Source organism: Littorina saxatilis, linkage group LG13 (genome assembly GCF_037325665.1).
Source record: "Littorina saxatilis isolate snail1 linkage group LG13, US_GU_Lsax_2.0, whole genome shotgun sequence".
Lineage (NCBI taxonomy): Eukaryota > Metazoa > Mollusca > Gastropoda > Littorinimorpha > Littorinidae > Littorina > Littorina saxatilis.
This window is the reverse complement of record NC_090257.1, coordinates 39,395,518-39,464,653: the sequence shown is the minus strand read 5'-3', so window position 1 is coordinate 39,464,653 and position 69,136 is coordinate 39,395,518. Positions and strand designations below refer to the sequence as shown.

The 69,136-nt window shown below is 42.3% G+C and overlaps 3 protein-coding genes across 6 annotated transcripts in view; 2 read left to right on the top strand and 1 right to left on the bottom strand.

The window, feature by feature from the left end:
* Positions 1 to 8,575: 8,575 nt before the first annotated feature.
* LOC138945716 (basic immunoglobulin-like variable motif-containing protein) lies at positions 8,576 to 28,537 on the top strand. 3 transcript variants are annotated; one of them, XM_070317201.1, is made up of 11 exons: positions 8,576 to 8,782; positions 11,059 to 11,305; positions 14,510 to 15,118; positions 15,640 to 15,799; positions 17,493 to 17,537; positions 22,852 to 22,947; positions 24,087 to 24,191; positions 24,935 to 25,162; positions 25,558 to 25,641; positions 26,422 to 26,765; positions 27,428 to 28,537. In XM_070317201.1, the coding sequence occupies exons 2-11, from the start codon at positions 11,077 to 11,079 to the stop codon at positions 27,520 to 27,522; spliced, it is 1,995 nt and encodes a 664-aa protein (XP_070173302.1). In that variant the 5' UTR covers positions 8,576 to 8,782; positions 11,059 to 11,076; the 3' UTR covers positions 27,523 to 28,537. The 3 variants fall into 3 exon arrangements, with proteins under 3 accessions (XP_070173302.1, XP_070173303.1, XP_070173304.1); XM_070317202.1 differs by lacking the exon at positions 17,493 to 17,537; XM_070317203.1 differs by lacking the exons at positions 8,576 to 8,782; positions 11,059 to 11,305 and adding an exon at positions 11,314 to 11,464.
* Positions 28,538 to 47,983: 19,446 nt separating this feature from the next.
* LOC138945702 (leucine-rich repeat transmembrane protein FLRT1-like) lies at positions 47,984 to 56,441 on the bottom strand. Its single transcript, XM_070317192.1, has 2 exons — positions 55,258 to 56,441; positions 47,984 to 52,842 (listed from the first exon to the last, which is right to left on the bottom strand). Exons 1-2 carry the CDS (start codon positions 56,176 to 56,178, stop codon positions 52,129 to 52,131), a joined length of 1,635 nt encoding a protein of 544 aa, XP_070173293.1. The 5' UTR covers positions 56,179 to 56,441; the 3' UTR covers positions 47,984 to 52,128.
* A 9,075-nt stretch (positions 56,442 to 65,516) lies between these two features.
* Positions 65,517 to 69,136, top strand: part of LOC138945701 (integrator complex subunit 6-like) — a 38,590-nt gene continuing 34,970 nt past the window's right edge. The window contains exons 1-2 of one of the 2 annotated variants that reach the window (XM_070317191.1): positions 65,517 to 65,818; positions 65,939 to 66,016. In XM_070317191.1, coding sequence (XP_070173292.1) covers positions 65,708 to 65,818; positions 65,939 to 66,016 — 189 coding nt within the window. In that variant the 5' untranslated portion in view covers positions 65,517 to 65,707. The remainder of the gene's footprint in view (positions 65,819 to 65,938; positions 66,017 to 69,136) is intronic. The other variant, XM_070317190.1, reaches the window with a different exon arrangement.

The window sequence follows — 69,136 nt, the reverse complement described above, 5'->3', positions numbered from 1 at the left end:
TGTGTGTGTGTGTGTAAGCGTGCGCGCGAGCGTTGTGCGCACGTGTTCGTTTGTGTTAGCTTATGTGTGTGTGTGTGTGTGTGTGTGTGTGTGTGTGTGTGTGTAAGTGTTGATGCGTGAGTGTTGATGCGTGCGTACTTGCATGTGTGCGTGCGAGAGGGGTTACCGTTAGGTTTTCTTAAGTGTGCAGAGTAGTTGTTGTAGAAAATGCAAGACATTAAGGTTCAGTCTGTAGTGGATATACTGGGACAGCGTCCATGTACTATGCCACAGTTCAGTCTGTAGTGGATATACTGGGACTGCGTCCAGGTAATATGCCACAGTTCAGTCAGTAGTGGATATACTAGGACTGCGTTAAGGTACTCTGCCACAGTCTTTGATGACGTCATTTCCGTTTTTGTGATAGTTGAGGCGGACCTGTTAAGTAATCTTTGATTAAGTCGGGACTTTGATATTGCATTTGAGCCAGGTAGCTTGAAAATAAGTGAATTAGTTCGCTCATTAAAATTGTCATCAAAAACGAATATTTCATTACAGATTCAAACACTACTGCATTGTACTTCTTATCTTCTCCTGATTTAAAAAATATATATACATATGTTATGTTTACTTTAAAAACGCGTTCAGAATTAAAGAAAACAGGTTGAGTATGCTTCGCGGAGATGAGTGTGATCCGTGACGGTTTTCGGGTATGGTTAGCCGAGACTATCTGAATTTAGTCTCGCCGATCGGACTGGTTTTTTTTTTTTTTAGTTTATCCTTCAATTTGATGCCTATAGATTGACTACATGTTTTTATATCGCTTTACGCGACTTGTTTTACATTTCGTCAAGTTATGAAATGTATTATAAAATTTGGTACATAACATTCTAAAAATTGCAAATAACAATAACACTTTTGATTACAGATTCAAAAGTTATTGCATTGTATCCTTTGGATTTCCTGGATCCCAATGTATAAACAGATATGTCATGCTTAGTGTGAAAATCTGCTCAAATGAGAAAAATCGCCCGTTTTGTTCATATGCTTCGCGGAGGCAACCCGTCTCGGTCTTCTGGTTTCGGCTAGCCAAATCTCACTAGCATTGTTAATGACTCGTCCCTGATTCCAATGTTGATCTTTTAGTTTCAAACCAACTTAATGTTTTATTATCGCTTCACATGACTTGTTCTGTATATTTTTTTCGCTGTCATGATGTCACCATTTAGAGGGTAGGGTTACATTTTCAGGTATTTATTCCCCAAGAATATGCAAAAAAAATTCCAAACTCGTTTTTTTCTATTGGTCAATGATTCTACTTTTTTTTTAAAGTGAGAAATGGAGTGCAATTAACATTGTTACTTTTGAAGGTATGCTCATGACGTGCATCACAGCGAAATAGCAGTTCAGAAGAACGGAATTCCCATAATTAGTCCTTATTTGCTGCTTTTTTCACTGAGCTCGGAAATGATATTTTGCTTGCATTGTTATTGCTTAATTTATTAAAGCCTCTGGACAATATTCTTTGAATAAATCGTTACCCAATTCTGTTTACGTCTATCCCTTTGTTTGATAGAGTACTGTAACAAGCTATCACATTATGTCGACAAGAATGCGTCTCCATACAAGTTTTTGTCTTGATTCCATCCAGGAGGATGTAAGGCTTTAATAAAAACACTATTTCAAAGATCTCTGTCAAGATTGATTTTGTTGAAAAAAAAGGAAGTCTGTGATTGAAGATTGTGAAACCTGCCTGCAGAGAGAGGTGGCGGGCGAGTATGTGTGCTTGCAGAATTTGTGTCTGTTTATAAGATGTGGTTTATGAAACTAACGTAAGATTGAGATTGATACACTTTTGTCTTTGTGCAATATGATACATGTTTAGCATTTGATAAGCAGCAGTTAAGCACATGGTTAACTTCTGTGTGTGAACTTAATTAGTACATGTTTATTTGGAAAGAAAAAACTTAAATATATAGCTATTCTGATGAACACGTGGGGGAATTCGGGGGCTGTGATTGGATGGTCTCTTCCGATCATCAAAGCATAATGCTACGGAAGTCGGCCATTTTTCTCAATATCCAAAAGCATATTGTCAATAACAAAGACGCATGGTTCCGGTTTACCCACCTGTACCACACGATGTTTCACTGATCATCGACAACAGCATACACTGACAACTTGAAATTCTTCTCGGGAATGTTTTTTCAGCTTTACAAATGTCGATAGCATACCCTTTTCTGCTAACTTCCCGATGAAACAGGACTAAACCTATTATTTTCTGTCCCTAAACACCACAAAATGCCCAAAGTCGAAAGATGTAGTTCACAGTTGCCGACTGACACAAATTTTCGCATTCGGCTTTTCTTATCTCGTAACTCCACACTAAATACTCCACTTCCCCTCTGAAGTATTGATGTACAACCCATGGCACTAACATTCATGTAGTCGTTTATAACTGAGGTTGAAAAATTCGCTTCATGACGAGACAAGTATAAATGCCATTCATCCAATTTGGAAACGTCGCTGCCTTCTGCTCGCTTTGTACGGATTAGCTGTTCTCTTTTCCTCCCCTTGTTGCATCCTAGTTCTTCAGTTGTTTCTAGTTTTCCGTTGATGTTGTGTTTTGGTCTTCTTCATAAGTAGTCTTGTTCAAAATTAAAAAAACTCAAACTACTTTTTGTTGTATACGAATGAACTAATAAACAACAGTAACAGCTGTGTTGTCAAAGCGAGTTTTTTTCCAAAGCCTGCGCAAAACTAATGCGCATAAGAAACGGCGTCTGCTATCAAAACCTGAGATCAACGCATCGACGCAAAAACTGTCATTTTGTAAGTTTGTAACAACAAGTAAAGGTCAGAACAGCTATATAATCGCTCTTGTATTTTCAGCGTAGCAATAGGGTCCGATATTTAGACTCGAACAAGTATAATGCGACTCGTCTTCGACTCGTCGGCATTATACTTGTCTCGTCTAAATATCTGACCCTATTGCTACGCTGAAAACACAATAGCTGTTAATTATCTTAAGACTTCCATAGCAGGCTCTGCCTCAACAGCTTCTATCTCTATATATATATATATATATATATATATATATACGACTTGTGTCTGTCTGTGTGTGTGTGTGTGTGTGTGTGTGTCCGCGATGCACGGCCAAAGTTCTCGGTGGATCTTTTTCAAATTTGGAGACCGTATTCAGCTACACCCCGGACACAACCTCATCGATGAGATATTTCAATACGTGCTCTCAGCGCGCAGCGCTGAACCGATTTTGGTTTCTCTCTGGATCCATTCCCAGTAACTCTTCCTTATCTTCTCCGGTGTTTTCAGCCGCGTTTATCTCCCTTCCTCCGTGCGGTGCGCCGGCAAAGCCGGCGTACACCCGGCATAGCCGGGTCCCTGGCGCAGCCGGGTATTTGGCTCGACTTCTTCCCGGCGCAGCCGTACCCGGCGAAGCGGGTATTCATCTAGTCATCTATATATATACGACTTGTGTCTGTGTGTGTGTGTGTGTGTGTCCGCGATGCACGCCCAAGGTTCTCGATGGATCTGTTTCAAATTTGGTGCCCATATTCAGGTCCACCCCGGACACAACCTGCTCGATGAGATATTTCAACACGTGCTCTCAGCGCACAGTGCTGAACCGATTTGGTTTTTCTCTGGATCCATTCCCAGTAACTCTTCCTTATCTTCTCCAGTGTTTTCAGCGTTTATCTCCCTTCCTTCGTGTGGCGTCAATCCATTTTCCCGTTTCTATTTTTAGAAGGTCACTGTCCACAACGCTCAATCCATATTCCCGTTATACTATTTTTACTCTTCTCCAGTGTTTTGCGCGTTTATCTCCCTTCCTTCGTGCGGTGCGCCGGCTTACACCCGGCAAAGCCGGGTCCCCGGGCGCAGCCGGGTATTGCGCCGGGTATTCGGCTTGACTTCTTCCCGGCGAAGCCGTACCCGGCGAAGCGGGTATTCATCTAGTATATCTATATATATATACGACTTGTGTCTGTCTGTCTTTCTGTCTGTTCGCTATGCACGGCCAAAGTTCTCGATGGATCTGCTTTAAATTTGGTGGGCATATTCAGGTAGACCCCGGACACAACCTGGTCGATGAGAATTTTCAACACGTGATCTCAGCGCGCAGCGCTGAACCGATTTTGGTTTTTCTGTTCATCTTCCTAGATCCATTCCCAGTAACTCTTCCTTATCTTCTCCAGTGTTTTGCGTTTATCTCCCTTCCTTCGTGTGGCGTCAATCCATATTCCTGTTACTATTTTTAGAAGGTCACTGTCCACAACGCTCAATCCATATTCCCGTTACTATTTTTAGAAGTTTTCAATCGCGTACGGTGTCAATCGCGTACGGTGAGCCACTCACCCGGCTTTGCCGGGTATTCGGCTCTACTTCTTCCCGGCAAAGCCGGCTACCTGGCGAAGCGGGTATTCATCTAGTCATATATATATGTGAAAAGCCTGTGTGCATTTATTCTTATGTTCGCACACATTCCACTGAAATTGAAGTGTTCCATTTCTGGACACACTTTTTGTAACCAGTTGTAAAGTAAAGACTGTGTGAGATGCAATATACATGTACTATTAACTTTACATGTACTTGCAAAAGTAGCACACATGGTAAACACTAAATAGTGTTTACAATGTAGTGTTTACCATGTGTGCTACCTTTGCTAGTAGAATGAGATAACTCACACAGTGTTCACCATGCACTGCTTACAAAAAAGTGTGTTCAACAGTGGAACACTTGACTTTAGAGTGTACACAAGATGCAGTACGTAACACGTATGAATATGATGCGTGTACTTGCATATATATTGTCTGCATGTGTTATAAAAAGTCAGTACTGTATGATTTTCAAAGATTGTCACATTAAATCAAACTTTACCAGCACAAAATGATGACTGGTGGCCAGAGAAGGCGAGTTTTACAATCCCCAGCTGTGCCACAGTAGCAGCAGCTTGGAATGTGATTTTTTTGCCTTCCCCCTTTTTCAGAATGTGACTGATTTTCTCATTTTCTCTGGCTTTCATATTTCTCTTGCAAGCTTTTGCCTAATCAATATAGGCTCTACAGTTGATGGATAGCCAACCGGTAGATTATCATCTGAATCTGTATTTTTTCATATGTGTGATATGACTAGGAGGAAAAAAGGCATTGTAGGTGAATGTATAAGCAACGTGATTTGGAATTGGAAGTTTGTCCCCGAAATTGGAGTGTGGCTGCCTGCATGGCAGGAGAAAAACGGTTACACATGTGAAAACCCAATTGTGCAAAAAACATGATTGCATGTTGGAATTTCAGCCCAATAACGCAGTAGAAGAAGAATTTGGAATTGAAGTTTGTTTGTAGACATGTAATGTAATATAGTACCAATGAGTGTGATTTGATTTGTTGTGCGTGCACAAGGAGGGGAGGGAGGGAGAGAGATAGAGAAGGGGTGGGAGTGGGGGGTAAAGGAGCAATGTACTTACATAATTTAATGTTTATTCCTGACCCAAGTCAATGGCTTAATTTATATTGAAGAGTTCTCTAAATACCTCATCTTATCAGAGTTTGGTGGGGGATAGAAAATGGCAGGGGGAACTTCCACATACACAAATGTACATGGGATTTGCAGCTCATGAACGCAGAAGAATGCTGTGAGGAGACAAGGGGTATGGGTCAATAGGGTAATAACAGAAGAATGCTGTGAGGAGACAAGGGGTATGGGTCAATAGGGTAATAACAGAAGAATGCTGTGAGGAGACAAGGGGTATGGGTCAATAGGGTAATAACAGAAGAATGGTGTGAGGAGACAAGGGGTATGGGTCAATAGGGTAATAACAGAAGAATGCTGTGAGGAGACAAGGGGTATGGGTCAATAGGGTAATAACAGAAGAATGCTGTGAGGAGACAAGGGGTATGGGTCAATAGGGTAATAACAGGAGAATGCTGTAAGGAGACAATGGGTATGGGTCAATAGGGTAATAACAGAAGAATGCTGTGAGGAGACAAGGAGTATGGGTCAATAGGGTAATAACAGAAGAATGCTGTGAGGAGACAAGGGGTATGGGTCAATAGGGTAATAAGGAGACAAGGGGTATGGGTCAATAGGGTAATAACAGAAGAATGGTGTGAGGAGACAAGGGGTATGGGTCAATAGGGTAATAACAGAAGAATGGTGTGAGGAGACAAGGGGTATGGGTCAATAGGGTAATAACAGAAAAATGGTGTGAGGAGACAAGGGGTATGGGTCAATACGGTAATAAGGAGACAAGGGGTATGGGTCAATAGGGTAATAACAGAAGAATGGTGTGAGGAGACAAGGGGTATGGGTCAATAGGGTAATAACAGAAGAATGGTGTGAGGAGACAAGGGGTATGGGTCAATAGGGTAATAACAGAAGAATGCTGTGAGGAGACAAGGGGTATGGGTCAATAGGGTAATAAGAAGACAAGGGTATGGGTCAATAGGGTAATAACAGAAGAATGGTGTGAGGAGACAAGGGGTATGGGTCAATAGGGTAATAACAGAAGAATGCTGTGAGGAGACAAGGGGTATGGGTCAATAGGGTAATAAGGAGACAAGGGGTATGGGTCAATAGGGTAATAATAGACGAATTCCGAAAATAACTCAGTTTTGTATGGGTTGTAAAAGAGTTAATACCCTTGCTTTTAGTAGGACAAGCATTAGCAGGGCCAGTCACTAGCGAGGGGTGTGTCTAAAACACGTGGACAGGAGCATATGTGTTGATTTATTTGTCTGAGAAAAAGCAAGGGTTTTCACTCTTTGACAAGCAAGGGAAACAAACCCATCTGAGACAGTTATCAAACATCATCTGGCTATTAAGAGGTGTTACCGAATTCCAAGCTGTATCTTCCTCTTCTTCTTTCTTCATGGGCTGAAACTCCCACGTTCACTCATGTTTTTGCACGAGTGGGTGTTTACATACAGACCGTTTTCACCCCGCCATTCAGTTAGCCATATATGCCATTTTCGGGGGCAGCATGCTGAGTATTTTCGTGTTTCTATAACCCACCGAACTTGGTCTTGTGCTTGCGTGTACACACAAAGGGGGATAAAATAAAGGCATAAGCAGGTCTGCACATAAGTTGACCTGGAAGATCGGAAAAATCTCAAGCCTTAACCCACCAGGCGGCCGTGGCCGGGATTTGAACTCACGTCGACCTTCCGATTAGGAGACTGATGTCTTATCCTCTGGGCCACTGCGCCCGTCCCAAGCTGTAGAATATCAGGCATTCTATATGTCAATCTCTCAACAACAACAAACAACTGCCTCACAGTTGCTCTATCGCACCTCTGTAATGCAAAACAGGAGACCATGATGGTTTTAGCATCTAGTTCAAGGTGCACTTTATGACAGGTATAACAGTGCTCTGGCTTCACAAAAAGACAGGTGTTGTGTCACCCGAAGCGCACTGGTGGCAGGTATTATATTGCTTCTCAACTGCAACATATTGACAGCAAGCCTGTCTGTAAAGAGTCTGACCTGCACATGCATGGCTGCAGATTAGGACTGTATAAAAAAAAACGGGCTGGCTGAATCTTGGTCTGTTTGTTGAATAGGGTCATGTTTGTAAACCCACACCCAGACGCACGCATGCACACACATGCACGCATGCACGCACGCACACACACATACACACACACACACACACACGCCAGACACAGACACTCACAGACACACACGCGCAGACACACACACACACACATACACACACACACACACACACGCCAGACACAGACACTCACAGACACACACGCACAGACACACACGCACACACACACACACACACACACACACACACACGCACACACATGAAAAAAGACTGCAAATTACGCAGTTTGGGCCTTTCAGCAATGCAAATATTGAGGATTAGGGGAAGTATAGCCCATGAAACAAAGTGCATGTTGCTCCAGGGCATTTTTGTCTGCTTAGACTCCCAAATTTCTATCTCTATCAGAGTTTTGTGTACTACTTTTGATTTGTTTTGCGGAATAAGTTGTGTTGACATTTGTTCAGTGATAGTACGGTATGGAGTTTTGCTTATCAGTCCTTTAAAAAAAAAAAAATGTAATTGTTATTTTAAGAGAAGGTGTTGCAGCCCAGTGACTCTTTCATGGCTCGTGTTTTTGTTTGTTATCAATATACAGCAGTTTCCTGAACCAAACAAATATCAAAAATCAAATTATATGCAGGGTTTTTCGCTCATTGTGAAATGTTACATAAATACAGCATTTTTTAGGTGCCATACTCATTTTACCAATATTTGCTGCGAAAGTGAGGTCTTGTTTTGTGCCAGCCCATACAGATCACTGAAAACCTTAAGCACATCCCTGTATAATGTAGTTTCTTCTTCTTCTGCGGTCGTGGGCTGATCAAAATACCATGTTTTTACGTTAACAAATATATCATATATCATATGCATATATTATATAACCGTTTCTACCCCGTCATTTAGGCAGCCATACGCAGCTTTTCGGAGGAGTGTACAAAAATTATAGTGATCTTTGCGACAGGCTCCCCAGTGTGTTGACACAAGGCTTTCTAACCAGCGGTCCCCTTGTGTTTGTGGGCAGGTATTGATCAGGTGGGAGGATGCTGATCGGGCCCCTGCGAGAGAGACGATGCAGCGATGAGTAAGATGACTTCATCTTTTTGCCCCGGGCCACAGAAAGATTGGGACTCGACAGCCGAATCAGCTGCTACAGGGCTGCACGTAGTCGGCTGAGGCCTGTTTTTTTCGAGGATTTTTTCGGCATTTGTCTCGAGTGAGCTGTTTTGAAAGGTGAGTAATTTACTTGCAGCCGCTTTTCTTACCTGTTGTGTGATGTTGCATGGTTGATTCATGCAGTCTCAGTATTTCGTTTTATTCTTTTCTTTTGATAATCAATTGAAGAAGCTTTAGGTGCTCTTCCACGTCTTTTTCTCCACTCTTTCAATGGGAAAATTTGGACGTTCTGCTGCACTTTAATTGTCTTGGTCTTGAAATATTGCAGATAATTCAGTCAATCAATTTAAGTCTTTCTTGTCGCAGGTTAGTGCAAACGCAAGCAATCTTATACAGCAGAAGAATAGTCTAAAAAAATAAATAACAAAGAACCAAAGGGTGAATGTTGTGTTATAAAGAATGTGTCACTGTGCACCACAGCAAAAAAGACAGGTTGCAGTAATTGTGAGCAGCTGTATCAGCTAAGACCCAACAATAAATATATCCCTGAAAGTTTAGCTTAAGATTGTACACAATATGGTGTAGACTGTACAATATGGTGTATCAATTCTTTTCTCAAGATGTGCACACTCCCATCGGCTAGGCCCCTGAAAGCAATTAAGTGCACATGTGTTATCCGGCCCTTAAGGCGTGTTGCACTGACTTAGCATTCGCTGTCAGACCAGCACGATTTCATCAATAAGATTAACTCACATTTTATGGCGGCCAGCAGTTTTTACCGCAATGGTATACGTATCATTACGATGCGAATTGATGGTTATGTTAGCTTGAGTGTGCTGTGACTGATTTATAGTTTTCCTGAATTAGTGGCTCTGATTAATGAATGATTGAATTGATGAATGCATGTCTGATTGAAGTGTTCAATGCAGTGATCATTGAAGAAATAGATTAATGAATGATTTTACAGGGGAATGGATCTAATTGCTCAAGGCATAGATGACGTCGACAGAATGAAGGGATGGATGTAACTAATGGTTGAAGGGATGGATGCATTGGTGATTGAAGGAATGGATGCATGAGTGGACGGCTGGATGGGTGGATACATTTATCATTGAAGTGATTGAAGCAGGTGTGAATGGTTGCAGGTTAGATGGATGCATTGATGATTGAAATAATGGATGCAGAAGTGAATGGTTGCATTGATAATGGAAGTTAGAAGAAATGGGTGCATGCGTGATTGAATTGGTAGATGTATGGATTGATGATCGAAGGGATGGAGACGTCACTAGATAGATTGATGCTTTGAGGATTGAAATATGAATGCATGCACGAGTTGATTGTTGGATAGATTGAAAGTATGGATGCCAGGTGAATGGTTGGTTACATTGATGATTGAAGGAATTAGTATTGGTGCGTGAGTGAGTGACTGGGTAGATGAATGGATTGATGGTAGAAGGGATGGATGCATAACTCAGTGTCTGTATAGATGGATGCATTTGAGGATTAAATGATGGATAGATGGATTTATATTGACAATTGAAGGAATGGATGGGTGCATTGACGGTATGAAAGCAATGATGTATGTGTGAATGGATAGATGGATGCATTGATGATTGAAGGGATTGGTACAGGAGGAAATTATTGGATTGTTGAATGCAATGACGATAGAAGATTGAAGAAATGTGTGCATAAGTGAACCACTGAATGCAGACCTGTGCACGTCTACAGTTTCTCCGTAATTTCTCCGATTTTCATATGCAGAATACGGTGCTACAGATTTTTAATTAAATTCCGATGTTTTACTCCAAAAAAAAATTTGTACTTTTTTCTGTTTTAAGATGCTTTGACCAATTAGTTGGCCGTTGCGCTGAAAAGACGTTTTCCGATTTACCGGAAGCGCGCGTGTTCTCAGCATTGAGTCTTTGTTCTTTAAGACTTAGTTCGTCCAGCGTCTGCGTGGCAACTTGTGATTGAAGTGAAACATGGAAAAGAAAAAAAGAGTGCAAGATTCAGATAGTGTAGAGGGGACACCAGCTCTGTCACCAAAGAAGAAGAAAACGGCACAACAGTGCTGGAAGTCCAGTTATTCTCCAGTTATGCTTTGTGAGCAGAATTATGTCTTGAACTGTCGTCACAGCTTACTACTGAAACATTTTAAAAACTATTGAAATTTGGTTTGTTTACTACTGATGAGCGTTTTGAGTGCATGTGCACAGGTCTGTGAATGGTTGGATAGGTGAGCGTTTTGACGATAGAAGTGACAGTTTCTAGTCAAGGTTTTCCTGACTCATGAAATATCTTTCGACTTTGTCCTACTTCAAAATCTGTGTGCTTTTAAAGGTCTATGCAATGAACAGTAATTAATACAGTAAATATTGTACTGTCCATTCCAGAGAGTAAAGTACACAGTCATGGGTAACCTGAACATCAAACCATACATCATTGACGAGGTCGACTCGGATAATGAATTCAACTACGACACTGCCCCAGAGAATGACCCTCAGCAGCAGAACAACTCTGATTATGACAACCACCTTGACGATGACCTTGACCGCCCACCCGATGACGACGACGGGGGCGACTCCTCTTTTGTCAGAGGAGACAGCTCCCGCATCAGGGGGAATAACTCCCCCAGCACGGGTGAGCAGGAAGGCGGGAAACAGATGTCGGTAGATATCAGGGTGGTCAGCAGTCTGGTTTCCAACGTGGAGGAGTTGTTAGGTCACCTCAGTAACCACGACTACCAGGCGGCCCACTCTGCCGCCATGCTGCTTAAATCTTGCGGAATTGGGAACGGTGGTAATTCATAGTCAGCTTTTTTTCTGTTGTGTCGTGGGGTTTGTTTTTGTTGCGTAGTTGTTTCTCTCCATGTTTTGCCTGCTGCATTATTATTTGTCAATGTATGCATGTAAGGCCTAAAAAAAAAATAGGTGTGGTTACGGTAACCCGACCTACCCTATTTTTAGGGGCCGACCCTATAACTTTTTATTACATTTGTCAAAAAAACACACAAAAAACAAGAAAACGAGTGCAGAAAACGCAATGAAAGCGAAAGCGCTCGAGTCGCACACTTATTTCCCTGTCAAGTAGGTTTAATTTGTACACATTAGAAAAAAAAGTTTAAAAAAAAAAAGTGATTGCCTACCTTCCTACCCTATTTTTTTTGGCTATGTTACCGTAACCACACCTATTATTTTTTTTTGCCTAATGACCAGGCAGGCACGGTGTCAATTGTTATCGGCAGTCTGTGAAATGTAAATTTTATTTCATATAGCTAAAAGCTTTGCCCTCTTTTCAGCAGAATTGCAGAACTTTTCACGGGTGGGGAAAGGTGATGCCAACCGCTGCCTGAAACTTATGACAGTTGCTGAAGCTTTCATGGCCATTTTTGCAAATTAGCTTAAGAAAATAAATTGTAGCAACATCCCTGTCAGGTAGTGCATGCGAAGTGATGATTTGGAAGTATCTTTTTTGCGGATTTTGTTTTAATGGTTTTGGCTTATCCATTGGTCTGAAGGTTTGCTTTTTAATTGCGTTCTGCATGTTTCTACTTGTACGTCCAAATTTGGTGAAAGAGTGCACAAAAAATGACTTACAGTAACATTAAGAATGTGGAAAGGAGCACAAATAGGTGTACACTTGCCAACACATGCATGTGTAGTGCAAGCACATGAACAAACAGACATACATACATGCACATACACACACACACACACAGGTATCACACACACACACACACACACACACGCGCACACACACACACACACACACACACACACACACACACACACACACACACACACACGCACACACACACACACACACACACACACACACACACACACACACACACAGAGAGAATATATCCTTATGCAGTTCCTACCACCTTTACCAGCAGAACTAGAAATACTAGGATACAATCAAACATGGACACAAGAGGTTATTTTAGTAAACTGCAGTAATAAGTCCACAGCAGTGTGTCAATTTATTGAACTTGATACCGTCAGTGATTATAACATAGCTCTAAGTCAGGAATTAGTCTTGAAAGCAAACACATGTCTATGATAAAGCTGCCTTGTTCACAGTGTAAAAAAAAAAAAGCATTGATTTGGAACGGTAGTTTTCATGTGTGCATGTTTCCAGTTTGTATATTCACTGTATCCAAGTGTAAAAAAACAACAACATTCATTTGGAAAGGTAGTGTTCATGATATGTGTGCATGGTTCCAGTTTGTATGTTTATATTCAGTACATATCCAGGACTGGTTAGTCGGAGCTAGTCATTGTACACACTGATTTATAATTTGTTCAGACAGTGTTTTTAGATGAATGTTTAAATATTTTAGTCATATTTTTACTTTTTCTTGTGCGGCACAGCCTAGCCACTGGTAATGCACATAGTTAAAAATTGTTCTTGGCTAAGTACGTATTCTGTTCAGCAGAAAGTACTGATTTATATTTGAGAAGTTTATTTGGATGCTTTAAACAAATTTATCTGAACGAAAAGTTAATGATGCCCACACGATAAAAGGATGTTCAAATAAACACGTTTTATCTTTATAAATTGAAATTGGAACAAGGGACTGCAGGTGAGAGTAAATAGAACAAATATCTTGTTTTATAAATTGAATTTTTTACATTTATTTTAATAGTTTTTCTGTGAGACCATGCAATATTTAATGCATGCCCGGAATGCTTTTTCTGGTGTGTTTTTACACCCCCGGTATTGGGGTGTGTATAGGATTTGGTCGATGTGTTTGTTTGTTTGTTTGTGTGTTTGTGTTCGCATATAGATCTCAAGAATGAACGGACCGATCGTCACAAAACTTGGTGAACAGGTTCTATACATTCCTGAGACGGTCCTTACAAAAATTGGGACCAGTCAAACACACGGTTAGGGAGTTATTGCTGGATTAAGATTCTACAAGGACTTATAGAGGGACATATTAATGGTCAAAGGGAAATAACCTTCTCAGTTGGTGGCAGTGAGAATGGTTATTTCCCTTTGACCAACGGGGGTGTTTTTCCTACCTCGGAGGAATTTCTTGTTTGGTGATGGTTCTTTGGTTTGTTTTTTCATTTTGCTTTTCACGGAATGCTTTCCCGACTTTATGTCACAAGTGTGCCAAGACAGAAGATGCACAACATTACATGCCTCAGTTTTGGTCATGTGTGCTTGGTTGTTATCCGGTTTTGTTTGTTTGTTTGTTTGTCCGTTTTAAATGTGAAAGTAAAAGAGTTTGCACAGTGGATCCCCCATTTTCAGACCCCAGTTTAAGACCCAGTTGAAGACCCTAGTTTAAGACCCTAGTTTAAGACCCCAGTTTAAGACTTCCTCCCTTTTATAACCTCTGTAAATTAACCCCCATAATTGAAGTCTCCCTACTTTTTGAGACCTGATTCTGTCTGATTTTGGGAGGTCTTTTGTTTGTTCGTTCATGGGCTGAAACTCCCACGGCTTTTACATGTATGACCGTTTTTACCCCGCCATTTAGGCAGCCATACGCCGCTTTCGGAGGAAGCATGCTGGGTATTTTCGTGTTTCTATAACCCACCAAACTCTGACATGGATTACAGGATCTTTTTCGTGCGCACTTGGTCTTGTGCTTGCGTGTACACACGGGGGTGTTCGGACACCGAGGAGAGTCTGCACACAAAGTTGACTCTGAGAAATAAATCTCTCGCTGAACGTGGGGACGAACTCACGCTGACAGCGGCCAACTGGATACAAATCCAGCGCGCAACCGACTGAGCTACATCCCCATTCTGGGAGGTCTTAAAAGGGGGGGTTTGACTGTATTGGTGCTGGCCGGGATGATGACTGGTTTTAACTTTCACCTTTTAGATGCTCCAGCTCACCAGGGCAGGCAGGACGGCACTGACTCTCCGGTGAGAGTCTCGGTCATCGACACAAACTGCGTTGAAACGACCCTCGTCACCACCTGCAACTCATCCCCTCCGTCCCAAGGTCAAGGTCTCAGCGAGGAAGAGCAGCGAACCCTGGCAATGCTGGAGCGTGAGATTCTTGATCTGAACGAAGGAGATGAGAACTTGGACCAGGAAAGATACACCGCCCAGATGGCCGCACAGCTTCAGGGTGAGACTTTCGCCAACGAAGCGTGGTCGGAGCGACAGAGCAGCGACAGACAGAGGGGGGCTTTGAATGGTGACGGCCCAGAACAGCCAATCAGAGCAGAAAGAGGAATCAGCCTGTCAAGCGAAGGCTCTGAAGGTACCAGTCGACAGACTTCAAGGTCACCAACAAGGTCAGGAATACCCACGTACCTGCGCAGTTCCTCGGGAAGTGGACGAGCGGTGTCTCCCGGGAGATCCAAGTTGCCTGTGGCATCTTCTGGGATGAACGGAGTGAAGGGAGTGGATGAGAATGACCTTTCCTGGGACGTGAACATTTCGGACATGACTGGCCGTGTCAAGAAGACCAAAAAGCGAACTGGTGATTGAGCTACTTTTTTGTTGTTAAATGATTGAAATTCTTACTTTTTTCAAAGTGTTTAGCTACTTTCTCTTTTCAAAAACATACTTGCTTCTTTTAAAGAGAGGTGGTGTAGTAATAGTACGTGTTTTGGCAAGTCTAGCATATTTCTTTGCCTGCATTGGTTTGTTTACATTAGGTCAAAAAGGTATACATTTTCTGTCCACAGCATTGCATTTCAATAGGAAAAATGTTGTAGGCGCAGGCCTTAAGCGACAGTAAGTTTTATAGTAAATGTGTATCAGCTTTACTTTCGTTCAGTGCAAATCTGTCTGAGAATTCTTGTAATAGGCTGAGCTGAAGATGATATGTTTACAATCTTGGCAGAGACCATTAAAAAACCAAGAGTGAAACCAAGTTATCAAGAATTGACGAGAAAATGGCTAGCCATTTTTAGTGATCCTCAAGAAATAATGGAAACTTTTTAGTTTTTAATTCTATTTTAACCGAAAATTTTGTAAAGCGCTTTTTTTTCTATGAAGGTATTCCCACTAGCTGGGGAGAGCCTGGATCGATCCCGTCTTCCACATCTTGCAACGCAGACACCACTGACGACACCTTATCATCACCAACATCATCAGCGACATCCGTCGTCACTGTGGAGTCTCTTCGGCAGCGCAAAGTCCTCGACTTGAGACGATGGTAACAGCGCGTTTCTTTTTCTTTTTCGTGTGTTTTTCCTGTGTAAGGAATGTGAGAAGATGGTAACAGCGCTTTTCTTTTCTTTCTTTTATTTCCTGTGTGAGGAGTGAGAAGTGAGAACATTTTGAAGGGGAATTGAGATGAGGAGGAGGGGGGTGGGGGGAATCAAGTAGGTGGATAATGCTACCGTGGTACAGCTCAACCCCCCTTTTTATACCTCCAAAAATCTGAAAAAATCAGGTCTTAAAAAGAAGGGGCCCCCCGCGGGTTAGGGAGAAGAATTTACCCGATACGCGATGCTCCCCAGCATGTCGTAAGAGGCGACTAACGGATTCTGTTTCTCTTTTTACCCTTGTTTAGTGTTTCTTGTATAGAATATAGTCAATTTTTGTAAAGATTTTAGTCAAGCAGTATGTAAGAAATGTTAAGTCCTTTGTACTGGAAACTTGCATTCTCCCAGTAATTAGGTAATACATTGTACTACGTTGCAAGCCCCAGGAGAAAATTTTTGATTAGTGCTTTTGTGAACAAGAAACAATTGACAAGTGGCTCTATCCCATCTCCCCCCTTTCCCCGTCACGATATAACCTTCGTGGTTGAAAACGAAGTTAAACACCAAATTGAAATAAAGAAAGAAAAAAGAAGGGAGTCTTAAAATGGGGGTAAATTTACAGAGGCTAAGAACAGAAGATCTGAAAAATCAAGGTCTTTACCAGGGGGAAGTCTTAAATTGGGGGGGAGGGGGGGGGGTCTTAAATGGGGGTTCCTCTGTACCAGAGATGTGAGACCCCTCCAGTAAGAAGACACCTGCCAATAAAACCTGGTCCAAACTGTGTTCTTCCTTCACAGGCACCGTTGTAGTAGCTAAGTACTTTCCGCTGTCATTATAGTGTCATATTAATCCATATGTAACATGTGCTATGCCATTGTTAAAAGAATCAAGTCTGTTCTCTTTATCTGTTGCGTCTTCCGCTTTCTTTTCTTTTCCTTCTTCTATTAAGTGCCCGTGTAGCAACATCAGATGGAGAGTTGTAAAAGTTGTTAGATTTTAATTTTGAGCAGCTTAATTATGGTACAATTCCACAGACTCAATCATTTAAAATGAGCTTAAGTTTTGATTAATTTGATCCCTTTGGTATCATGATCACCACTGAAACACTGTGATGTTTTAATTCATCTCTGCGACGAGCACAAAAGCCTAGTGGATTCATATACATATAATTATAGTTGGCAAAGAGAATTACTTTTTTCAGATTCGGATTAGCTTTGGATTCATACAAAAGGAAACGCAGCTTTCCGCAAGCGTTATAAAGTTGTTATTGTGTGACTGCTAGTGCTATACGTCATTCTTGATACAAACTTCTGTCAGTCGAGTCATAGCTGTATAGACCTGTAAACCAGAAAAGCATGACTTAATTGATATGGCTAAATCCCAGGTCCCACCATCTGTTTCAGCTTGTGGTTGGTAATTTATGATTGACCAGTGCTGCTCCACATTCCATGAATATAATGTCTTTGCCTCTCTGTCAGGCTCATCTTCGTACGGCGTGTTACCTGTGCTTACGAGCATTGATTACTGCATGCATAAATGATGCGTTGATAGTTGCAAGCTGATGATTAGCTTTTGATTGATCGTCTGATTCAAGCGTTGAACCCAAGGTGTTATTTTTTCTTTGTCGTATCCTTTTCCTAGCCCGTCCATTTTCGGAGAGACAGATCCCCACCAGGACCGTCATCGGTAAGGGGAGGTTGTTTTAACTCTCCCAGGTCAGCGAGGGGGCATGTGTGTGTGTGTGTGTCCGTCTGTCCAGATGATTATCTCACACTCGTAGTTTGCACCTGGGAAATTGGATGGGATTTTTTTTAATTACTTTTTCAATGTTAAGAATGATAATTGAGGAGCAGTCCAACTGATATAAATGTGACTAGAAGAAAAACGAAGAATTTTTTGTATCCCTGTTACATGGGTGGGATTATTCCGGAAATCCGGATTCAAAATGTCTGTGGTGACGTTTTTTTGGTTGTTAATTATACAAATCCTTCAGCGTCTGGGGCCCCCCAGACCTGCCCCCCCCCCCCCCCGCCCCCCTTAAAATTCTTCAGGATGCATGACATTTTTCAGTCCCAGCCATGCTGTTATTAAAACATTTGACATATATTTGTCAGCTTTGTGACCCATGTTAAAAGCTAATTAATACTTGTCTAAATTTACCAAATGTTTATATTGGCACCCCCTTAGTATTTAGTAGTCATCACAGTTCTTCCCATTGAGAAGTTTGACTTCAAATTATGACTGGAAATATAATGTTTGACTGCTCCTTTTAGAGTTTAAATCTGCAAAATTGCGGAAGCGATTCTCAACTGCTGTTTTTGCAAAGCCGTTTCAATGCAGTTTTTCCATTTTAATCACAGCAGCTTGTGAAAATACTTTACAAAGTTTCTACGTATAGTGATTGAGAGGCATCTGTAGTCAAACTGGCACACAGATACTTACCTGCGACACCTACAAGTGTCACGTTTTCATTTGGATCTGGGCTTAGTAAAGCGAATGTGTTCAGGTTGTGCTTTTTGACTTTACATGGGTGTTATTTTTTTTTTTTTTTTTTTTTTTTTTTTAGATTTAGCAACAGCTGTGAGGGTAAAAGTCAATCATTTTCAGGATTAGAATGCGCAGGGTTGCACATGATCATGGTAGCCCTAACAGACTGGGCTGTGTGTTTGCACAATACTGTCAAACATTTGAGTCGTCTTTCTGGTTTCAGTTTGAAGGGGAATAGTAGCAGTAGTTGTGATGATTTTAGTAAGCGTGTTTGTATGTACCACTGTAACTGCGTTGACCAGCCCCCCCCCCCCCCTCCCTCCCCTGCCCACTTGGTTTAAAAGTTTGTAAAATCAAGCATTGTTTACTTCAGTGAAAATGTATGAAACAACTTGCAGTATTGTCAGTTATTGCTTGATGGTAATAATGGACAAGTCTTCTTTTGTGATTTTAAAATCACTAGAGAAATTGTATCATGATGACTTTCTAATTAAAACAATTCCAATATTTTCACTCTTTCAACGTTCAGTCTTGGAGGAAATAGGGGTATAGTTGGGAACAAGGGAAAGGGAGAAGAGGACCAACAACATTATTTACTACATTTGCAAATTATTCAGACCTAAGGATTCAAATGCCAGAAAAATAACTGATCCAAAAAAGTTCAGGCACCCTTTCTTCTTCTTCTTCTTGCGTTCGCCGTTGGTTGGCGTTGATGCGTGGTACCATGGTTTATTAGAGTGCGCCGTGCAGCCCAGTACCTCCGTCTTCAGCACTCGAGGTTTCTGTCGGGGTTGCCTCACCCTTAGCTCATGGCCCGTACGTCCTACCCTGAGAGCACAGGGGGGAGGATTTGCCGGGATCCCACCCGGAGCTAGGGTTTTAATGCGCCCATAGTCGCATTAGATGAGTCCCGTCGAAGGGCGATGGAGCATTTCGAAGAGAGTAGCAGTGCCGCCTGCTTCCCCACTCCACCCTGGTAGGAAACACCGCCAGTTTGGTCCGCGGCCGCAAGCGGCTGGTCTTCATATCTGAAGTCCGTTCCCCTATCCGCCACCCGGGGACGCGCTGGGTTGGGGGTGGTCGCCCCACTGAAAGTCCCACACTGGGTTAAAGAAATTCAGCCTGTCCCAGTCAGGCACCCTTTGAGAAAAATATATTTCACAAACATAACTGAAGACTATACACACAGTATTAATCCATTATTTGTGTAGGAAATGTGAGATATTCATCTGGACAAAAAATGGACAGAAACACACATAAAGTCCAATAGCAAGATTAACTGAATATTAAAAACTGATCGAGTATGACCGTTGGATGAAAACAAAAGCTTTCCATGTGGAGAGTATGGACAGTTGTAACCTCTTATGCCCCAGAATGGCAGCTTGCCAGCCTAGAAGTGGTAGCTGTTAATATTGCGGTGTTGCAGCAACCTGTCATTCTCAAGGACAGGACTTACCTTCGTATCATCCCAATAGTTAAATGTAAAAGATAATTACTCCAGCCAGCAGCTGAAAATACAAACAGATTTCATAGTTGAAATTCAAATTTGCCATGCAAATGTACTTCCTGTCATCTTTTCTTTTTTATTTGCTTGTCAGTCCAGGGTCCCAAATGTAGAAACGCCTTGGAGTTTCTTTGCATATGGTTGGTGAACACACATTTTCACATTGAAGTTTTCTTGATTTTCTTCCTTTTGCAGGTTATATAGCTGGATACAGTTTTCCCGATTTTCTTTTGAAATCAGATTTTATGGGTTCTTCTTAGTAATTCGCTTTGCAGTCCCATGCTCTATTGTTGCTTTCTCCCTGCCTTTCCCTTTCCTACATTTTTTACTCAGGCATTACTTTTTTAAAATATACGTTATTTGCATTTTTGACCACAATATGACGTTTAACACAAATCAAGACAGTTATATTGTTGTGCGTCTCATGGCTCAAGGAAGGGCACTTCAATGTTCAATCATTACATTGTACATGTACTTTAATGAGCGATGTGACCTCAATTCTTTTTGGATGAATCAGAGACGTCGTCAGGATTATAACTGACTGCATGGTTGAGCTCTGTCTACCAATGAAATTGAATACCATCTGGTAGCACTTGGGGTTAAATGTAATATGTGACCCTCCACCACGAAATGAGTCGCATGTCACCTGTGCATGATTTTCATATTTTTACATTTTCCTAGAGAGTTTGTTATGCTCTATCCAGTGGTGAAACCCGTTTTAGAAAAGAGCGAAAACTGTTTGAGTTATAAGCCTGTGACTACGGTGACCCTCACACTGTTACCAGACACTCCCCGGACTTATATTAAGCCTAGCGCAGAACCGCGCGAGGTGACATGCGACTCATTTCGTGGTGGAGGGTCACATATATGTGTTGCAAAGGAGCAACCCTTCTGGACCTTATTTTGATAAATAGGAAAGTCAGTGTGTGTTCGTGTGTGTGTGTGTGTGTGTGTGTGTGTTGTTACATTATGTGTGTGTGTGCATGTGTGTGTGTGTGTGCGTGTGTGTGTGTGTGTGTGTGTGTGAGTGTGTGTGTATTGTTACATTATGTGTGTGTTTACGTTATGTGTGTGTGTTGTGTGTGCGCGGGCTATAGGTACTTCTCATTAGAAAAAAACAGCACTGCCCTGCGTCCGGTAACATGGGGGTATCACTGTTGACTAGACACGGGCTGCAGTGTTACACTATTATTTCTTCATGTGGTAAACCTCGGAGGATGCATGTAGGATAATTTAAAGCTTGATAATGACGGTAAAACAAAAAAACTAATGGGAAATTGAATGAAGATACTGAAATTGCTCAGTGCAAAATGCTACCTATGAAGAAAAACAAGTCGCGTAAGGCGAAAATACAATATTTAGTCAAGTAGCTGCCATTTTTCAGCAAGACCGTATACTCGTAGCATCGTCAGTCCACCGCTCATGGCAAAGGCAGTGAAATTGACAAGAAGAGCGGGGTAGTAGTTGCGCTAAGAAGGATAGCACGCTTTTCTGTACCTCTCTTTGTTTTAACTTTCTGAGCGTGTTTTTAATCCAAACATATCATATCTATATGTTTTTGGAATCAGGAACCGACAAGGAATAAGATGAAAGTGTTTTTAAATTGATTTGGACAATTTAATTTTGATAATAATTTTTATATATTTAATTTTCAGAGCTTGTTTTTAATCCGAATATAACATATTTATATGTTGTTGGAATCAGCAAATGATGGAGAATAAGATAAACGTAAATTTGGATCGTTTTATAAATTTTTATTTTTTTTTACAATTTTCCGATTTTTAATGACCAAAGTCATTAATTAATTTTTAAGCCACCAAGCTGAAATGCAATACCGAACCCCGGGCTTCGTCGAAGATTATTTGACCAAAATTTCAACCAATTTGGTTGAAAAATGAGGGCGTGACAGTGCCGCCTCAACTTTCACGAAAAGCCGGATATGACGTCATCAAAGACATTTATCAAAAAAATGAAAAAAACGTTCGGGGATTTCATACCCAGGAACTCTCATGTCAAATTTCATGAAGATCGGTCCAGTAGTTTAGTCTGAATCGCTCTACACACACACACGCACGTACACACGCACGTACACACGCTCACACGCACACACGCACACACGCACATACACCACGACCCTCGTTTCGATTCCCCCTCGATGTTAAAATATTTAGTCAAAACTTGACTAAATATAAAAAGTGCACCAAAGGTGTCCGTACGTCACTGCAGGTGGTCTAGCTTTTGTTACAGATACGCCTTTGTCAGACCAATAGACCAGCAGGCAGTGATCGAGTCAACACAGCTTGTCCTTTAACAGTGTTATTCCTATAGACTCAAAGGGCAATAGATCAGTTGGACCTAAATTGGAAATATGTGTAGGTCCAAATGTCCTGGCTATAAACACATTGTTTTCTCAGAAGACCACCTATATGTCAAAACTTTTGGACGGTCAGACAGCCAGGGGTCTGACCAATGCGTCAGATAGCAGAAAAGTTGTGTAAAAGACTGAAGACCGAGGTCGAGAATACGATCAGTATGGGCAGTGGGGAAAAAATACGACGAGAAAAATTCCTAGACTACTTTTCTTCACAAGCCCATATCCCGAAGCCGATCCAGTATTTTGACACATGATTACAGTTTGTGACACATGATTACAGTTTTTGACACATGATTACAGTTTTTGACACATGATTACAGTTTTTGACACATGATTACAGTTTTTGACACATGATTACAGTTTTTGACACATGATTACAGTTTTTGACACATGATTACAGTTTTTGTCAGTTATAAACATTGAAACAAGCTCTTTTTTTTAATGTATAGGTAAACTTAATTAACGGTGTGACGGACGCGTGTCAGTAAAGCATGATTTAATCATGGATGTTCAAATGCTGTGAGGAGTACGCTCATTTTTTTAAAATACACAAAGTTTGTTTGAGAATACTCTAGATGCAAAAAAGGGGTTCCCAGGTCTGCGTGATAATGGAATGATGGGATTAATGTGTGCAGGATGTGTATCAGTCGACCCCAGTACAAGACTTCCTGCGGCATTTCGTCTGTAGTCTCCTGCTGGAACTACTTGTTCAGCACTATTGGAAACGGCAGGTATGTTTTCTTGGCAGGTACATATCGATCATGTTGGAATTTTGGCGATTCTTGGCGATTTTGTTGTTTTTTAGCTTAATAATTAGACTAAGTAAGTCATTCTCCATGAAAAATATTCTCTTAAATACGATTGACAATGCATGATTTAACATTCTTTTATATTTCTGCCCATACCAAGAACGAATATAAACACTATTTCAAAATAAAAATATAAAACGAGTTACGCAAAAATTCCACAACGACGTTGATATGTGTTGTGTGTGAGTATGTGTGGAGAGGTAATGATAGGACAGGGGTGCACAGGGTCAATAGCTCATTCAGTATCATGCTGGCTTTGAAACCAGTTTGTCGCTGTCGGTGACGGCTTGAGTTCAACCCAGGTTCGGCCAGAGATTTATTTCCCAGGGTGAACTTTGAAAATCAAAAGCCAAGAATGGTAAGTTATTGGCGCTGTCCATTTTGAACAGAACAAGTAATTCACATGTGCACATTTAAAGAACCCAAGGTCACAGCAAATTAGTCTTGTGGTTTTGAAAACTTGAAAGCTGTTCCCTCCTGTGGGGAAGCTCGCTTTCCCTAGAGAGTCAGAAAGTAACTTGAACAAATGTATGGTACATGTATTACTTTATCAGATATGCAGGTGAGATTTTGATTCTGCATGCATGTGTGTTGTGAGAGAGTGTGTGTGAGGGTTACGTCCGTCTGTGTCTGGATTCAAACCCGTGACCCTAGGACAACAAGTCCAGTGCTCTACCAACTGAGCTACCCGTGACCCTAGGACAACAAGTCCAGTGCTCTACCAACTGAGCTACCCGTGACCCTAGGACAACAAGTCCAGTGCTCTACCAACTGAGCTACCCGTGACCCTAGGACAACAAGTCCAGTGCTCTACCAACTGAGCTACCCGTGACCCTAGGACAACAAGTCCAGTGCTCTACCAACTGAGCTACCCGTGACCCTAGGACAACAAGTCCAGTGCTCTACCAACTAAGCTACCCGTCCCTCAGCACAAGTATTTCATACCTGTGCTGTTGTGCGTATGTTATTACCATTCATGTGTGCATATCAAGTTTTCCTGTAATGTCTTATATCACGGATGAATGAAATGCTGTGGTGTTTGTGTTTGTGAACTGTTGCAGTCTGAAGCCACTTACGCAGGAGGAAGCCATGCACATTCTGGGGTACGACCCGCCCTATGAGGACATTCTCTTTGGACCCTTCACCGGCAATCTGACGCTCCTCAGGTCGGTTCTTCCCCCTCCTTAACGGCCCACTTCCTTTCTCACTAAATCTGTCTGTTTATCTGTATCTGTCTCTCTGTGGACTAACCGGCACGGTTGGCCTAGTGGTAAGGCGTCCGCCCCGTGATCGGGAGGTCGTGGGTTCGAACCCCGGCCGGGTCATACCTAAGACTTTAAAATTGGCAATCTAGTGGCTGCTCCGCCTGGCGTCTGGCATTATGGGGTTAGTGCTAGGACTGGTTGGTCCGGTGTCAGAATAATGTGACTGGGTGAGACATGAAGCCTGTGCTGCGACTTATGTCTTGTGTGTGGCGCACGTTATATGTCAAAGCAGCACCGCCCTGATATGGCCCTTTGTGGTCGGCTGGGCGTTAAACAAACAAACAAAATCTCTCTGGACTACCGCCGCCTCGATTGCGTGTGTGTGTGTGTGTGTCTCATTCTCTCTCATGCTTTGATGCAATGAATTGCTCTTCTTTAATTGATTTTTTAATGCAATGTTTGCTGATGTGCATCGTATTATTTAAGCTCAGTTATGCGCTTTAGTTTACACACAACAAATGAACTGGCATGTTTACCCTGTGCGATGCATTTTATGTACATTTATTCTATTACTTACTTCAGTTCTTACTTCAGTTTATCTGTAAAGACTTCATTGATATTGTTTTCTTTGTCTGTTTAAGACCTGATTATCTCAGATTTTTTAGGTCTTAAAAGACGGTTTCCACTTTACATACACATTCCAGATGGTTTCAAGAGCTGAACCAACACTTCAGAGTGAGGGGCCACTGCTACTACATGTACAAACCCAACGGGAAGAACCGAACGTCGGGTGTGACGGCAGACGAGGCCCAGTTGAAGTTGAAACAGGGGCTGCGACAGCCGACCACCACCTTTATCTACCACTGTCAGAACCACTACTTCTGCCCTATCGGTTTCGAAGACGTGCCCTTCAAAGCTTCACACGCCTACTGGTGAGTTTGTCAGTGAAATGATAGTGCATTAAGGTTAATCATAACCAAATTTGCCATGCTGATGGCAATAGAAGAATTCCAAAAATAACTCTGTCGGTTTGTATGGGTTGTGGGAGAGTGACCTTTTCTTGCAAAACCTCGGACAAACAAAGGAGGGACCAACCACAAGCAAGGTGTCATGTCTTTGTTGTGTTTCAATGGGGAGTTACCAGTGACAGAATGAGGTATAGAAACGTGCCCGGTACTGATCGGAGACCCCAGTCGACTGGAGAAGACTGTCTTTGTTGTGTTTCAGTGGGGAGTTACCACAGAATGAGGTATAGAGACGTGGGTACTGATCGGAGACCCCAGTCGACTGTAGAAGACTGTCTAAGACTGTCTTTGTTGTGTTTCAGTGGGGAGTTACCACAGAATGAGGTAGAGACGTGGGTACTGATTGGAGACCCCAGTCGACGCCAGCCTACCATACACTGCAAACGGTGAGGACTTGCAACGTTTTGCTCTGCAGTGGAACTCCCCTTTTAAAGACCTTAACAAAATATGAGATAATCAGGTCTTAAAAAGGAAGATCGAGTCTTGTAATGGAGGTAAATTTACAGACATTCGAACAGAAAATCTCAAAAGACAAGCATCTTCAATCAGTGGTCTTCAAGGGGGCAATTCCACTGTACTATTTGTTCAGTTCAGGTTCATTCAGAAAGTGAGGAAGCATTCTTGAATGTGTGATTAGGCAAACAAAAAAAATTGGTCTGTTTACGGTAACCCGACCGACCCTATTTTTTTCCCGCGACCCTAGACTTTTTTTTGGCATTTATGAAAAAAAAAGAAGAAAAAAAAAGTAAAAATATGGTTTTTTGGGGGGAAAAAAAAAAAAAAAAAAAAAATCCCGACCTACCGACCCTATTTTTTTGGCCTATGTTACCGTAAACAGACCTTTTTTTTTTTTGGCCTTAGATATTATTCTTATTTGAGCTCTGATTCATGATTTTTAGAAAAGATGTAATAGGTGTTTGTTGATAATCGGTGATGTCTTGAGTGTGACTGTTGTCTGTTCAGTGTTATTATTTTACCTATTAACTGTTTGTCAGTGTGTGTGTATGTGTCTGTGTCTCGCTCTGTATGTGTGTGGGTGTGTGTGTGTTGTACATTGCTGTGAGCTCCAATATGAAAAGTCAATTAAATAAGTCTTTTTTATTTGTTATGTAATATTGTTATGTATAAACTTGCATTATTATTATATTTATTTCTGACTACCCCAGGTGGGAGGATATCGTCATCGACCTGAACTGTCAGAACCCGGAGTTCTTCGACATACGCCGCGAGTGGAAGGGATTGCAGCGACGCAACACCAAGAAAACCAGCGGCAATCTGCACTGCATCCTGGCCTTTGAGCGCTCCACCTCCACCACCACCTCCCTCACCTCCTCCATTTCTAACAAGCGGACTCAGATCCCGCGGAACTCCGGACTCCCCGTGCGAAAGTCCGCCGGAGGCAGCAACCCTTCCAGCCCGACAGACGGAAAGGCCTTGTCACGGGAACAGTCAAGGTCGCCGGAGCGAGGGCGGGAGCTCGACCCGACCTTGGAGGAGGAATCTTGCGACAGTGAGGAAGACTTGGCATCTAATGTTAGCGCTGATATTCAGTGAGGAGAGAGAGAAGGAGAGAGAGTGCATGTCTGACGAAGGTGTGGCGAGAAGAAAAAGAACAGTAGAAAGTCAGGAGATTTAGTTCAAGGGAAAGAACAGAAACTAAAATCAGTTGAATGGCCAATATTCGTGAGGAGAGACTGACTGATCTTTATGTTAAAAGAGAGAGGGTGGAGTGGATGTGCATATAAAGAGGAAGACTGTGTTTTGCTAATTAACCCCTTCACTGCCCACCCCGTATGTAATACGTGGTCATTTTCGGTTTGTCCTACGCCCATAACCGTATCTCATACGTGGGATTTGTGTCAACAACATTTCAGGACATTTCTGAAAACTAAATGGGAGGTAACCACTGTCCAAGTACTTGTAGGGGTTCTAAACACAGTTCTTTCCCATAGACCGTTCGGATAATGCTGTTATACTGTGGCAGTGAAGGGGTTAAGGCGGAGAGAGGGATAGTCTAACAATACAGCAGACATTCACTGAGTAGGGATAGGAAGAGGCGTGTTCAGGGTGACGAAGAAAGAGGGGTAGTCAATTCCTGTTCGGTGAAAATAGTGAAACGTTGGAGGGGTGTATATCCTTTTTGTAGTAGCTAATTCTGAATTTAATTTTCAGGTAAATATGGAAAAACATTACAATATAGAGGAAGATCTCTGATCCCGCGTTTCAAATTAATGTGGAGAAAGACATCTGTGGAGAAATACAAGTAAGAAATAGTGGGAAGGCCGGATTTTGTTTTCTTTTAGAAGGATGGATTTTTTTAGGTATCGGTGGAAAAGCAGTGGTGTAAGTCAGTGCTGGAACGAATGTGATATGTTTTTCTGCTGAGAGTTCATTGAAAGTGCCTTTTTGAGAGATTTTTCCCCAAGGATTGAGTGCTTGTTATTCTTTGATTCCATTTTTCACAGCAAGTGAATGTAATATGATGCTTAACTTGTAGTTTGTGCACGAGTACTGCACCATGAAGATGTGAGGGTGCACAATATATTGGAGTTCTCAAGCTAGCTTCAGTCACCATTGTATGGTTACTTGGTTCGTGAAGGTTCGTAAGGTGTGCAATCAGAATAATAAGTCCACTGACAGCTCAGACAGTGACACTGAGTGAAAGTGTAGGGTAAAACAAATGGGACGCACATTATACATCAAGGGACACGATCCAAGCTAGTCAAAGGTAGATCTGGATGGGATGATGTCCCATATTTTTTCAAAAGCAAACAATTAGTTTTCACTATCAAGAAACAAAAAGATCAGATTCCTGTATACAGAATATTGTTGTCTCTCTGTTAGTCTCTCAGCTTGAATATATTTGGGTTAGCGAATGTCTCGGTGTTTTGGTTTGTCTTTCCCTGCTTGAGTTTTTGTCCAGTTTATACCTCTTCCTGACAATTTTTGTTCCCAGACTTCATTAAGTTTTCTAGCTCCTCTGCTCTACACATCCCCTATCCCAATCCCCCAACCCCCCCCCCCTTCTTTATTTTTGCTTAAGTTTTATATCATCTGGTAACCTTCCTTCTTTCTCTTTAATGTTTGAAGCTGTTGTGTCAGTAGTTTGTAGAGTACAGTAAATGAACCCACAATCCTTTATTTCCCAGTCAGTGAAACATCTCAAAATGTGTTAATTAACAAGAAGCAGATATCTGCCGAGCCCTTGACAGTGAAAGTGAAACCTTTTCCTTCCTCGTTTTCCCATTTCCCATCACAGAGGTGGAGAATGGGGGGGGGGGGGGGGGGATTACTTTTTGGCATGTTCAGAAGTAGGTATGAAAGAGGTCTGTCACTTGCCTCAAAAAGTTTTACGATGATCTCAGATGTGGCTGTCTGTCTTCAGGGCGAAAGCATGTGCCAGGGAAAATCAGACGCAAGTCACCAAGGTATTAGTAATTACCAGCTCCAGAATCGAACACAGTAGAAGATGGATGTTGTGATTATCAGGCATGGGAATTGAAAAAAGTAAAAAAGGCTGAACATTTGTAAGTAAGCTTAAAGTCGACGGCGCAAAGCGCCTAGCCTTACTAGCCTTACTTGGGTTCCGGGGGCATGCCCCCCAAAAGAAAATTCTCCAAAGAACCCAAATTGTGCAATTTGGTGTCATCTGAGCTCCAAGTTTGCCATTAAATTCAGTTTTCAGAACCATTTTTGCCTCCCCCACTTATTTTTTCGGCAGACACTGCCGATTTTTCGGCGGAACAACAACAAAAATTCAGCGGAAATTTGCCTTTAGGCGGATTATAAAAGAAAAATGTTGTGATTATAAAAGAAAGAGCCAAGCCTTTTTCATCTCAGTTTTCAATAAGGTGAATGCCCACTTTCACTGGACGATCTTTTTGTTTTCAATAAGGTGAATGCCCACTTTCACTGGGCTACGCTTGTTTTCAATAAGGTGAATACCTAGTTTCGCTGGGCTATCTCTTTGTTTTCAATAAGGTGAATACCCACTTCTTCCACTGGGCTAACTTTCTGGAGACTGTCAATGGTTGAATAGCGTGTAGGCTCACCCCATTTGTTGGTACAGTGTAGAGAAGTCCATGGCTTTAGCTCCTCCTGTGAAAGAGGCCACCAAATCTTTCCATGCTGCATGCATTGTACATGTATACAGCAGTTACTTTTTATCAAATCCAACAATACAGGAGTGCAAACAGGATTTGTTTGATCCCACTCTTTTTTTTTTTATTAGCTACCATCAACAGACAAAAACATTTCTGTTAAAATTATGCTCCTGTTGGCGATTTCCATTGATTTTTTTTGTTCAGTGAAGAACTGAGAACATTTGCTGGTCAATCTACATGTACTCAAAGTTGAACATGTCCTGTTTAAAAATGACAAAGTGCCAAGCAACAGTAAACTAGGTATAGTTCTCACTTTCATCTTCCCATACATCTTCTTGAGTCATTAAAATGAAAATCAAAATGTCATTTATCAAGGTTTTTTTTCCAATCCGATGGCCTGTTTCACAGATGAAGAGAGACCAGAAAGATTTAGATAGAAGCAGATCTGTTTGTTTTTGGACGTTTCATACATTTTGTGTGTGTGAGTGGAGTTTGCGTTTTAAATGCCTATGAGCAGCCACTGACTTTCGTGCTCTGTCAAATTGTTTTGATTAAATAAGTCTTTTTGATTTTGTTTCTTGTCTGCACTTTTGAATCACAGCACTGCCTTCAAATGACTTTTAATTGTTTCACTCGTATTCTCTGCTGAATTCCAACTTAACTCTTCTTCAGCTTCTATCAGAAATATATGTAGTGATTAACACGAGGTAGGTGTTGCTCATTTGCTGTGTGTTTGCTGTGAACGTGTGATGGGTTTGGATGGAGTGTGGGAACTAAAACAGTGTTGGATTTCAGAATTTCAGAATATTTTCGTCACGCCGTCAATTGCTGACTTTTAGTGACTAGCGCTCTTTAAGAGGACAAAGACGGAGAAAAAATAAAAAGTAACTGAGGATAGAAAAGACTTAAGCATAAAGGAAGTAGTCGAACGAAACAAAACGATCAAGGAGGAACTGAATATAACTGAGACCCTACTCTAACTTTGAAACAAAAAGGGGTGGGGAGGAGTTAGAATGAGAGTTTGGAGAGCTCCCCTCTGAAAGATACCAGAGAGGGAGCCTCGGCAGCAGCTGCCGGGAGGGAATTCCACACGGGGATGGTACGCGGGAAGAAGCTGTATTTAAAATAGTTTGTACGGGTGGAAATTTGGCGAAGTTTAAGGTTGTGGTTGGATCGAGTTCTGCCAGTGCCAGGGGTGAGGTAGGGGTCTGGGGGGATATCTACCAGGTTGTTGATGATTTTGTGGAGCATTGTGAGTTGGGTCTTGGTGCGCCTTGATGATTCCCGCGTCACCCTAACTTGCACCCCTACCACTCTGCTATAGCTCATTCGGGACCCTCTGCTACTTCAACGTTCCCCTTGCTGTCTAACATGCACTTGATGATTTATTGTCGTATTGTCCTCTCAAAATCAGATGGAAGTCATAAGACCATTGCAATTATGAAGGTAAAAGGATTTATATAACGTTAATGGATGTTAATGGTTGTTTCTTTATTAAAAAATACTTGTAAATAGAGCAGTTCCGCTCCTCGGCAAAACCTCTTAGCTAGGTAGGGCGGTCAAATTATTTTGAAGCACATATTTCGCATGTGTAAATATTATGATAGGTGTCCAGAGCAATTAAGTGACATGAAGAATTTCACATGCTTACCTGGTGACCCACTAGTGTGTTGGGCTTTGCACGGGGGTGGGATTGCCTTGAAAATTATTAGTTTGTATGAAGACCTAACTCATATAAAGTCCTCATGAAAAATTACTTTATTTGAAAAATGTTAATGGTTCCCTTGTCAGAATATGATTTAGCATACAAAGCAAGTCTATGAACCGCTGGTTTTGAAAACATGTACAAAAAATGAAGTATCAAGGTGCCTCAAATGAACTATACCAGCCTAGCTCACATGTTCTGTTTTAGTCAGGAAAGTTTATTTCAGTGGTTTTGTTCTATAACACCCTAGTCACACACCTGGTGACCTTATATTTTCTGTCAAAACGAAGATGAGGTTGTTGTTAGTGCCGCTGTCTCTGAGTTTCTCTCAATTTGCTTTGGTTTTTATTTTTCTCACCTGATGTTAACTCGGTTAAAGAAAGTTTTGAGTTGACTTGGTTTTGGTTTTGGCTTTTGCAAGTAAAATTAGCTTCACAGGAGTATGTTTACTTAGATTTTCATCTTAAGAGTGAGATCTTTGGCTTTTGTTTTAAGTTAGTTTACTATTCAAAGTATTCATATTTCGAAACAGTCGAAGCATTCCATATAAGAATGTTTTCTTAAATGTGTTCACGTACTGAGCCATTTTGCAAGATGTTAGAATGATCATAGGAATCTCTTTACTGCACATGTTAAATGTTTTAATGACATTATCACCCTGTTGAAACTGAAAAAGTCAACTTAAAATGTTGTAGAAGTGAGAACATAAAGTGTGTTCGCTGGTCTCTCATTTCTTGAGTCATGCAGAAGGCCTGATATAATCAAGGTAATGTTTTAGTTTACCAACAGGCTTTAAGCTGAAGAGTTGAAAACATTGCACTGCTTTTGATGTTTTACAGAGATCTGTTTTAAATGTTCATGTTAACTGATTTTATGGGTGCTTTTGATAGATTCTTTAAACACTTGAGTCTGTGATTTGTTTAAATCGAAGAAGAAGCTCTTATGTTACTCAAAGGTGCTTTTAGAACAAATGTATATCTGTGCATGTTTTTTTTAATAAATAAATGTGTTGAACTTTACACACAGACCACAAGTCTTCATAACAATGTCTCGATCATTACACCAATTGCTACAGAGGTCTCCATTTTGAAACACATTTTTATATTTTTGTGACTTGCTCTGGAAATGTGCTAGCGTTTGCTGTGTCGGAAAAGGTGGATGTTTGTGTGTGTGCATGTACGTGCTTAGGTGTGTGTTTGTCTGACTCATGCGTACGTTAGAGAGGAAGAGAGAGACTTATTGTCTTACGCTGTTGAACTTTTTGCTGTTAGCATCAGCTTCCATTTGACTGTCTTTTTTATGATTATTATAATGCTGCTGTTTATTCTTAAGCTAAGTAATATATTTCGTCAATGCCGCCTTACAATTTTCGATGCATTTGCCAAGGTTAATTTGATCTTGCTGATTCAAGGCAAAAAGGATGCAGCTGCATGAACATGGCTTATTTGCTAGTAGTTTTTGGTCTCGCCAAGACTGAAAGAAAGTGTTTGTTTTGGGGGAAACAATTATGTGACTGTTCATAAATATTTATAAATGTCAAAACCTGTGCATTTTTAAATTATTCAGCTCAGACCAATTCAATGTCTCACTTTGCTGTGTACAGAATGGCTCGCAATAAAGCTTTGATTTTAATCTGTTATGTAATTAACTTTTATTATTACATGATTTATACTTCACGATGACATAGCCCTTTATTTATTGGATCTGGGACCAATTGTGTTTGAAGCAAATAGCCTTTTTATTATTGGATTTGGGACCAATATATTTAAAGTCAATCTTAAGGCTTATTTTCGGGAGAGGAAATTTACCCGGCCAGGTGATTTGTAAGTCAATAGAAAACATTGCCTGTAAATGGCTTGTTGACATTGTGTAAATGGCTTGCTATTATCATCGTGAACTTTTGTTGCAGCAGAGCTGTCTTTGATTGTAATTTTACTTAACAGATTTATGAAAACTTGCATCTTTTAGAAACTGTATGCTGCCTTCAATATACTAGTACATGTAAAATGCATATTTTCATATCAATGTTAAATGAGATTAACATTTTGTGTGATTATCGAAAACCACGAGTGTGGTCTCTTGCAATACTTTTGGAAAGAGCAATTACTTTGTATTGTTTGAACTGTAAATATCTTTACATGTACAAGTATTAACTGTTGTTATTTGCTATTATTTTGTTCTCTCTGATGCTTATCTTTAAGGCTTGTATCTTTATAATATTTGAATAAAATTTACATGCAATGAAATAGACAGAAGAGTTTGACGTAGACAATGGACAAGAGATTTGTGTGTGTGTATTTATTGTGTAGGCAACACAGTAAGACCAAAGGTACAGTTGAACCTGCCCTGGCGACCACCTCTTGACATCCACCAACTGCCTATTATGACCACACACAAAAAAACTTCCCTTGGAATGTTTTAATTAATTCATTAAAAATAAAAAACGCTCGCGCTGGACCCGAGTACTCTTCAGACTGGCTCGCTCAATAAATATAAATGTTTGGAATGTCTGTGGTGTGAATGTTGGTTTCTGACCAGAAATGCAGATCTATCTCTGGCCGATTCATAGATTCAACCTACAAACTGCGACCTCATCTGTGATCAGATATGTTTCGACAAGCATTAAACGGATGAAATTAACCACATGCAGTTTATTCTTCAGAAAAATGCACACAAAAAATGGGTTGGGTTCGGTGATTTGTACATAAACGTCTTCCTCGCGATAGATTCGCTTATTATTTTGTCTTATGAAGCTGTCATCAACACGAACACAATGATTGCAGAAGCAAACTCTGTACCTACACGACCGAGACACAAGACTGATTATTTCACAGCTGCAATGAGAAAAGAGAACAAAGACGTTTTGAGTAAGCTTACTCACGTCAGGTCTTCACTGACAAGCTAGGAACAGACGGAAAATTCCGAACAAAAGTAAATGACGTCAAAGTCTCTTTCGCTTTGCGTGTAACTTTGTCATGACATATTTTTGTGTGACGCGTTCGGCTGTTCTATTAGGTCAATGGCTGCGTGTTGCCCCGCCGGTGTGAACTCCTCCTACGGCCAAGTCGTTTTTGTGGTTTATTTCGCAGGTCCCAGGTAACATTATGAAGTTTTAATACGATCAATCGGACCTATTATCAAGTTAGTGTATCAACTTTTGAACGAACTGCGCCCAGTAGTTTCCCAGCAATAAGCTGTTAAGTGGAGACAGACACACACACAATTAAAGTCTGCTGAGCCCTAGTACTAGCGTACTCGGGGAAAATCCAACTCTACACCAGGAGCAGTGAGGATATTTGGTATGTAACCCTAGACGGGCGCTGTGGTGGGGTGGTAAAACGTCGGCCTCTTAATCGGAAGGTCGAGGGTTCGAATCCCGGCCGCGGCCGCCTGGTGGGTTAAGTGTGAAGATTTTTCCGATCTCCCAGGTCAACTTATGTGCAGACCTGCTAGTGGCTTATACCCCCTTCGTGTGTACACGCAGTCACGAGACCAAGTGCGCATGGAAAAGATCCTGTAATCCATGTCAGAGTTCGGTGGGTTACAGAAACACGAAAATACCCAGCATGCTTCCTCCGAAAGCGGCGTATGGCTGCCTTAATGGCGGGGTAAAAACGGTCATACACGTAAAATTCCACTCGTGCTAAAAAACACGAGTGTACGTGGGAGTTTCAGCCCACGACAGTTTATTGCTTCTTGGCAATCATGCACACACACACACACATATCCACACACACTTAAACTCCAAAGAAGAATCTTTTGTTTTTAAGTTGTTATTATTCTAGACTGAGACATAAACACAGATTTTCACTTAAACTGGAAAGGAGAAAAAAGGTCAAACATTTAAATGTAAAGAAAACACCAAGGCCTGACAGAACAGTACCACCAAAAGCACCAAAACCCAAAACAGCCTCAAGTATATTTGTGTTAATAAAAGTGTGTTGATACAAAATAAGTACAGTGGAACCCCCCTTTTAAGACTCCCTCCTTTTTAAGACCTTGTTTTCTCAGACTTTCTGTTCATAACCTCTGTAAAATTACCACCATTTTAAGACTCCGGTCAAGCTAGCTCCTTTTTAAGACCTGATTTTCTCAGATTTGGGGAGGTCTTAAAAGGGGGGTTCCACTGTACGTATAACCAGTTAAAGGGGGGTTACACTGTACGTATAACCAGTTAAAGGGGGGTTACACTGTACGTATAACCAGTTCTGCTCACCATCTCATATATCGCCATGCTTTTATTTTGTGTAAGGCCATCCCTCCACTTGGAATTAATTAATTCATAACAAAATTCCAAGTCTGCACAAGGAGCAGTGAGGATGATATTTGGTATGTGACCAAGTGGAGGGATGGTCTTACCCCCTGTAACACCCAGGCTGTTCATTGTTGGTATGTGACCAAGTGGAGGGATGGTCTTATCCCATGTAACACCCAGGCTGTTCATTGTTGGTATGTGACCAAGTGGAGGGATGGTCTTACCCCATGTAACACCCAGGCTGTTCAGTGTTGGTATGTGACCAAGTGGAGGGATGGTCTTATCCCATGTAACACCCAGGCTGTTCATTGTTGGTATGTGACCAAGTGGAGGGATGGTCTTACCCCCTGTAACACCCAGGCTGTTCATTGTTGGTATGTGACCAAGTGAGGGATGGTCTTATCCCGTGTAACACCCAGGCTGTTCATTGTTGGTATGTGACCAAGTGGAGGGATGGTCTTATCCCATGTAACACCCAGGCTGTTCAGTGTTGGTATGTGACCAAGTGGAGGGATGGTCTTACCCCGTGTAACACCCAGGTTGTTCATTGTTGGTATGTGACCAAGTGGAGGGATGGTCTTACCCCATGTAACACCCAGGCTGTTCAGTGTTGGTATGTGACCAAGTGGAGGGATGGTCTTACCCCATGTAACACCCAGGCTGTTCATTGTTGGTATGTGACCAAGTGGAGGGATGGTCTTACCCCATGTAGCACCCTGGCTGTTCATTGTTGGTATGTGACCAAGTGGAGGGATGGTCTTACCCCATGTAACACCCAGGCTGTTCAGTGTTGGTATGTGACCAAGTGGAGGGATGGTCTTACCCCATGTAACACCCAGGCTGTTCATTGTTGGTATGTGACCAAGTGGAGGGATGGTCTTACCCCATGTAACACCCAGGCTGTTCAGTGTTGGTATGTGACCAAGTGGAGGGATGGTCTTACCCCGTGTAACACCCAGGCTGTTCAGTGTTGGTATGTGACCAAGTGGAGGGATGGTCTTACCCCATGTAACACCCAGGCTGTTCAGTGTTGGTATGTGACCAAGTGGAGGGATGGTCTTACCCCGTGTAACACCCAGGCTGTTCATTGTTGGTATGTGACCAAGTGGAGGGATGGTCTAACTCCATGTAACACCCAGGCTGTTCAGTGTTGGTATGTGACCAAGTGGAGGGATGGTCTTACCCCATGTAACACCCAGGCTGTTCAGTGTTGGTATGTGACCAAGTGGAGGGATGGTCTTACCCCATGTAACACCCAGGCTGTTCAGTGTTGGTATGTGACCAAGTGGAGGGATGGTCTTACCCCATGTAACACCCAGGCTGTTCAGTGTTGGTATGTGACCAAGTGGAGGGATGGTCTTACCCCATGTAGCACCCTGGCTGTTCATTGTTGGTATGTGACCAAGTGGAGGGATGGTCTTATCCTATGTAACACCCAGGCTGTTCATTGTTGGTATGTGACCAAGTGGAGGGATGGTCTTACCCCATGTAACACCCAGGCTGTTCATTGTTGGTATGTGACCAAGTGGAGGGATGGTCTTACCCCATGTAACACCCAGGCTGTTCAGTGTTGGTATGTGACCAAGTGGAGGGATGGTCTTACCCCATGTAACACCCAGGCTGTTCAGTGTTGGTATGTGACCAAGTGGAGGGATGGTCTTACCCCATGTAACACCCAGGCTGTTCAGTGTTGGTATGTGACCAAGTGGAGGGATGGTCTTACTCCATGTAACACCCATGCTGTTCAGTGTTGGTATGTGACCAAGTGGAGGGATGGTCTTACCCCATGTAACACCCATGCTGTTCAGTGTTGGTATGTGACCAAGTGGAGGGATGGTCTTACCCCATGTAACACCCAGACGGTTCAGTGTTGGTATGTGACCAAGTGGAGGGATGGTCTTACCCCGTGTAACACCCAGGCTGTTCAGTGTTGGTATGTGACCAAGTGGAGGGATGGTCTTACCCCGTGTAACACCCAGGCTGTTCATTTTTGGTATGTGACCAAGTGGAGGGATGGTCTTATTCCATGAAGCACCCAGGCTGTTCATTTTTGGTATGTGACCAAGTGGAGGGATGGTCTTATCCCATGTAACACCCAGGCTGTTCATTGTTGGTATGTGACCAAGTGGAGAGATGGTCTTATCCCATGTAACACCCAGGCTGTTCATTTTTGGTATGCGACCAAGTAGAGGGGTGATCTTATCCCATGTGGCACCCAGGCTGTTCAGTGTTGGTATGTGACTGAGTGGAGGGTTGGTCTTATCCCGTGTAACACCCAGGCTATACATTGTTGGTATGTGACCAAGTGGAGGGATGATCTTACCCCGTGTAACACCCAGACGGTTCAGTGTTGGTATGTGACCAAGTGGAGGGATGGTCTTACCCCATGTAACACCCAGGCTGTTCAGTGTTGGTATGTGACCAAGTGGAGGGATGGTCTTACCCCATGTAACACCCAGGCTGTTCAGTGTTGGTATGTGACCAAGTGGAGGGATGGTCTTACCCCATGTAACACCCAGGCTGTTGAGTGTTGGTATGTGACCAAGTGGAGGGATGGTCTTATCCCGTGTAACACCCAGACTGTTCATTGTTGGTATGTGACCAAGTGGAGAGATGGTCCTATCCCATGTAATACCCAGACTGTTCAATGTTGGTATGTGACCAAGTGGAGGGATGGTCTTATCCCATGTAATAGCCAGGCTGTTCATTTATGGTATGTGACCAAGTGGAGGGATGGTCTTATCCCATGTAATAGCCAGGCTGTTCATTTATGGTATGTGACCAAGTGGAGGGATGGTCTTATCCCATGTAATAGCCAGGCTGTTCATTTATGGTATGTGACCAAGTGGAGGGATGCTCTTATCCCGTGTAATACTAATAGCCAGGCTGTTCATTTATGGTATGTGACCAAGTGGAGGGATGCTCTTATCCCGTGTAATGGCCAGGCTGTTCATTTATGGTATGTGACCAAGTGGAGGGATGCTCTTATCCCGTGTAATGGCCAGGCTGTTTATTGTTGGTATGTGACCAAGTGGAGGGATGGTCTTATCCCATGTAAAATCCTGGCTATTCATTGTTGGTATGTGACCAAGTGGAGGGATGGTCTTATTCCATGTAACACCCAGGCTATTCATTGTTGGTATGTGACCAAGTGGAGGGATGGTCTTATTCCATGTAACACCCAGGCTGTTCAGTGTTGGTATGTGACCAAGTGGAGGGATGGTCTTATCCCGTGTAACACCCAGGCTATTCATTGTTGGTATGTGACCAAGTGGAGGGATGGTCTTACCCCGTGTAACACCCAGGCTGTTCAGTGTTGGTATGTGACCAAGTGGAGGGATGGTCTTATCCCGTGTAACACCCAGGCTGTTCAGTGTTGGTATGTGACCAAGTGGAGGGATGGTCTTACCCCATGTAACACCCAGGCTGTTCAGTGTTGGTATGTGACCAAGTGGAGGGATGGTCTTACCCCATGTAACACCCAGGCTGTTCAGTGTTGGTATGTGACCAAGTGGAGGGATGGTCTTACCCCATGTAACACCCAGGCTGTTCAGTGTTGGTATGTGACCAAGTGGAGGGATGGTCTTATTCCACGTAACACCCAGAGTGTTCAGTGTTGGTATGTGACCAAGTGGAGGGATGGTCTTATCCCGTGTAACACCCAGGCTGTTCAGTGTTGGTATGTGACCAAGTGGAGGGATGGTCTTACCCCATGTAACACCCAGGCTGTTCAGTGTTGGTATGTGACCAAGTGGAGGGATGGTCTTACCCCATGTAACACCCAGGCTGTTCAGTGTTGGTATGTGACCAAGTGGAGGGATGGTCTTACCCCATGCAACACCCAGGCTGTTCAATGTTGGTATGTGACCAAGTGGAGGGATGGTCTTACCCCATGTAACACCCAGGCTGTTCAGTGTTGGTATGTGACCAAGTGGAGGGATGGTCTTACCCCATGTAACACCCAGGCTGTTCAGTGTTGGTATGTGACCAAGTGGAGGGATGGTCTTACCCCATGTAACACCCAGGCTGTTCAGTGTTGGTATGTGACCAAGTGGAGGGATGGTCTTATCCCATGTAACACCCAGGCTGTTCAGTGTTGGTATGTGACCAAGTGGAGGGATGGTCTTACCCCATGTAACACCCAGGCTGTTCATTGTTGGTATGTGACCAAGTGGAGGGATGGTCTTACCCCATGTAACACCCAGGCTGTTCAGTGTTGGTATGTGACCAAGTGGAGGGATGGTCTTATCCCGTGTAGCACCCAGGCTGTTCAGTGTTGGTATGTGACCAAGTGGAGGGATGGTCTTACCCCCTGTAACACCCAGGCTGTTCATTGTTGGTATGTGACCAAGTGGAGGGATGGTATGTGACCAAGTGGAGGGATGGTATGTGACCAAGTGGAGGGATGGTATGTGACCAAGTGGAGGGATGGTATGTGACCAAGTGGAGGGATGGTATGTGACCAAGTGGAGGGATGGTATGTGACCAAGTGGAGGGATGGTATGTGACCAAGTGGAGGGATGGTATGTGACCAAGTGGAGGGATGGTATGTGACCAAGTGGAGGGATGGTATGTGACCAAGTGGAGGGATGGTATGTGACCAAGTGGAGGGATGGTATGTGACCAAGTGGAGGGATGGTATGTGACCAAGTGGAGGGATGGTATGTGACCAAGTGGAGGGATGGTATGTGACCAAGTGGAGGGATGGTATGTGACCAAGTGGAGGGATGGTATGTGACCAAGTGGAGGGATGGTATGTGACCAAGTGGAGGGATGGTATGTGACCAAGTGGAGGGATGCTATGTGACCAAGTGGAGGGATGCTATGTGACCAAGTGGAGGGATGGTATGTGACCAAGTGGAGGGATGGTATGTGACCAAGTGGAGGGATGGTATGTGACCAAGTGGAGGGATGGTATGTGACCAAGTGGAGGGATGGTATGTGACCAAGTGGAGGGATGGTATGTGACCAAGTGGAGGGATGGTATGTGACCAAGTGGAGGGATGGTATGTGACCAAGTGGAGGGATGGTATGTGACCAAGTGGAGGGATGGTATGTGACCAAGTGGAGGGATGGTATGTGACCAAGTGGAGGGATGGTATGTGACCAAGTGGAGGGATGGTATGTGACCAAGTGGAGGGATGGTATGTGACCAAGTGGAGGGATGGTATGTGACCAAGTGGAGGGATGGTATGTGACCAAGTGGAGGGATGGTATGTGACCAAGTGGAGGGATGGTATGTGACCAAGTGGAGGGATGGTATGTGACCAAGTGGAGGGATGGTATGTGACCAAGTGGAGGGATGGTATGTGACCAAGTGGAGGGATGGTATGTGACCAAGTGGAGGGATGGTATGTGACCAAGTGGAGGGATGGTATGTGACCAAGTGGAGGGATGGTATGTGACCAAGTGGAGGGATGGTATGTGACCAAGTGGAGGGATGGTATGTGACCAAGTGGAGGGATGGTATGTGACCAAGTGGAGGGATGGTATGTGACCAAGTGGAGGGATGGTATGTGACCAAGTGGAGGGATGGTATGTGACCAAGTGGTGGGATGGTATGTGACCAAGTGGAGGGATGGTATGTGACCAAGTGGAGGGATGGTCTTACCCCATGTAACACCCAGGCTGTTTACTGTTGGTATGTGACCAAGTGGAGGGATGGTCTTACCCCATGTAACACCCAGGCTGTTTACTGTTGGTATGTGACCAAGTGGAGGGATGGTCTTACCCCATGTAACACCCAGGCTGTTCAGTGTTGGTATGTGACCAAGTGGAGGGATTGTCTTACCCCATGTAACACCCAGGCTGTTCAGTGTTGGTATGTGACCAAGTGGAGGGATTGTCTTACCCCATGTAACACCCAGGCTGTTCAGTGTTGGTATGTGACCAAGTGGAGGGATGGTCTTATCCCATGTAACACCCAGGCTGTTCAGTGTTGGTATGTGACCAAGTGGAGGGATGGTCTTACCCCATGTAACACCCAGGCTGTTCATTGTTGGTATGTGACCAAGTGGAGGGATGGTATGTGACCAAGTGGAGGGATGGTATGTGACCAAGTGGAGGGATGGTCTTACCCCATGTAACACCCAGGCTGTTCATTGTTGGTATGTGACCAAGTGGAGGGATGGTATGTGACCAAGTGGAGGGATGGTATGTGACCAAGTGGAGGGATGGTCTTACCCCATGTAACACCCAGGCTGTTCATTGTTGGTATGTGACCAAGTGGAGGGATGATCTTACCCCGTGTAACACCCAGACGGTTCAGTGTTGGTATGTGACCAAGTGGAGGGATGGTCTTATCCCATGTAGCACCCAGGCTGTTCAGTGTTGGTATGTGACCAAGTGGAGGGATGGTCTTACCCCCTGTAACACCCAGGCTGTTCATGTTTGGTATGTGACCAAGTGGAGGGATGGTATGTGACCAAGTGGAGGGATGGTATGTGACCAAGTGGAGGGATGGTATGTGACCAAGTGGAGGGATGGTATGTGACCAAGTGGAGGGATGGTATGTGACCAAGTGGAGGGATGGTATGTGACCAAGTGGAGGGATGGTATGTGACCAAGTGGAGGGATGGTATGTGACCAAGTGGAGGGATGGTATGTGACCAAGTGGAGGGATGGTATGTGACCAAGTGGAGGGATGGTATGTGACCAAGTGGAGGGATGGTATGTGACCAAGTGGAGGGATGGTATGTGACCAAGTGGAGGGATGGTATGTGACCAAGTGGAGGGATGGTATGTGACCAAGTGGAGGGATGGTATGTGACCAAGTGGAGGGATGGTATGTGACCAAGTGGAGGGATGGTATGTGACCAAGTGGAGGGATGGTATGTGACCAAGTGGAGGGATGGTATGTGACCAAGTGGAGGGATGGTATGTGACCAAGTGGAGGGATGGTATGTGACCAAGTGGAGGGATGGTATGTGACCAAGTGGAGGGATGGTATGTGACCAAGTGGAGGGATGGTATGAGACCAAGTGGAGGGATGGTATGTGACCAAGTGGAGGGATGGTATGTGACCAAGTGGAGGGATGGTATGTGACCAAGTGGAGGGATGGTATGTGACCAAGTGGAGGGATGGTATGTGACCAAGTGGAGGGATGGTATGTGACCAAGTGGAGGGATGGTATGTGACCAAGTGGAGGGATGGTATGTGACCAAGTGGAGGGATGGTATGTGACCAAGTGGAGGGATGGTATGTGACCAAGTGGAGGGATGGTATGTGACCAAGTAGAGGGATGGTATGTGACCAAGTGGAGGGATGGTATGTGACCAAGTGGAGGGATGGTATGTGACCAAGTGGAGGGATGGTATGTGACCAAGTGGAGGGATGGTCTTATCCCGTGTAAAAGCCTGGGCAGATCTGAGATAGTGAACTAAACGGTTTTAAACAGGACTGTGCCTGGAAGGTGCAGGGAAGGGGAAGGGGGGGTTACATCCACAGTAAAAGTGCTAAAATTAAATGACACAAAATAGCAAATACTTCAAGGCATGGGAATAGATTGTACACACACGAAGAAGAAAGAACAAGTCGCGTAAGGCGAAATTACTACATTTAGTCAAGCTGTGGAACTCACAGAATGAAACTGAACGCACTGCATTTTTTCACAATGACCGTAGTCCGCCGCTAGTGCAAAAGGCAGTGAAAGTGACGAGCCTGTTTAGCGCGGTAGCGGTTGCGCTGGGCTGCATAGCACGCTTTACTGTACCTCTCTTCGTTTTAACTTTCTGAGCGTGTTTTTAATCCAAACATATCATATCTATATGTTTTTGGAATCAGGAACCGACAAGGAATAAGATGAAATTGTTTTTAAAACGATTTCGGAAATTTTATTTTAATCATAATTTTTATATTTTTAATTTTCAGAGCTTGTTTTTAATACGAATATAACATATTTATATGCTTTTAGAATCAGAACATGATGAAGAATAAAATAAAAGTAATTTTGGATCGTTTTATAAAAAAAATAATTTTAATTACAATTTTCAGATTTTTAATGACCAAAGTCATCAATTAATTTTTAAGCCTCCATGCTGAAATGCAATACCGAAGTCCGGCCTTCGTCGAAGATTGCTTGGCCAAAATTTCAATCAATTTGATTGAAAAATGAAGGTGTGACAGTGCCGCCTCAACTTTTACAAAAAGCCGGATATGACGTCATCAAAGACATTTATCCAAAAAATGAAAACACACGTCTCGAGATATCATACCCAGGAACTCTCATGTCAAATTTGATAAAGATCGGTCCAGTGGTTTACTCTGAATCGCTCTACACACACACACGCACAGACACACACACACACACACACACATACACCACGACCCTCGTCTCGATTCCCCCTCTATGTTAAAACATTTAGTCAAGTTTTGACTAAATGTAAAAAGAAAAAAGTAAATGGATGAATTAAACCATCAAAGGCATAAGGAACAATTAAGACATTACAAAATAAAATGTCTCATAAGAATTAAACATCCACAGTATGTATAAGGAATGCAGGGGTCAACATGACATGTATAACTGGGTGGGTACATCTCCGGGTCGATGAACCCATGGGTTGACAAATCCAAAGGTAAGCACAAATATGTAAAAGAGCACAAGAAAACAGTAATCAGTGCTGCGCCCTTTTAAAACCACAAAAATATCTGAGAAAATCAGACCTTAAAGGGAGGGGGTCTTAAAACAGGGATAAACTTCAAGGTTACGAATAAAAGACCTGCCCGGTAGCTCAGTTGGTAGAGCACTGGACTTGTGATCGGAAGGTCGCAGGTTCGAATTCGGGCCGGGACGGACACGGGTCAACTTTATGTGCAGACCCAGAGACGGAAGCCATGTCCCACGCCCGTGTCATCACAATGGCACGTAAAAGGCCTTGGTCATTCTGCCATAAGTGCAGGTGACTGAATACACCTAAACACGCAGACACCTGGGTAGCGCGACTCCGTTGCTGCTAGCTTTCCACTGGGAGGAAGCGACCCGAATTTCCCAGCGATGGGACAATAAAGTAATGACAATGAGAAAAAAAAGAAAAAAAAAAAAAAAAAAAGCAAGGTCTTCTGAGCAGGAAATTCTTGTGAAGTCCTAAATTTACTCCCTTCCTTTTTAAGATCTCATTTCATCAGATTATTGTTGTGATCTTAAAAGAAAGTACCACTGTATTCACAAAATTTAAAATATTTCACTTAGAGTCGTGCCACATCCCACATCAAGTGACAGGCTGCTTTTCTTTTCACTTCATTCCTCCTGAATTTTTATTTTTTTTATTTTTTATTTTTTATCTCACCCATGCTGCTGTGAAGGGATAACTTTTTACACAACACAACTGGTGTAGATTAAATATTAGGCCAACAACAAAAAGTCTGTTTACGGTATCCCGACCGACCCTATTTTTTTTGCGCGACCCTAGACTTTTTTTGGCATTTGGGAAAAAAAATTAAAAATTTAAAAAAAAATTTAAAAAAATAAAAAAAATAAGTCTTTCACTTTGTTTTTTAGCAAAATAACTTGAAAATATGTTTTTTGGGAGAAAAAAATAAAGAAATAAAAAAATAAAAAATCTTGACCTACCGACCCTATTTTTTTTGCCTATGTTACCGTAAACAGACTTCTTTTTTTTTGGGCCTTACAAACATCTGTTTAAATTCCAAAATGTGAAAACAATTCACACAATACTGTACAAAATATGGTCCAAAGTAAACTCAAAATAATATTGCACTGAAACATCTATGCTGTAGGGAAAGTGCATACATGGTCAAACTGGTCAATAAATAAAACTGATAATAATTATCGTGAACATCAAAGGTATGGGATAGCAAGAAAACTGATCCAAAACAGATGTCAGAGAATTGATTTAATAAATACTACAAATACTACAAATGTACTGACACATGCACAAAAAGTGGTCCAAACGAAACTTGCAACAACAACTGAGCAAGGTTGCACATGTTCATGGTTACACTGGTCCAAATTAAAGTTACAATTACAGTGTTCATACCATTAAAAGAGATGTTAAAAGTGTTCCCCACTCAATGAAATAAACATTACTCATATCAGGGAAGGGTAGCTGCATGCCAATAAGGATAACATTGTCACAACATTGAGCAAAAACATTTGGAGTAAAGTGCATTAAACCTACACACACACACACAAATGACAAAAAAACATATTCATCATCAGATTTTTCCAAGTTCAAAGGTTTTGTTCTTGTTTTAAACTTGATGGATATATATTGCTTGACTTGATGCTTGTTTGGCACAGGCCACAGTTTGACACTGAGATGTCGAAACGACAAATCCTATATGGTTGCGGCTTTGCCCATGACATCACCTACAGTTTCTCTTCAGGGATTTATTACGGACAAATCTAAGATTACTGCCCTCTTTATTATAACTTTCATGTAGAATATTGCAGCCAAACCATGCTTACGCATCTTGTGTTCAAATGTCTGAAGTATTACGCTCCAATTGTAAGCATGACTCGCATGTTAACAAACACACAAACATTCTCAGTATGTTAACACATGTATCTTCTTCACCTATATGATAACAGATTTGAAAATTCTGGAATGATCAGTGATGGCATCGCGCCAATAACATCAGGTAAAGGAGTAATCAAAGCCTCAGATCTCACATCTCCATCATAAGATGCAGGTTGCTAGCTCAAGCCTAGTCACAGAAATATCCCTGATACCTTGCAATAACTTATCTTCCCCAAAGAAATTAAAATAAATATGTCACAAATCCCCAAAACAAGGTTCACAGGTACATTTTGACACCAACTTAGGTGCACCAGCACTAATGTATATATAAAATCATTCGAAGGACAAAAACCTGTATGCCAAAACCAAATGCGCTCAGTTACAGAGGACACTATCCAATGATTATGCCAGCCATCTTTCAAACCAATAAATCAAATCTGTACAAATCCTGGCTCTTAATCTTATAAAAACCGTTCATTATATTACATTAAATGGTAAAACACAGCCTATAACAAAATGAATTTGAGGAGAAAACGATTGAAATGAAATATAAATTTGTAAGTATGTATGACTGGTTGGCGATTTTATTTCCTGCATTTTGAGATTTCAACCTGCGAAAGATAGAAAATGTCCACTTAATGTTAGGCCAAAACAAAAAAGAGGTCTGTTTACGGTAACATAGGCCAAAAAAATAGGGTCGGTAGGTCGGGATTTTTTTTTTTTTTTTTTTTTTTTCAAAAAACCATATTTTTACGTTATTTTGCCAAAAAAACAAGATTTTTTTTTTTTTTTTTTTTTTTTTTTCCCCAAATGCCAAAAAAAAGTTTAGGGTCGCGCGAAAAAACTAGGGTCGGTCGGGTTACCGTAAACAGACCTATTTTTTTTTTGGCCTTATCACTGATTTTCAATCAGTAGAAGTCATCGGCTTTTGCAGGGGGGTATGTCGCAGAACGATAAAGCATACAAAGAAAAAATGCATACATCACTATAACTTATCTACTGTGCAATGTACAGTGTTTCTTTGCCCTCTGTCGCTCCATAAAGAACACATTAAATAACGCATGCAGAGAAAACACATGTATTCAGAGCAGGCTTTGAACATGTAAGCTAAGAATCAAAAAACAAGAAAGGTAGGTTGTTGGAACGTTTGTTATTGACAAAACAATACATTCATAAATATATCGACTCAAATGTATCACCTTTCATGTAAGCTAAGGTACAAAATAATCTCAATTTACTACTTGTTTTACACTTTACTTTACTTTATTTGGTGTTTAACGTCGTTTTCAACCACGAAGGTTATATCGCGACGAGGGAAAGGGGGGAGATGGGATAGGGAAAAGGGGGAGATGGGATAGAGCCACTTGTTAAGTGTTTCTTGTTCACAAAAGCACTAATCAAAAAATTGCTCCAGGGGCTTGCAACGTAGTACAATATATGACCTTACTGGGAGAATGCAAGTTTCCAGTACAAAGGACTTAACATTTCTTACATACTGCTTGACTAAAATCTTTACAAACATTGACTATATTCTATACAAGAAACACTGAACAAGGGTAAAAGGAGAAACAGAACCGTTAGTTGCCTCTTACAACATGCTGGGTAGCATCGGGTAAATTCTTTCTCGTCCCAACCAATATGGGACTCCCCCTAACCCGCGGGGGGTATTCACAAATATATCGACTCAAATGTATCACCTTTCATGTAAGCTAAGGTACAAAATAATCTCAATTTACTACTTGTTTTACACTAAGGAGAACATTTTAAAAGGCAAAAAATTCAGAATCAAAAGGCAGGTAAACACATGCAAGTACAAAGGACGCAAAAAGTACACACAAGTGGGTAGAATAAAGCACAGCACCGTAAAAAACACCAAGCATGCATAAAAGACAACACTGGCAAATACATACACTACTTAGGACCAAAAAACCCCACCTGATTCGCAAAAAGTAACATTGGGGCAAAAATCTAAGACCATGATTGAAAAACAAGAAAGGTAAGTTGTTGGAACGTAATTGTTATTGACAAAATTATGTTAAAATTACAAAATTACGTTTCATGATTGAAAAACTAAATTTGAGAGAGGAAAAATATAACAAAATTCACATTAAGGACTGAGGGTGCTAGGAATGGGAACAGCTTACGAAGTTGGGGGAGGAAGAGTCGGAGGGGGGGGGGGGGGGGGGGGGAGTGGTTGAGCTTGGAACTGGTAAGACTTTGCAATTACATTGTACCAACATAAACGCAGCACAAAACTAAGTTTTACTATTACAAAAATATGTTTAAAAAACTTTTGCAATTCTTTTAAATTAATTCCTTTGCAATCAGTTACAAAAAAGTATCTTGGAGAAAAACAAACCAGTGACTCTTGCCATATGGTTGTGCGTTACACCAAACTCATAATCTGTCACAAAAACAAAGGTCTACAGCATTATCATTCCTTCCCCTTTTTATATGAGTAATATCAGTATTACCACAAAATCAAACAAAACGAGTCTTTAGCAAAAGTTCTGAAAAGTTCCTCTGCGTGTTCATCCAATGATTTACCCTGCATACATAAAAACATTTCTTTTTTTGCCCATTAAAAGCATGCACAAAATGTTGACAATAAAACATTATACACATTTTGCATTTTACAAGATGTGTTAATAAAGAAAATTAAGTACCCAAAACCACGTGCAAATACAAACTGACCCTCAGATATGTTTTCCTGATTATGATTTTCCAATATGTCTTGGTGGAAAAAAGAACACTGGACCCATATCAAGCAACACAACAACAACAACAAAGTTAAAATTACACATTTTGATCATGCAGGAATTTAAAAGATGATAATAATGATATGACAACAACAGGTGATGGAAATCTATATCACAGGACAATATGTATATGTACACAACATATTGTTTCATCACGTAAAAAGTATTAACAAAAATTTAAGAACACCATCTCACATTGATCTTAGATACAGTACAACAACAACAAAGAGGTATAATGCATGCACACATATGTCTAACAGCTTTGCAATGCTTTCTGTGGATAAATCAAATGACTCTGTGACATGCGGCATAATAATCGATACAACCATTGTGGCCACCTAACAGATGAAGATTCAAGAGGAACAACAACATATATGCATGATATACTAAATGTATAGATGCTTCCAGCAAGTGTGATAAGGGATGGAGTTTTATGGGATATCCTGTACACATCCATCTGTGTAAACTGTTATTAATATAATTCAGGCTTCATGGCTAATTCTGATTTCTAAAACATCTGAGATCCAGTTCAAAGCCAATTGGGTTGCTTCATGGCTAATTCAGATTTCTTACACATTTGAGATCCAGTTCAAAGCCAATGTATTGCATTCTTTGCAATACCCCAGCAAGATATGACAAAAACGACTTCAATTTTTGCACTATACATGCACCAGTAATTCATACACTTACAACTATAATATTAGAGTACATAAATCAATTGATGAAAGTCTGTTCAATTCGTGCAAGTATCAATTAGCAAAAATTTCATGTTCCCATAAAAAAATTAAAAAAATTAAACTAAAATGCCTGTTCAACTGCATGCTGAAAGTCAAGAAGGATGAATTCACACTCTGTATTGATTGTAAGAAATCAGTTTTCATGCTGCCATTACAAGTATGTAACTTCAACTAAAAACATTTGTCCCTGTTTCACCACAAAATACATGTAACTTTGGCATTGTGTCCACATTTCCATTGCTCACCAACTCACTTTGTGCAGCCGTGAACACCATACAAACTTACAAGTTCTGCCAAACGTACGAAAGATGAACTTCCCCATAAGAAGAAACTGCCAATTCTCATTTTGCAACAGAGTATCTTAAAGGCATATGTACGCGCTCCCGTGTTTACAAAGTGTAGTTTGCCCATAATCGATGTCAAACGCACCATAAGACCATATAATGACGATATGTCACCATGCGCGGACCATAATACATGCATTACAGCTTGTTCTAGCCTCTGAAAAAGTGAGGATGTCAACAAAGCCGCGGTGTTAGCTCCCTTGCATCAACGTTACATGTGTTGCCAAATCTATAAATAGGACGATCCAGATCAAAATGAAAATTAACATATCTCAACATTGAAGGGGTCCTAGACCACAATATTTTGCAGGGAACTTAATTTAGCATGTCTCCAGCTGTTGGTAAAGCAATTAGCGTGTATAGTCATCGAGTACATATGCCTTTAAAATTCTTTTTAAAAAGTCCTGATAAAGAGTTCTGAATAAGGTAGTCCAAAGAACTTTGACTTGTTGGGTTACAACCATGATGTTCCCAAGTGGACATTGTGCACAAGGGACTGAACTCAAATGCAGAGCTAAATTTTATTATACCTGATAAATCAACACAAGACCAGTTAGCGTTTAAAAGTGCTGGAGTTCTTGCAGCATCAAAGTATTGCCTGAATTGATGATGTCATGTCAAAAGAAACAACCCTTGGTTTGTTAGTGAAAACATTTCTTTCTTTCTTTATTTGGTGTTTAACGTCGTTTTCAACCATTCAAGGTTATATCGCGACGGGGAAAGGGGGGAGATGGGATAGGGGAAAGGGGGGAGATGGGATAGAGCCACTTGTTAATTGTTTCTTGTTCACAAAAGCACTAATCAAAAAATTGCTCCAGGGGCTTGCAACGTAGTACAATATATGACCTTACTGGGAGAATGCAAGTTTCCAGTACAAAGGACTTAACATTTCTTACATACTGCTTGACTAAAATCTTTACAAACTTTGACTATATTCTATACAAGAAACACTTAACAAGGGTAAAAGGAGAAACAGAACCGTTAGTCGCCTCTTACGACATGCTGGGTAGCATCGGGTAAATTCTTTCTCGTCCCAACCAATATGGGACTCCCCCTAACCCGCAGGGGGTAGTGAAAACATTGCTCTGAAAAAAGTTGAATGTGTACTTGTCTAATTGCTACTTGCCACCATCTCCATCCCCACAGTAGTTTATGTATCACAGCCTAAGAGACCTGCCTCCACAACTTTTCCTCGCCCCTGGCGGTCGGGCGGGCCATTTGGCCACCCCTGATAAGAATTTTCTTACAAGCCTCCATCTTCTTAAGAACATTTCGATAGTGCATGAAACATTCTTACGTTCTCTTACACAGTCAAACAAACTTGTCAGGAATGTTACAACGCATTGTACTATAAATAAACACAGAAACCAATGAATATAGAATAAATAAACAACTGCATAAATGCAAAAGTAATTAAAAAACTAAATACAATAGGTAAATAACTAACTAAATAAATAAATAACTTGAACCTTGCATGCATACTTGCATCACTATTCCAACTCCAAGCCCACTGAGGATGGAATTATTTTCCAATGTCAGTAAGTGAGTAACATCCATGGCTGGAATTTAGTTAACACACTATTTGCTAGTTAATCAACCACATTATACAGTAATGAGTAAAAACGTAACATAGTTTTTTATGTTATACATGTATTATGCTGCATTGCAAAGCATACCTTAGTATCTCTGGACTGGTAAATAAACATAAATAAATAAATAAATAAATAAAAACACCATCCACCCTAACATTATGCTTTTGAAGATTATTGCAATTGGTTTCTGTCTAGTTCTTATAATTTGGCAGTAACAATTTTACACATGGATATTAACACAATAATCATTTTGTACGATTATATCTTCTAAAACTAAGCATCAGTACCCTCCACCACACTACACACACAAAAAGAGATTTTGTTTTAGCATAAAATAGAATCGTTCCCTGACCTTTGGCACTTTGATGACATTAATATGCCTGTAACATTGATAACCTCTAATTCTTTTCATCATGAATTTGCAAAAACGTAAAATCAAATCAAATCAAAATGAACGGCTTTAACTAAATAAAATATGAATACAAATAGTTTCTACCTGATGCTCTTTGCTATTTTTTTATTTTTTTTATTTTACAGAAACAGCATGCTAAAATAATGTGAAAACAGAAAAGGAATTGCATCTTTACTGTGTTCTGATATGGGTATCATTATGAATCAGGTATGACTACATTGAAGAGAGTGAGGAGAGCAAATATTTGTCCTGGTATAACTGCATATTTGCATTTTTTACAAACAGTGAAACACACATATGTGTCTCATTCTGTTGATAAATTCCACTGTTTTATTTTGTTGCATATTAAGAAAATATTGCAACTCTACGCAAATATAATTTAACTGCTTCATTTTTTTTTTAATAACAAAAACTAAAATAACATAAGCCTTCTCTTTCACCACAAGACTTTCGAAAGTTTGTGACAACTTTCTCACCCTGCTTTTTCTCAGTCATTCTTCCGGCGAGAAGACATATCCTTATGCAAACCAGAACTGAAGCAACACTTGAGCGCCAACAGTGCAAAGCCCAACACCACAATACCGATACGCATGTAGATGTCCCTGAGCTGAAACTGCTCATCGTCCTTCGTCACCACTTCCACACAGTCATCCCGACGCGTTTTGCCTTTGGAGTTGTGCGAGGAATGATCTGCCAGCGAAATGCACACGACGTATGCTGTGCTTGGTTGCAGGCCAATTATGCGATGGGTGCCGACGCTCAAGTGAACTGCCAGAGATTGCTTCTGTTTCTTTTGTCCAAAAGGGTGAATGTTGATGTAGATTTTTCTCGGTTCTTTCTCCCCTGCCGATCTCTTTGAAGTAAGGTCCAGCGAATCCCAGTGGAGGCGGATGTGTGAAGCGCCAACGTCTTTGACTTTGAAGGCTAAGTCTTCTAGCTGGACGACTGGTGCTTCTTCCGGCGCCTCGACCGATTTTCGTTTTGCACTTACCTCTTCGTTGTCCCTACAGCCAAAAGCTGTGTCACCGATAACATCCCAGGTGTCACCTCTGAGGCGTTCAGGCATGGCGCAGATTGGGACAAACTTGTTGCGATCGACGTCGTTGTATTTCAGGAGGTATTCTCGTGTGTCGAAGAGTTCCTTCACCCACAGCAGCTTGCAGTCACAGTTGAACGGGTTCCCGCCTATCAAGAAGACTTCCTGAAACATGCAATGCACTTTGTCAGCGAGTGTTCAATCAATCAATGAGGCTTATATCGCGCATATTCCGTGGGTACAGTTCTAGGCGCTCTGCAGTGATGCCGTGTGAGATGAAATTTTATACGGCCAGTAGATTGCAGCCATGTCGGCGCATATTTACCTTTCACGGCCTTATTCCAAGTCACACGGGTATGGTAGACAATTATTAACTGTGCCTAAGCAATTTTGCCAGGAAAGACCCTTTTGTCAATCGTGGGATCTTTAACGTGCACACCCAATGTAGTATACACGGGGGGTGGTTCGGACACCGAAGAGAGTCTGCACACAAAGTTGACTCTGTGAAATAAATTTCCGCCGAACCTGGGATCGAACTCGCGCTGACAGCGGCCAACTGAATACAAATCCAGCGCGCTACCAACTGAGCTACATCCCCGCCCGCAGAGTGTTGTCTGCATGCCTGCACCAATATGTGTATCACTGTGTGCACTCATACCGCGCATAAAATACTGGAATCCCAGTCAGATTTGGAGACTGTAAGGCAAAAAAAAAAAAAGGTCTGTTTACGGTAACATAGGCCAAAAAAATAGGGTCGGTAGGTCGGGATTGTTTTTTTGTTTGTTTTTTTTTTCCCCTCCAAAAAACCATATTTTTACGTTATTTTGCAACAAAAACAAGATTTTTTTTCTTCCCCCCAAATGCCAAAAAAAGTCTAGGGTCGCGCGAAAAAAATAGGGTCGGTCGGGTTACCGTAAACAGACCTATTTCTTTTTTTGGCCTAATCCATGCTCAGGTTAACTTTGAATAGAATAAAGAAAACGCTGAGCTTAATTTCAATGAAATCCGAAACAGATAGACAGCTAACAATCTACTAACATTCCAAAATCCAAAAAAATAAAAGGTTAGTTTCTGGAACATCATTTTGTCTATAATGTTGCTGAAATTAATTGTGCTGTAATTAACTGTGTTGCTCACTCAAAACAACCACAGGAGATAATTTTGTCTTGTTGTGTAAGTTTGTTAATATGTAACCCAAATAATGTTGGCTACATAAAAACATCTACCCCCGATATGGTAAATGTCCACATATGCATTCAGTGGTACCTGTGATGTGCAGGCGTGGGAATTGAAAAAAGTAAAAAAGGCTGAACATTTGTAAGGAACAGCAGAGTGGACAGCGCAAAGCGCCTAGCCCTGCTAGGGGTGTTCGGAGGCATGCCCCCCCCCCCCCCCCCCCCCCCCCGGAATTTTTTTTCTCCAAAGAACCCAAATGGTGCAATTTGGTGTCATATGACCTCCAAGTTTGCCATTAAATTCAGTTTTTAGAACCATTTTTGCCTCCCCCTTTTATTTTTTCGGCGGACACTTTTGCTTTTTCCGCGGAACAAAAAAAAAAAAAAACCGGCAGAAATTTTCCTTTCGGCGCACAATTCCCATGCCTGGATGTGAGGTCCATCAGAAAAAAAGACACCCGTCATGAGAGAACATTCTTCTGTCATCAATTCTTCCATTAACTTGACCAAAATATACCTGTCATGACAAGCCACCTGCAGGGACACTTTTGTTCCCACCCAAGGGTGTCCTTTCATTGCAGGAACCACTGTACTACACACTGATACTGTAGCTCACAACGGCCCCACCCTTTCCGACCACTGGCCCCGAACCATCTCAGAAGTATTGTGTGTTACTCTAATATTACCAGCTGTTACTCTAATTGACTAATTGACAAACTCACTGATCAACTGAATGCAAGAAGAAATGCATGGTTGGTAGCGCGCTGGATTTGTATTCAGTTGGCCGCTGTCAGCGTGAGTTCGATCCCAGGTTCGGCGGAAATTTATTTCACAGAGTCAACTTTGTGTGCAGACTCTCTTCGGTGTCAGAACCTCCCCCCGTGTACACTACATTGGGTGTGCACGTTAAAGATCCCACGATTGACAAAAGGGTCTTTCCTGGCAAAATTGCTTAGGCACAGTTAATAATTGTCTACCTATTCCCGTGTGACTTGGAATAATAGGCCGTGAAAAGTAAATATGCGCCGAAATGGCTGCAATCTACTGGCCGTATAAAATTTCATCTCACACGGCATCACTGCAGAGCGCCTGGAACTGTACCCACGGAATATGCGCGATATAAGATTCATTGATTGATTGATTGATTGTGTGTGTGTGTGTGTGTGTGTGTGTGTGTGGGTGTGTATGCGTTTGTGTGTGCGTGCGTTTGTGCATGCGTTTGTGTGTGCGTTTGTGCAAGTGTAGGAAAAGGTCAGAGAGGGAAATATGGTGTGTGTGTGCGAATGAGTCATTGAGTGTTGGAGAAAGAAAGAGAGAGGGTCAAAGAAAGAGAGAGAATTTCTGTCTGCAAGTGTGTCTGCGCTCAGGCATGCTAACACCAGTCAGCGACACAGTTATACTTCACCTGTGGATACAGATCACTCTTTTGTGCAGAAGAAACGGTGGTGATGGCATTGTATGACAGGTCCAACCATTCCAACATCGGCAAACCTGCAGGAACTGTACCCAGCCGATTCCTGGCAAGAGAAAGGAATTTCAAGCTTGGCAGCCGATAAAACAATCCTTCCTGAACATAGGTTAGGCGGTTGTCTGCAAGATCTAGATACTTCAACTTGTGGAATTCCTGTAAGAGTTTTGCTGGCAAAGATTTGATTGCGTTGTCAGCCAAGGAGAGAAACTGTGCATTTTGAAAGCAAAGAATAGGACCCTGTTCCAGAGCTTTCAGTTTGTTTCCTTGCAGGAACACTTCTCTTATTTGTTGTAATGGCAGAAAGGGGCAGCTTTCGGGAATGCTGTTGGCTTTCGCAGGCTCTCCTTCCTGACAGGAGAGTGTCTTGAGGCCATTTAGATCCAAATACAGTGACCTGAGCTGGAATAAATTCTTGAGCCTCTCCACACAGAAACGCTGGATCTGGTTCTTGCTCAGCCTGAGAACTTGCAGCGATGATGGAAACACGAAATGAACGTCATCGATGAGGTTACTGGTCAGGTTCAACGCCAGCAGTTCCAGAAATGTCTCTCCACTAAACGCCGTCAGCGGAATGTGTGAGATCTGGTTATTACTGAGATCGAGACTCGCATGAGAAGCAGGAAAATTTTGAAAATTGTCCAATGACGTCAAACTGTTGAAACTGAAGTTGAGGGCCTGAGCTGGTGATTTGGGATGCATGTAAGGCACTGTGGACATCTTGTTGTGAGAGCAGTCAATAACGACATCATCGCACAAGCAGTTTGTTGGACACTGCCTTGCTCCGAAAACTGTCACACAAAGCGTCAGCACTATTGCCACCTGGCTGAGTATCGTTCTCTTCAGATTTGGCCCCATTTTTTTCTGTACTTCATCAGAGATCTGAAAGATAGACAAACGCTGGTGAGTAAAAGCATTGTTTCCAATTCAGAAGAATTAAAACCAAGAGCTCACAAAAAACAAAAAACAAAAAAACAACTGAGCATTCAATTATGTCAATTTAGCAACAATTTTCCTTGTCCAAACCAAAAGTTACAAACCCAATCCAACAGTACAGGTCAAATGCAATGGCAGTAAAATGCCTTCTCAATTCCAGATTCTACCAGTGTCACCGAATGTGCAGTCCCACCGCTTGTAACACTAACAATCCTCACTTTTTTTATTCTGAGGCAAGTAATTCTTAGCTTAGTTATCGTCAGAGCTCAAGAATCAATACGTCATAACCACACTGAGGCATCGTATCTCCATCTTCTTCTTCGCTGAATGCAAGCTATTTTATCTGAAATTACCACTCGACAGACTGATGTCAGTTGGTCCAAAAATAAAAGCCAGGCAAACTGATAATCACATTCACAATGTTCTCCCCTTCCTGCCTATGGATCGCAGCTTCAGCGAATGACTCCTAGACTGATCACACCAGAGCACATTATTTCCGGCTCAGATTGGCAATCTTCTTAATTGCTATGCCAGATAAAACACTTGCACTGGTAATGGTATCGAGTCATCGACATGTTCATTTGATGATTTGTTTGGATTGGGATTGGCGGAGGCTGCCGAAGTATCGATTGATGGTCTTAATATCCGTGCAAAATACACTGCCTGCCCTCAGAAAGAACAGCATGCACTAAAAAGCATGAAACGTTAAGTTATTAACCGCAATAATCTATTATCAATCGTGACTATAGATTAGAAAATGACTATTGGAGTGCACAAACCTCTTCTTGCTAGTCTATTGTACAGGTGCACAGCCATCTTGCATAAGGGGAGTCACTCTTGTTGATTGTGCAGACGATGTTTTTCCAGAGCAGCGCTTCTGTCCCTTTGCATGTATTCTATGTGGTGGTGTGACATGCATGCGCAAAAACAAACAGAGCGAGAGAGGGGGGGGGGGGGGGGGGGGAGAGAGCGAGAGAGAGAGCGAGAGCGAGAGAGAGTGTGTGTGTGGTCATAGGGACCTCAAGACTCGGCGGGGCCTGATCAAGTTCTTCGGAAGTCCAACTCAGTGATTGAGCTGTCGGCCTCTGATTTGACACACATTTTTTAAGAGCAAAATAAGGAATAGAGAAATGCAGGGGCAGATCACTGAGTTAGTTTGTACGTGGAGGGGGTGATGGGGGGTGGTGGGTGCATTTATCAGAATTCAAAAATGTAAATCCCGGAGTCAGTCGAGGTCGCGCAGCCCCCCCCCCCCCCCCCCCCCCCCCCCCCCCCCCCCCCCCCCCCCCCCCGGCTGAAAAATGAACGGTTGTCCGAACGGAAACAAACTGGTGCCATCATTCTGAGCTTAGAAATTGCCGCAGAATCATCTTACCAAAGTTACCACTATCAGTACCAGAAAACATAAAATGTTTCTCAGTTTCCGACTCAACGGCTGAGCCTGAGCTGTGCGGCGGCACCGGGCCACACACCCTCCCGAGTCCCATCCTCAGTCAACACCTGGAAGAACTGATGCACCGACTGAACAGATTTACTCAGTGTATCATGTCATCGTCTATGATGTGGAACTTCAGTGCTGAGCCGGCGCCGGACTCGGCAGGATCGACGCCGGTGGGACGCCGTCAGCTTGGCCCTGCCGTCATATCAAGTTACCCCCTCGATTTATACTCTCGAGACTGAATTGTTGTTTCCTGGTAAAATTAAGGAAGTGAATGATTATTTCAGGACGAAAAGCATGCCAGTTTCTTGCATGTGAAGAAAAGTGGTGGTTAAATTTAATAGATTTCATCCCAAAAATCGATTTCTTCGAAAACGTGTACCGAGTGGTTACGTCCCTTGAATGAGAAGGAAAACATTTTAGGATGAATCAATTTCTAAGTTAAATACAAAAAATTGGTTGGACAAATTTGGCCCCATGAATGTAAAGTACCCAAGGTCGCTCATCAGTACTATCGAAGGGTGTTTTTTTGTTCCGAGTGTGGAGTTTATACAAGATCAACATATGACGAGGCCAAGAATCGTAATCAGTATGACGGCGGGGCCACTGAAGATGACGGCGTCATGCACACCGGGCAGTGCCCGCGTCAGCGTAGGCCAATAATTTGTGTCGGGCCCGCTGAAAGACTGAGCAGATTACCCTTCTATGTTTCAGTCCGGCCCCGGCGTTACTGAGTCAGTTTTGACGTCCTAACTGAGTATCCGCAATTTAAATAAAAACTCCATGATCAGTCGTCGATAAGGCCAAAAAATAAAAAATAGGTGTGGTTACGGTAACATAGCCAAAAAAAATAGGGTAGGTAGGTAGGCAATCAATTTTTTTTTAAATTTTTTTTCTAATGTGTACAAATTAAACCTACTTGACAGGGAAATAAGTGTGCGACTCGGGCGCTTTCGCTTTCATTGCGTTTTTTGCACTCGGTTTTTTTTTTTTTTTTTTTTACAAATGTAATAAAAAGTTATAGGATCGGCCCCTAAACATAGGGTAGGTCGGGTTACCGTAACCACACCTATTTTTTTTTTTTAGGCCTAAGCTTAGTTTTAATAAACGGTCTGTAGACTCGCCGGTACAGCGCCCTTGACTAACCAGTCTCGATCAGTGCCGTAATCAGTAGTGTAGCTCAGTCACTGACTCCACTCCGCTCGCAGTGGCGAAAAGGCGACAGTTTGGGGCGCCACCGCCGACGACCTTCTGAGGACACCTCGTGGGGCCCGGTCACAGTACGGCCGCTGTCCTCCTGGGGCAGCTCAGAGTCAGTCCAGTCGAGCTGTGTGACCGTGGCCGAAGAGGGCGCCGAGCGGCCGGTCAGTCAATCGTTTGAGTCGAGTCGGTCTCACTTCAGTCAGTCTGTCAACCAGGACCATTTCTTCATCATGTGATGCACTGCCACTGGGTTACCCAGGGCCGGACCTGGGGAGGGGGGGGAGGGGGGACCGGACCAAGGCACCCCACCCTCCCTCTGGCCTGATATACCTCGTTGGAGACAATTTGGTTTCCAGACTGACACGAGATAGACTGACCCAACATAATCATTACCCCTGGACCCCTCCCTCATGTTTGACACCCAACCGCCCCCCCCCCCCCCCCTCCCTCAGTATTATACTTGATCCTTCCCTGTTACCCTTCCCTGCATTGTCGAGTCTTTCTTGCAAGGCCATGCTGATCAGTGATGACCGTGCCACTACCGTGAACCTCACTGACTTTCACTTCATTGTGACGACAGTGGGCCCGATGTCCGGCTCTTCCATCAGTCAGTGACTTTCACTTCATTGGGACGACAGTGAGCCCGATGTCCGGCTCTTCCATCCGTCAGTGACTTTCACTTCAAGTTCATTGTGACGACAGTGGGCCCGATGTCCGGCTCTTCCATCCGTCAGTGACTTTCACTTCATTGTGACGACAGTGAGCCCGATGTCCGGCTCTTCAGTCCATCCGTCAGTGCCAGGATTCCACGGGCGAGACCGCTGACGGATCTGAGCCGGGGCGGGTCCTCAGTTTCGGGGCAAGTTCCGCGGGAAGCCACCCTAAACCCCCCCCCCCCCCCTCCCTTAACGGTAAAGTAAATCCACCCTTTTCTCAATGAGAGACCGAAAATAACCCTTTCAAATGCTAAACTGATAGATTTCAACCTTATACCTGAGTGGCAATTTAGTCACTGTACACCTGCCTCATTTGGGAAGACCGCCTCCCCGCCTCTGATACTCAGGCTATGTAATTATTATGTCCGGCATTGAGTCCCGGATGGGTTCAGAAACCCTGTGTGCGTGTCAGTGTGTGTGTGTTAGTGCCGATGTGTCAGTGTGTGAGTGTGGGGGTGTGAGTGTGTGTGTGTCAGTGTGTGTGTCAGTGCGTGTCAGTCAGTGTGTGTGCGTGCGTGTCAGCCTCAGTGTGTGTATATGCCAGTGTGTGCAGCCTTGAAAGTGGCGAGTTCATGCTGACACAAATTGTTGGTTTGGCTAGTAAAGTTTGCTCTCTATCTACATGTAGTACATTTTCAGAATCACTAACCAAAGGCTAGTGCATCATTTTTCGGACGTTCAGGCCTGGTTTGTGTGTGTGTCAGTGTGTGTGTGTCAGTGTACGTGTGTGTCTGTGTGACTGAGTGTGTGTGTGTGTGTGTGTGTGTGTTTGTCAGTGTGTGTGTGTCAGTGTGTGTGTGTGTGTGTGTGTGACTGTGACTGTGACTGGGTGTGTCAGTGTGTTACAAAGACCGTAGTTAGAATGAAAACGGCAGACCATTAAGGGACTGAAGACGGATGGAAACGCTAAGTTTCTCTTCTCTATGTTTGACCGAGGTGCCGGTGCCAGTGGGGTAGGGGGGAAATAATATATATATCTTGGGTTCCATTTTTCTGTTGATCCTTTCTGCCGCCGCACGCACTTCACACTCGCGGCTCAGCATCTCAAGTCATCCAGGACAATTATTTTAAATGTGTCTGAGAGAGAGAGAGAGAGAGAGAGAGAGAGAGAGAGAGAGAGAGAGGGGGGGAGGGGTCGGTTAGAAAGGATGCATGGGAGGAAGACTTTAATGTCACGTTGTCTGTTAATTCATTTTCAAAATCAAATACGGTATTGTCATTATCTGCAATCTCAGTGAATAAAAAATCTGGTTTGATGTTAAACACACAGAAAACAACAACAACAAATTCTACACGGTATGCCATACCCCTCTTCGCATGCTGAGTGCCTTGCACCTTTTGCAGTACTGACTACATGAATTTAGTCCTGATTTCAGCATTTCTTGGGGACTGTCTTTGAATAAGGGATAGCCCATTAGGCAAAAAAAAAATAGTCTGTTTACGGTAACCCGACCGACCCTATTTTTTTCGCGCGACCCTAGACTTTTTTTTTGGCATTTGGGAAAAAAAAAAAAAAAAAAAAAAGTAAAATTATGGTTTTTTTGGGAAAAAAAAAATCCCGACCTACCGACCCTATTTTGTTGGCCTATATTACCGTAAACAGACCTTTTTTTTTTTCCTTAACAACCTATTCTTCTGTCGCCGTGTATGTTCGCGTCGCCGTGGTCGTAGACTGTCAACGCCTTCGTCTGCAGTTGGTTTCAACACGATTTTTTTCCCGATAACATGGGGTTGCATTATAATTATATAGTACATCAGGAACAACTGGGACAACAAAACAAGCTAAGCTTATACTAAGTGTGGTTACATACTTACATCTAAATAGGAATTATTTTGTATACTTGTGCTGTCAAAGGTCAAAAAAGGACTGATACCCTTTTTAGAAATGTCGAAAAAAATGAAGAATGTGACAAAAGGAGAAGGTAAACGGAGGAGGGGAAGGTGATTTGACTTTGGATTACAAAAATGTCGGTGGAAGAAAATCGGGAAGGTTGATGAAAAAGGGGGAGGGTGGGGGGGGGGGGGGGGGGGATCGGAGTGATGATGACTATCGCAGACTCACCTTATTCAATATTCCTGTGCAGCAGCAATGATTAAATACCGAATTATATCTAGTCTTGTTAAACTAAGTCGTGTAAGCTGCCGTCTGCAGTTCCCCGCGGCAGGGACTCAACAACTTACCAGTAAAAGAATGCGATGACATTTTTTAATTAAATCAAAGAACGAGAATAGCGGCTGTGCAAGATTTGAACCCGACTCGTGTATTATTACACGACGGTTTCTCAGCCGGTTTTGCTGAAAATATAACTGACTGGTGATCTGAATAGAGTTGACTAGTCCTTTAACGAGGTTCTGTGAGCTGGTTTCTAAAAACAGACAAACGCGTTGTTAAAACTGATGCAATCATCGTGAGATAAACACTGCTTTCAGTTTCATAGCATCAACATTATTTCCGCTCGATAAAATACGAAAATTGAAATTGGCTCAATGGCGCCACTAGTGTGTGTGTGTGTGTGTGTGTGTGCGTGCGTGCGTGCGTGCGTGCGCGCGCGTGCGTGCGTGTGTGTGTGGTATGTGTGTGCGTGTGTGTAACATGTCAGTGTTTGTGCCGGATCTTTAATTACTGGCAGAAAACCGCCGCGGAATAAGTGGGAATGGAAGGGGGAGGGGTAGCCGGTATCAGCTGCGGAAGAAAGACAAACGCCGACCGCGTCACATTTGTCTTTCAGTCAGGTTCGGCGTCTCAGTGGATAATTATGCTATTGTCCCCCAAAGTTGGTCTCGGTAAAATGAGTGCCATGATTGTGTCAATATTTCTTGTCAGACTGATGACCACAAGCAAGCTTGTCACAAGTGACGAAACCTATCAAGCACGGCCGATAGTCTTCCGTCGTTCAAATATTACGGATCATTCAATGCCGCAAAAAAAAAAATCCATTGTGTGCGTATCTCTTAGCTGATGTCATGTTGAGCTGTATTAGTAGAGCTGTATTAGTAAACAGCCTAGAGTTGTCTTTTTCACTCAGTGGTGAGGGGCCTAGTGGTAAGGCGTCCGCCCCGTGATCGGGAGGTCGTGGGTTCGAACCCCGGCCGGGTCATACCTAAGACTTTAAAATTGGTAATCTAGTGACAGCTCCGCCTGGTGTCTGGCATTATGGGGTTAGTGCTAGGACTGGTTGGTCCGGTGTCAGAATAATGTGACTGGGTGAGACATGAAGCCTGTGCTGCGACTTCTGTCTTGTGTGTGGCGCACGTTATATGTCAAAGCAGCACCGCCCTGATATGGCCCTTCGTGGTCGGCTGGGCGTTAAACAGACAAACAACCCCCCCCCCCCCCCCAGGCGGGGGGGACCCGTGTAGTCCATATGCGGCAGAGGAAACTGACCCTTGAAAGTGACTTTTACCGCGGTCGGCTAAAGGCATACACTCCCATCTGCACTGCCGACTACATTGATTTGCTTGAATATCTTTAAATATCTAACAAGGTCAGGATTCTGACCTTGTGAATCTCTATACTATGTTTATGGTGCTGCGGATGAGGGCAATAATACTGAAGACCGAATTTAGCCTCTGCACAAGACAGCATCAGTACATGATACAGATCCGTCTTATGCTGGCTTTCACCTCAGTAGTACACTACACTGACTAGGCATCTTTCACGACAAACATCTCAGTGCAGCATGTCCGCTGCTCAGTTCCCGGCTACATAAAATGATATGCAATCGGATAGATTATTTGCTAAAGTGACGTCTTAATTTACACCTATGTCAATCTGCAGAACAAAATCCGGGAAAAAAACACCCCATGCGTGCACAAACAGTAGCCAGGCTGTCGACTGATCAGTTGTTTGTACAGTGGAGACTGATCAGTTGTTTGTACAGTGGAGACTGATCAGTTCTTCTTCTTCCATTTAACGCCCAGGGTCAACATTCTGACTATTAGTGGCGCATTGAGACTTATGCCGTGTGAGATGGAATTTTTTTTACTTTATTCCAAGTCCCACGGGTATTTGATGGACATTTTTATCTATGCCTATACAATTTTGCCAGGAAAGACCCTTTTGTCAATCGTGGGATCTTTAACGTGCACACCCCTATGTGGTGTACACGAAGGGACCTCGGTTTTTCGTCTCATCCGAAAGACTAGCACTTGAACCCACCACCTAGGTTAGGAAAGGGGGGAGAAAATTGCGGCCTGACCCAGGCCTGAACACGCAACCTCTCGCTTCCGAGCGCAAGTGCGTTACCACTCGGCCACCCAGCCCAGTTGTTTGTACAGTGGAGACTGATCAGTTGTTTGTACAGTGGAGACTGATCAGTTGTTTGTACAGTGGAGACTGATCAGTTGTTTGTACAGTGGAGACTGATCAGTTGTTTGTACAGCACGAGACTGATCAGTTGTTTGTACAGTGGAGACTGATCAGTTGTTTGTACAGTGGAGACTGATCAGTTGTTTGTACAGTGGAGACTGATCAGTTGTTTGTACAGCACGAGACTGATCAGTTGTTTGTACAGTGGAGACTGATCAGTTGTTTGTACAGCACGAGACTGATCAGTTGTTTGTACAGCACGAGACTGATCAGTTGTTTGTACAGTGGAGACTGATCAGTTGTTTGTACAGCACGAGACTGATCAGTTGTTTGTACAGTGGAGACTGATCAGTTGTTTGTACAGTGGAGACTGATCAGTTGTTTGTACAGCACGAGACTGATCAGTTGTTTGTACAGCACGAGACTGATCAGTTGTTTGTACAGTGGAGACTGATCAGTTGTTTGTACAGTGGAGACTGATCAGTTGTTTGTACAGCACGAGACTGATCAGTTGTTTGTACAGCACGAGACTGATCAGTTGTTTGTACAGTGGAGACTGATCAGTTGTTTGTACAGTGGAGACTGATCAGTTGTTTGTACAGTGGAGACTGATCAGTTGTTTGTACAGTGGAGACTGATCAGTTGTTTGTACAGCACGAGACTGATCAGTTGTTTGTACAGTGGAGACTGATCACAGTAGAAAAGTGACACCCTTTTAAGACCTCCTGAAATATCATAGAAAGTCTGACCAGGGACCTATATTAATACGGTCTGACTGAGAAAAGGAGTGAGTCAGTCTGAAAATGTGGTTAAATTTACAGAGGTTATGAAGAAAAACTGAGAAAACAGGGTCTTAAAAAGGGGGAGGGGGGAGGGGTGTCTTTAAAAGGGGGTTCCACTGTATACCTGCCTTTTCAAGCGAAACCAAGACTAGTATGCTCTTATCCTACCTGCGTAAATGACTGGGTGGTGCCTTATTTGCGTGATCTTTATTCACGGGAAGTAATCAGTGTAGCTGTAAGTTTCGACTATAAGAGTCTTTCTTTAACTTTCGCGCAGAGACAAGATAATTCTGAACATCTTCAAGCCACCGCACTCAGAGGTTTTAACCTTTTGTGCTTCCCGTCATCATGCTCCATGTGCTCGCTGACGATTTCAGAATAACTGTGTTCTATATTTAGATCACAATGACCTCGCATCAGCATTTCAATAATTGGCAGCTAGCCTGGCTAATTTCCACACGTGTCTGTTGTAGCGAGGTACTTCGAAGTTTGTTGCCAACACTTTTCACGGTGACATTATCCAACAGCGAAGAGTTCAATCACACATCAAAATATGTACGACAAACACGGAACAAGGGTGTTGTCTGCTAAAGAAAAAGTAGGTCAATTGAGGGAGAATCATTGTGCTGCATTCTAGTATGATTTTTTGACATAACATTGCAACTAAAGAAGGATTAGACACACCGCCAACAGCCCTATGAAAAAAGAAAATGTTTCTAATCGACTAACATTTCCAAGATTTAAGTGCATTTTTTTTGCTTCTCTAATCACATCTTTTTCACACAAGGACTGGTCCCTAACCATCCTACTTGTCCAATCAGAATCTAATGGCGCCGAGGTCACGTGAACAGAATTCGTGGCGTGCAGGCTGCTGGTGGAGCAGCCACTAGTAGTGCGCCATTGTTCGACGGGGAAGAGATTGACAGTTTTTTCCGCAATATACCGCCGTTTTACGCGGTCGGTGTTGCCGTAATCAGTCAAACTGGTGTTTTGGGGACTCATTATGACCATTATTTTATTTTTGGTCGATACTAGTGCGTCTATGAACCAACGCACGTATCTTGGAACCACGTTGATCGATGTAGCTAAGGCTGCTGTTGAGACTTTTATGAAGGTAACAGACGTGGAAAATGTGATATTTTTCGGACACTTCGGTGAGCGAACGGGTATCCTTTTCGCTTCAGCTAACTAAATGATCCAGTTTTAATGATTCTTTCGTTATTTCTTTATTCAGATTAGGGCCCGCGATCCAAATAGCCGATGGGACAGGTACATGCTCCTGACATTCGAAGATCCTCCAGCGAATGTGAAGGTAAATAACAAAACTGCGGTGGAATCGGCCGCCAGAAGTTATCACTTCTGATAATTTGCAACGTGTAGATGCTTCGTAGCGAAAATTAAATCCGGGTGGAACTGTCGGTGCGGTGCGTTGAACATTTTAGTCCAAGAGGCCGTTATTTGCGACACACACCCGCCATTTTCTTCCCCGGTCTGCGGGAGGATTGTGGGACGGAAAAAATGTATGCCCAGCAACCGGGTCGCATTTGCATACGAAAGGTCACGCGGGGAAGAGAGACCACCTGCAGCATCATTGGCCGTGCGAAGTCAGATCATGCAAAGAGAGTGCTAAACGTTTATAAAGCTTGTGTGAATAATTAGTAGAAAACTACATTCTCCTCGTCATTCTGAATGACAAAAAACAGTAATCATGAAAAAAGTGTAGAGTAGCCTATTCTTAGTGATCAGCAAGAAATCATCTGAAACTTCGTTAACTGTCATAAAAAAAAATTGCATTGACAGACAAGAAATGACAAAACAAAGAAAAAAACTTCAAAGTTTCATTTAGATAATGATTTCACAGAAAATGAAACCAATGGAGAGAAAAAAAGACAAATTGACAACAGTGACTTGCAGGTTCATACATTCATGACAAGCAAATGGAAAAATAAATGTTTGAGCAGGTATGAATGCAATGCTGATGGAAGGTCAGAAATGGTGTGAGGTTGTCTCCAGATGGTGTCTCCAAGAGTGCAGACAACCGTCTTCCCCGTGTTGACCTTCACCTTGGGTGCTGGCGTGGCAGGACCGATTTGTTCAACCTTCACAGGAGCTTCTGATGTTATAAATATTAACACAAGCAATTATATCATTATCAATATGAATTGTAAATTAATTTGTTCTTGTTCCAATAACGGATGAAAAAAGACTAACTGTGAATGAATTTGTTCTCAGCACAATACTAGTGGTAAAAAGTGATTTTTACATTTAGTCAAGTTTTGACTAAATGTTTTAACATAGAGGGGGAATCGAAACGAGGGTCGTGGTGTGTGTGTGTGTATGTGTGTGCGTGCGTGCGTGCGTGCGTGTAGAGCGATTCAGACTAAACTACTGGACCGATCTTTATGAAATTTTACATGAGAGTTCCTGGGATTGATATCCCCGAACGTTTTTTTCTTTTTTTCGATAAATGTCTTTGATGACGTCATATCCGGCTTTTCGTGAAAGTTGAGGCGGCACTGTCACGCTCTCATTTTTCAACCAAATTGGTTGAAATTTTGGTCAAGTAGTCTTCGACGAAGCCCGGACTTCGGTATTGCATTTCAGCTTGGTGGCTTAAAAATTAATTAATGACTTTGGTCATTAAAAATCTGAAAATTGTAAAAAAATATTTTTTTTATAAAACGATCCAAATTTACGTTTATCTTATTCTCCATCATTTGCTGATTCCAAAAACATATAAATATGTTATATTTGGATTAACAACAAGCTCTGAAAATTAAAAATATAAAAATTATTATCAAAATTTTTTTTTCGAAATCAATTTAAAAACACTTTCATCTTATTCTTTGTCGGTTCCTGATTCCAAAAACATATAGATATGATATGTTTGGATTAAAAAGACGCTCAGAAAGTTAAAACGAAGAGAGGTACAGAAAAGCGTGCTATCCTTCTCAGCGCAACGAATACCCCGCTCTTCTTGTCAATTCCACTGGCACTGCCTTTGCCACGGGCGGTGGAGTGACGATGCTACGAGTATACGGTCTTGCTGCGTTGCGTTGCGTTCAGTTTCATTCTGTGAGTTCGACAGCTACTTGACTAAATGTTGTATTTTCGCCTTACGCGACTTGTTTTGTTTCTCTCCACAAGTTCTCTAATTACTGTTCGGTAATCAGTTGCCTACGTTTCTGTTGAGGAAGAAATAAATCTAAAGTCAATTTGCCCTATGGAATTTAAAAAAGTTTGCCTTTCACTGACTTCACTGAAAATCAAACATGACGGAAAAGAATTGCATCACACTGTGACGACTCCAGTCTCGGTTTTTTTTTTTAACATTTTTTTATTTGGTGTTTAACGTCGTTTTCAACCACGAAGGTTATATCGCGACGAGCTCCAGTCTCGTGTCATCTGAGGATGGTCATGTCGACGGTTAAAGGGCATAAGAATTTTGAATCTGCATTTCCTTAAGGTGGTCAGAACTATTAACAGAACACACATGGGACATTTTATGAACATCGACTTTCACTATAGAATTACAGTTTATCGTTTGTAGGTTAAATCTGGGATATGAACATCAACTTTCCCTTTAAAAATACAGTTTATTAATAGTACATACAGGTTAAAGCTGCTGGACATTCGTCATACCTTTACCTCAAGCCCAGGCATGTATGTCAGAGAACAGACATTGCATTCAAAGCTGAATATGCTTTTAAAAAATTCTCTAGCACAATCTTGCCAATACACTCCTTTTTAATTTGGGTGAATCTCTTGTTCTTATTTATAACATCAGACAGCTCCTTCAAAGCACTAAGACTATAGGGGTCACTTTTCTTAAAACTGGTCTATAGAGAGCAGACGTTCTGTTTTCTCAGGTTGACTTGAGCGTATTTGTTATTTGCCATTTGCCGTAACACAGACACAACAAAATACTAGTCTAAAATGTGAATTCCTCACCTGTCATTTTCGTATTACTCCAGTCCTACCTACCAACCTCCAAGGTTTGGGCGGAAAATACCCTAAATTCACTTCTCACTGAATTGCTTTCAAATCAGATGAGTCATGTCTAAATCTCCCAAGCATAAGTTTTTTTTTAAGTGTTTGCCACCTTTTGTGCAAAGTTCTTTTTTCTACTGCATAAATACTTACTTTTCTTACACATCTGTTTCAAAATTATCAATACATGTTGACATAAAAGTTAAACCTATTCTTTCAGTCTCTCCTTTTTCTCAATTTAAAGGCACACTTCTTCCCATGAAAACAATTTGACCGTCTCAGATCTTGGCTTTTACATGGGATACGACTATTCCTCTGTTTTGGTCTCAGGGACTGGGTGGCCGAGTGGTAACGCACTTGCGCTCGGAAGCGAGAGGTTGCGTGTTCAGGCCTGGGTCAGGCCGCAATTTTCTCCCCCCTTTCCTAACCTAGGTGGTGGGTT

Bases quoted from the DNA above. Each gene is read 5' to 3' on its own strand.
- LOC138945716 (XM_070317201.1), top strand. From the start codon at position 11,077: ATGGGTAACCTGAACATCAAACCATACATCATTGACGAGGTCGACTCG. The intron at 15,119-15,639 runs GTGATTGAGCTA...TTTTCTATGAAG, and splicing joins GAAGACCAAAAAGCGAACTG to GTATTCCCACTAGCTGGGGA. The intron at 26,766-27,427 runs GTGAGGAAGACT...TTTAATTTTCAG, and splicing joins GGAGGAGGAATCTTGCGACA to GTAAATATGGAAAAACATTA.
- LOC138945702 (XM_070317192.1), bottom strand. From the start codon at position 56,178: ATGGGGCCAAATCTGAAGAGAACGATACTCAGCCAGGTGGCAATAGTG. The intron at 52,843-55,257 runs GTGAAGTATAAC...TGCATGTTTCAG, and splicing joins AGAGTGATCTGTATCCACAG to GAAGTCTTCTTGATAGGCGG.